Raw genomic sequence first — 70,020 nt, forward strand, 5'->3', positions numbered from 1 at the left:
TGGAAAGATAGTAGAATGAAACAGTATTACCCGATGCATGTGTATGATTACATGAACGGTGTGAATCTACATTGTGTACAGCTAATTGGGGACTTTCAGGTGAATAATTGTTTGATTTTCTAGCATTTTACCCAGTTTCTGCACTCACCATTTTTTCTGGCATTCCTCACTTTTCTTTTGATTAGAGGCTATCAGCATTTAATTCTCCTATAAGTAGTGTGTCTTAAATGCCTTTTCCACCCTTGCTCTGGGTTATAGTTTAGCTAGGTATAACATTGTATATGGTAAATAAATTTTGGAGATGTTATTTATTTGTCATCTGGCCTCTATTATTATTGAAGAGAAGTGTTTTGGGAGTTGTCTTTCACATGAGTGATTATTTTTTCTTGCTTGTAGCTTTCAATATAGCCTCTTCAGCTAATCAGTAAGAAGCGTGCAGCACTAATGACAAAATATTTTTGCCAAAATATTACATCTGGCTTGGTGCAGGGTCACATGTCTATAATTCCAGCAATCTAGGACACTCAGGCCGGAGGATCACAAGTTTGAGGTCAGGCCCAGCAATTTTGTTTTTTTTTTTTTTAATGATTCAACTTAATGCTTTAAGACATTATAAGAAATATATTCCATTGGATTGAGGCCTACAGTATTGAGTAATTAGGGAACCTCTATAGATTCGATATGAAAAATAATTTGTCAGATCAAAATGACATTAAAACTATGATATTCTGTGTCAAACTTTTTGAGGTAGTAAGATTTCATAGTAGGTCGTCTTGATTTGGTTTCTTCAGGATTTGGGACCTTCAGAAGATGCCCAGGGCTTTTTGCTTTACCTCTTAAGTTTCTTGTGTATCTGCACTGAGGATAAGAGATGAACTATATATGGTTACTATTAATGGATAAAATGATGGTATTATTGTACTGTGGTCTGTCTGAGTCCTTTTAAAGCAGTGCCTGTCTTATGTAATTAGGTGCACCAACATTTGGGGCATAAATATTTACATTCGTTATGTCTTTGTTGGATTATTCCCTTTACTAGTATAAAGTGATCTTTGTCTCTTCTGATTAATTTTGGCTTGAAGTCTACTTTGTTGACAGAAATCTATTCCTCCTTGCTTGTTTTTAAATACATTTTATAAGCCTCCTTTTTTTTTCTTTTGTAAGCTTCCTTTAATTGGAGAATTAAAATCATTTGTGTTCAGTGTTAGCTGCTCTTCAAATGAGATTTGTCCATTTGTGAGCCCTGGGTTTGTTTTAGTTCTTCTATGTGTAGTATCTTTTCTGTAGTACTAGCTTAATAGTCATTATATCTTTGATTCTGAAAGATAACTTTACTGGAATAGCAATCTTGGTTGACAGTTATTTGAAGCCCTGTTGGATTTTAGAATTTGTGTAAAGAAATCAGAAGTAATTCTAATTTGCTTGCCTCTAAATATGACCTAACATTTTTCTCTTGAGTCTTTTAGAAACTCTATCCTTGTTCTGTGTGTTAGGCATTTTTATAATATGACATGGAAAGGTTCTTTTTCTGTCTTGTCTGTTTGGGGTTTTGAATGCTTTTTGTATCTGGATGTCCATCTCATCCTCATGTTTTGAAAAATTTTCTGTTATTTCCTTGAAGAGATTATCCATGTCGTTAGCCTGCATGTCACAACCCTCTTTGATTCCAGTGATTCTTAAATTTGGTCTCAGTGTTGCCACAGAATTCTTGTATATTCTGGTCAAGGTTACTTAGTTTCTTTTCTTTAATACTGTCTGAATGTCAAGGCCAGCCATTTTGTCTTCTAGCTCTGAGATTCGTTCTTCAGCCTGGTCTACTCTTATTATTAGACTTTCAACTGACTTTTTATTTGATTTATTGTGTCTTTCATTTTCAAGATTTCTGTTGGGTTCTTTTTCAGTGTCTCCATCTCCTTATTGAATTTCTCATATCCTATACTGACTTCCTTAATTCATTCAGTTTTTCTCTGTTTTCTTGGAATTTATTAATCATTTTTTATCATCATTCTTTTGAACACTTTATCTGGTATTTCATCCACTTCAATATCTTTGGAGCCACTGGCTGGTGTATGATGAATTTAAGGAGGTGTCCTGTTACCTGGTTTTTGCATATTTCTTGTATTCCTCCAATGGGTTTTATGCACCTGTTGGAATGGATTTTTCTTCTACTCTTGTGTGGACCTTTTTAGGGCACAGGTTTCTCTTGCCATTTTATTCTTGGATATCAGGTTGTTATGGTTTAGATACGGGGTGTCACTGAAAAGCTCATGTGAAAAGTTTCAGAGGTAAAATGATCAGATTATGCGAGGTGTGACCTAATTGGTGCATTAACCACTGATAACAGATGAACGACCTGGTTATGGATTAGCCACTGTGAGCAGGTAGGGTGTGGCTGGAGGAGACCAATCGCTGGGGGTGTGCCTTTAGGGTTTTTACTTCTTTCCTGGTACGTGGAGCCTTGTCTCTCTCTTCTTCTTTGTTGCCATGTCCTGAGCTGCTTCCCTCCACTCTGCCCTTCTGCCTAGATGTTCTACCTCATCTTGGGCCCAGAGCAATAGAGTTGGTGGTCCATGGACTGAAACCTCTGAAACCATGAGCCCCAAATGGATTTTTCCTCCTCTAAAATTGTTCTTGTCAGGTCTTTTGGTCACAGCAATGAAAAAACTGACTGAAACACAGGTTGTGATTTCTAGTATAGTTTCTCTGCTAGTTCTTTGGTGATGGTTAGTGTATTGTGATACAGTGTCAGAGGTTGAGGATTCCACTTTCCCTGTAGGTCTCAAAAGAGTGGGATCCTTGGTATAGATCTGGGAATTGTGTTGTGCACAGCACAGTGTGTGGGGTGCACACTGTGATTGTGGTTCTTCACTCATCAACTCTATTCTGAAGGGTACGGGAGTAATCTAGATCGAGACTCCTCTCAGGTGTGGTGTCAACATCTCTTCTGCTAATCCTTTGTTTTTGCTGTAGGAATGGATGTCCGTAAGTGGAAACAGGGCCTCCCGAGCTGTTCCTACTGGGGATCTTGTTGATAGTTTGGGGTGCACTGTTTCTTGCCTGGGTTTAGCTCAGCAGCAGTCTTTACCCTGTGACTTGTCATATCCAGGAGATCGCCGGCACCTTTCTAAGAGCAACTGGAAATGCAGCCTTCCTCTAACCCACCATCTTGAATCCCCTGGGAAACTTTTAAAACACAAAAATGTCTTGGAACAATTTTGTTCTAAATTTTTTTATTTTTACAGACTGCATTTTGATTCACTTACAAATGGGGCACAACTTTTCATTCCTATGGTTGTGCACAATGTAGATTCACACCGTTCATGTAATCATATATATACACAGGGTAATACTGTCTGTCTCATTCTTCTGTCTTTCCTACCCCCACCCTCTTCTGCCCCTTTTTCCTCTACACCATCCAAAGTTCCTTCATTCTTCTCTTCCCCCACCCGCCAGCCCCCTCGTTATGTATTATCATCCACTTATCAGAGAAAACATTCGGCCTTTGGTTTTTTGGGCTTGGCCTGTTTCACTTAGCATGACATTCTCCGACTCCATCCATTTACCAGCAAATGCACTAATTTTATTCTTCTTTATGGCTGTGTATATATACCACAGTTTCTTTATCCATTCATCAATTGAAGGGCTTCTAGGTTGGTTCCACAATCTAGCTATTGTGAATAGAGCTGTTAAGAACATTGATGTGGCTGCATCACTGTAGTATGCTGATTTTAAGTCCTTTGGGTATAAATCAAGGAGTGGGATAGCTGGGTCAAATGATGGGTCCATTCTAAGCTTTCTGAGAAATCTCCATACTGCTTTCCAGAGTGACTGCACCAGTTTGCAACTCCACCAGCAATGTATGAGTGCGCCTGTTTCCCCACATCCTCGACAACACTTATTATTGCTTGTGTACTTGGTAATAGCCATTCTAATTGGACTAAGATGAAATCTTAGTTTTGATTAGCATTTCTGTAATTACTAGGGTTAGGGTTAAAAATACTTCTGCAGCTGCAAGCATTCATGGTTCACTTCTTCCTCTTTCCATTTTTATAAAAACTCAGCTTTAGAAATAATTCAGGAATACATTTTGACTATATTTTAACATTGTAAAAATTCAAGTAATTGATCTAAAGATTTGAATAAAATTAGTTCCTTGCATAATTCACCTAGGATGATCATTAATGAAGGATTCTTGACTTCTGACCTGGCCTATGCTAGAACTGATCACCAAAACCCCACTGTTAACCTAATGCAGATTGTATCAAGGGGGAATGGTTTTTAGGAAATCCAGTGGCTAACTCACAGAAAGAAAAGATCTGAGCAGAGTCCTTTTGGAATGCTCCTCTGGAACAATACAAAGCAATCTGTGGGGACCTACATAAAGTAGAAATTCTCTGTTGATGGAATTTCTCTCATGTCTCTCCTTGAGACAGTAACTTGCTTCGGAATGGGATAATATGATTAACATTCCCACCAGGATTATGTGAAGAGTGGGAATTCCCTCTATTATGCAGAGCCCTACTACCCAAAAGTGGGGAAAGAGATACCAAGCAGGTAAGAATCCAGGGGCAGGAAAACTACCACTAAGCTACATCCCCAGCCCTTTTTATTCTTTATTTTGAGACAGGGTTTTGCCAAGTTGTCCAAGGTGGCCTTGAACTTGTGATCCTCCTGCTTTGGCCTCTGTAGTCATTGGGACTACAGGCTTGCGTGCACTGCTCTGTATGACTTAGCCTGTCTAATAAGTGATATATCCCTGCGGATGCCCAGAAAGGCTTAACTGGCACCCCTGTCCTTTGGGAAACTGGATATCAAGTCAGGAGCTGAGACCTTGAGCTTTTCCTGAAGTCAGGCTCCAAGTCTGACCTGTGCTGACTGCATTCTTGGCTGCCACCTGGTGGTTGCAATGAGGGATCTCTCAGATTACCTGGATCTTAAGGATGGAAGAATGTGGCTCAGACAGGAACTGGAAAAGTGGCGGCTGTAGTGGAACACTAATTCTACGGATGTGCTGGACTTCCTGGCCAGACAAGCAGCTTTCCCTTTCCCTTTCATTTCTCTGTCCCATGTAGTAGGTTGAATGGTGCCTCCTCCTGCACCCTGAGAGACAGTCCAGGACCTAGACTGTGAGTGTGCCTGTATTTGGAAAAGGGTCTGCACAGGTGTAAGTTAGGGGTCTCAAGATCACCCTGGATTATCCAGGTGGGACTTAAAGCCAATGACAAGTGCCTAAGACCACGCAGAAGACAAAGGAGGTGGACAACAAGTGTGAACAGTGACCGAGGCCCATATTCCATATCCATGTTCCTTGGAGGCGGGCCTCCTGGGCTTGCTTGGACTCTTCACATTGGCTGCGGTGTTCACCGTACTGATGAGGAAGATGGGAAACTCCATCAGTCACCCCGAGAGGGCCTTCCCTCAGCGAGATGTGCCAGCACCAAGACTCGGGCTGAGCCCTTACCTTGAACTGACAGAAGGCAGTTGAAGCAGCCACAAATCCAGGTGGTGGAGTCCAAGAATTGAATGTGAAAGAAAGAGCCATAAAAAGCACGCAGATCTCATCCAGTCAGTCCTACGTTTCGCCCTTGTGAGGCTGTTTGGAGGGAAGGTACCTACAACATGAACCCTTACAGGTGGTAGAACCATGTTGGGGTAAAGGGCCTCAAACGTCAAAAAACACAGGAAAATTCAGAAGAGACTGTGATTACAGGAATTGCAGCAATTGGAGATCTCACAGATGAGCTATTTAGATGGTGGGAGAGGCCAACGAGCAGTTAAAACTCAAACTGTCACTGGCCAGCAAGCCGGACCCTTCCTTATAGACAATGAAATAATCATACACCAGCATACAATATTTTTCTCAAATCTTTGAAAGGAACAATTTCACAAACTTTTAAAATTAGGGCTGGGATGGATAACCATTTGTCAATGCCAGTGAAGTAAATTTTGTAAAGATTACACTAAGTCGAATGGATGAGGCTGATATTGAGGGTTTATCTACAGATGCTGTTACTGATCACTGGGGCAAGAGCAGTGATGGAAATTCTTTACTTTTATGTCTTATCTGTGAAGATGGTCTTTCTACTCTCCAGATTTGTTTAAAACTATTTCTCTTATTTCTCCAGCACTGGCATATTGGACCCAGGGCCTCCTATATGCTAGGCAAGTACTGTACCACTGAGCTACATTCCCAGCCCTTCTTATTTTTTACTTTGAGACACAGTCTTGCTGAGTTGCTGAGACTGGCCTTGAACGTGAGATTCTCCTGCCTCAGCCTCCTGAGTTGCTGGAATTATAGGTATGTACCACAGCACCCGGCTTAAAACTATTTCTAACTTCATTATGTTTTCCTGGATTTAGGCTCCAGGGGAGTACCGGAAGTACGTTTTAGTCAGCTTTTTTATTGTGACCAGAAGTCCTGGCAATAATAACTTTAGAGGTAGAGAAGTTTAATTAGGGGCTCAAAGTTTCAGAGGTTTCAGACCACAGATGGCTGACTTCATTGCTATGAGCCCCAGGTGAGGCAGACAATCATGGTGGACATGTGTGGTGGAGGAAAACAGCTCAGAACATGGCACCAAGAAGCAGAGAGAGTTCCTCACCAGGAACAAAATATATACCCTAAAGACATGCCCTCAGTGACTCACCTCCTCTAGCCAGACCCTACCTGCCGATAGTAACCACCCAGTCAGTCCCCATCAGGGGATCAATGCACTGATTAGGTTAAGTCTGTCATAACCCAGTCGCTTCGCCTCTCAGCTTTCTTTCGTTGTGGATCACATAAGCTTTGTGGGGGGCACCTCATATCTAAACCATAACAGTGCAACTGGACAAGCTGGGAAGGAAAGAAGCAAATGATACTTGGTTTGCTGTGCAGAGTTTTAACAATTCATATCCAAGAAAGCATGGAGCTTGGGGGTAAGGGGCCTTCCTAACATGAGTGACCTGGGGGGTTGGTGTGGACCATGTGAAGGGCGCTCAGATCCAGCACAGTCGTTCTGTAATGGTAGCAAATGGTCAATTCAAGCCTAGCCTACAGTAAGCAGGGAGAACTTTTTTCTGGCCAAGCTAAAGTGCTTTGGTTTCTAATTGAGAGTTTAATTGAAAACAAATACATAATTGAAAACAAATGTGCACATCCCGGGTCAAGATCAGGGGGACAAGATCCAACTGTTGAGGGTCATAGCATTACCTGGATTGAACATCACCAATTCTGTCCATACCTGAACTAACAATTTGGACAAATGACCACCAGGTGGCAGTAGTACCTCTTCTAATTTCTACAGTTGAAATTAAAACACGCTTTGGTCCTTTTCAGTGTTGGATCAATATATTTTCACAAAACTGCCAAATAAGATATGGAGCAAATGTGCCAAGCCTTTTGCTGTTATCTAGGTAGAATGTGATCCTTTCTTCCAGGCTTCCAGTTTGATCTCAGTTGCCTTTGATTCTTACCTTGATTCCCCAGTCTTCACTAGAGTTGCCTCAAAGGTTGCCCTATAGGTCAGACTTAAAGTCCAAAGCTCTTCCTTGACTGGCCCCAGAGCCTCAGTTCTACTTGGAAACGAAAGTCCTTGCTGGTGGATTTTATCATCAGGCAAATTGTTCTTCTTCACATATCCTTTCATCAAATCCCCAAATTGGAATTTTGAATGACTCAGATTAAAACCAATTTGTTGAAGCTGTGAATCCATCACAAGTGGGAAAAAAACCTCGAATCTCACCAAGAGGGTAGAAGCCGTTTAGTTTATGTTGTCCGTGACGAACATGGGAAGCTCTCCTAGGGGAGCAGGTTGAGTGCGTCCTTCCCCCAAACAATAATCACATAGGTATGACTCACTGCCTCTTCCCCTCACCCCGTGAAAAGTAAAAACAGGACGAAGGTTTCCAGAACATAGTAGCAAGATGTAGACTCAGATTAAGAGAAAGAACCTTCAGAGCTGTCAAATGGCCAGAATTGAAACAGGAAAGGAATTTACAGGAAGGACAGAGAGTGACCTGCAGAATCTCTGCCTGCTAGAGAAGGTTCAGAATGGGACAGAGGGAACCAAGACAGGATGCAGCTGTGGGAGGGTCTAACTGCCGGCCAGTCTTGCATCCTTCCATCCTTCTATTCCACTTGGGAGCTGAGGAGAGAGAGTAGACTGGCCTGGCTTGACTCACCTGTCATGACTCCGACCCATCAGATCGCTCACAGGGCGGGAGTGTGGACTCTCCAAAAGAACTCAAGGTGTTGTTACCAAAGGAAAGGCGGCCTGGATATTCGATGGCCAAAGACGAACTACATTAGGTGGTCCAACACGTTCCCAGGGGAACTCTAGGGTGCAATGTCCATGGACCATGCTTTAAGAACATTTTCCCCAGCCATCAGATTATAAAGACCTTTCTAAGTACAGCAAGATGGGAAGCAGGTGAAAGCTGAAGTCAGGCTGTTGGTGAAATCTAGCAATTTGCCATTTGCACTTCTCGCCCACTGGCTCCCCACTCTGTTAGAAAACAAGCCAGTGAACACACTGGCACATGGAGGCGTTCCCCGGCCTGCACAGGCCTCTGGTGACTGTCAGCTCACTATGGGCAGGAAGCAGGGCCTGCAGGAAAGTGGAGGTTCTGAGGTGGGAGGTTGGAGAGTCTGCAGTTCTCGCACAGGCTGCAGGTCCTGCTGAAACTCAGCAACCTGCCTTGCTCATTGATCCCAGAGGAGAAGCTGCAGCCAGCACTTGCTCCACGTGCCTGCGCCACACCAACCTGTCCTCTTGCTCCCCTTCCCTCTCAAGGGTGAGATCAGCTGCCACTTCCCCCAGGAAGCCCCTTCCTGTTCAGTCCTACTGGCTGTGGCTTCAGCTCTTTCTTGAACCTGTCATTTTAAAACATCCTGGTGTCACACAACATAAAATCTAATCTCTTAAAAATGTTATGTGCAGTACAGCATGGTTAACTATAGCACAACTGTGGACAGCAGGTCTAGGAATCTGTCGTGTCTCCCTGCCCACCTTCTCCCCAGCCTTTGGCAACACCACCCTGATCTCTGCTTCTGTGTTTTGCTCTAAAGGACACCTTCATGTAAGTGGAATCGAGGTAGAAATGGCCTCTGTGGGCACCGATGGGTGGGTGGGTGGAGAGAATGTGGTCCATCCCTGAGATGGAATGTCAGCCACCAGAGCGAGCAGGGACCAGACGTGCTGCAACCTGGCTGGACCTGGAGGGTATTGTGCTGAGAAGCCGGGCCACAGGGAAACTGCTGCCTGACCCCAACTGACGGGACTGCCCTCGGGTTGCAGCCTGGAGTGGAGGCAGCTCCCCATGCCGCGTGTGTGAGGAGCACCTGGATTTTAGTTTACAATTCTGATGCCCAGGTTGCTCCCCAGACAAAACAAACCTCAACCTCTGGAACCTGGGAATTGGGAGCTTCCCAAGTGGCTCCAGCATGTGGCCGTGGTGTAAACCCAGGATCTGAAGTCAGAAAATTCAAATCTTAGCCTTGAATCAGGTGACTTGACAGTTATAAAAGATGAATAGCCTTCAGTGAGCACTGACTAGATGCCCCCTGCAGATGCTACCCTAGCGATTCCTATTTTATAGGAAGCAGAGGTCCAGAGAAGCCATGCAGTTTACCCAAGGTCACACAGCAGGGAAATTATGAGGTCAAATTAGATAGGCAGCTGGATGGAGAGGCAGCCTAATGGGCTGGGTTTGCCAGGGAGGAGCAGGTCCTGCTGGTTCTGGGAGGACAGCTCCTGAAGGTTCCACACGTAGTTCTAAAGTTTCAGGAATTCAGGGTCATCTTTTCAGGGGGAAGACTTATCATCAGAGGTTGGTATAGGAAGGCAAAGAAGCAAGGTGGACTTCAGAAATACCCCAAACTCAGTCCCTCCAGGAGGACAAGGCTGTGGCCGCCTAGATAGCGCTCCTCTCCCATCCCTACCTTGGGGTAGCTCTCCCGCCAGGCTCTGCTCTCAGGGGCACACTTCCTTTCTGGGTGAGGCAGTGGCAGGCGGTGGCAATTTAACTTCACCTCCTGCCCAGCCCCCAAATCTGCTGTTCAAGATGCCCCATGCCAAAGGCAAGTCAGCTCTTTCCACGCCTGTGTCCAAGCCCTGCCTTTTACAAACGCAGGAGCCGGCTCTTCCTGGTCCCTGTTCGTTCTGGCTGATGACAAACCCTGAGCAAGCTTGCCCATTCAGCTTGGGATGGGGAAACCCCGGGCTGTTCTTCTGGGTTCAGAGGCCCAGGGCCATTGCCGGGCGGCTGTCGCTGCTTTTGTCCTGTTTCTCCCCCTGGGGGTGTGCGCCGCTTGGTCACAAGGTGGTGGTAGGGAATGTACTGTGGATGTCCAGTGGCAGGAGCCTGCAATGCTGCACCAGAGGACTCCAGCTCAAATGTCAGTTGTGCTGTGGCTGAGAACCCTTTCCCCGGAGGACAGTATGAAGTCGTTACTAGGAAAAAATTCTAAAGGAAACAGTCAAATGTACTTTTCATGATATTATCTATTTAAAATGACTTCAAAGTGAGTTTGTACTGGAAACATTCTTTTTCTCCGGTGAGTACAGTCGTCCCTTAGTATCTGAGGGGGATGGTTCCAGGATCCCTGTTCAATGCCAAATCCAGAGACTCAAGTCCCATGTATGAAACGGCAGTGTGTGCATATAGCCTGTGCACAGCCACCTGTATACTTTAACTCATTTCTAGATTACATATAATACAGAATTCCAGGAAAATAGTCGTTGTACTACTTTGTTTAGGAAATAATGACAAGAAGAAAAAGCCATGCATGTTTAGTACAAATGCAGATGTTTTGATTTGAATATTCTCCATCATTAATTGATAGAATCCAGGACACAAAAGCCACTGTTTAGTAAACTCCACCGGGAAGTCCAGTCCTAAATTGTATGTCTATCTCAAGCAGTCATATGCTATTTAGCGGGATCAAAGGCACAGAAATCACATAGCTAAGAGTTAATAAGTTGAGATCCTTAAAAACCACATAGCAGTGTTCTGGTAACAAGTTTAAATTAATGAAGACTAACTCCCACGAGCTCTCATGAGCTGAGGATTTTGTGAAGCTGGATGGGGATCAGCAGTGGCCCTGCACTGCCACACAACACCTCCAGGGGCGGTAGCATTTCCTGCTCCTCGCTTTCTGGGGCGTTTTGGGTTTTGTGGTTTATACAGTCTGCCTCCTGTCTGGAAACGACTCAACTCTGCTTTTGAAAACAGCCGTGAACACTATGGAAGCGAGTGGGGTTGGGTGTGTCCCAGTGAAGCTATTCACAAGATCAGGTGATGGGCTGGGTTTGGCCCACGGGTGGAAGTTTTGACTTGGCTTAAGCTATCACCTTTTTTTACACCAACCATGAAATTGTGGGTGTTGTAATATCAGGAGAAATTGTGGGAATGCATCAGGATGTTGGCACGTTCAAACCCTCGGAGCCTTCAGCAAGCCCTACAAGGAGAAGTAGATCTTGGACCAAGTGGTTCACTAATAAGCAAAATGCAACAAAACATAGCTTTGCAGAGATCACTTCCGCCTGAGACCTGCAATCTGCGTTGCTGGAGATCTGTGGCACCTGCCTTGTGATCTGATGATTAGGAGATCTCTAAGCCAAGGGTCAGCAGATACTGTGAAGTTCCAGGTATTGGTTGCCGTGGCAACTCTGCCACCAAAGCGTGCAGGCAGCCACACGCAGTCTCAGCACAAATGGATATGTGGCTGTGTTCCAGTAAAACTTTATCACTCAAATTCAAACTTCATACACTTCCACAAGTCACCAAGTACTCTTTTCACTTAAAAATGTAAAGACCATTTTCAGTTCATAGGTCAAAACAAAAGCAGGCAGCAGGACAGAAGCAGTGGGTCGGGCTCTAGTTGGTTGCCCTGGATAAGACCAGCACACACGAGTTCCCGTTTGAAAGGTCTTCCCAGATGCTTTTCTGCGACCTTCCCACAGGATTTTCTCCTCCCTCCACTTCTGGCCTTAGTGCTGATATAACTGGATCTCATTCCCTACTCTGGTCCAGCATGGAGGAACGGTGAATGAACACGAGGCCAGTGGACCCACCAGGCACCAACTCCCGACCCTTGAACTGGGTCTCATACTGTCCAGATGAGGCCAGAGACTAGCTTTCTCATGATGCACCTAACAGCACAGTGCGCTTGCCACGGTAGCTACACAAATCTTTATGACAGAGGCATAAAACTCAGGCTATGGGGTGACCACCATCTATCTGCCCCATGCATCCAGGACAAAAGCAACCAGCAGGAACCCAGGGCCGCGAGTCTCAGTGGTGGGGCGCCCACTCACGCACAGGCTCTGAGTCCCACCCATGTGGACGATAGCCCCTGGGGACTCTAGGTTATGGCCCACGTGGAAGCAAGGAAATGGGGGTCCCTTAGAGAGCTTTGGTGGCCTTTGGCTTTCCTTAGATTAAAAAATAAAGAGGTCTTGGAGTGGGGAGGAGGAGGGAGAGGGAGGAGGAATAGTAAAGGTCTCGTGTACACGCACCCTTGTTCTCTTGGACTGAATCTTGCAGTTTTCAGTAGAGTGTGCTCTAGAGATGGTCTGATGTCCACCATGATCCCACCCTTTAAAGCCAAGGTCTTTATTGAATATAAACTAATGAACAGGACCAATCACATCTTCCATCTGCAAAATGGACGCAGGGGGTCACTTGCTCAAGATGGCGCTAGGAGATCATCCACGGGATGATCCAGTGGAATCCTGTGCCATTGTGGAGGTGGTACTGCCCCAAGCCAGCCCCTGAGAGAAGCAGGGGGAGTGGAGGTGATCCTGTGACGACCGTCAGTCACCAGTGGCTCGCTGTAGACCCCGAATGTTCTCATCTTAGTGAGACGTCCACTGACCCCTGCTCTTTCGAACGGCTGCATTTTACCCTAGATACGATCAGACCAGGGAACATTCGAGTCTGTTGCTCTGGGCAATTTGGTTTTAAATTTTATTTTTCATGTACAGTTTCAGATTATACAAAACATAGAAAATGGACTATTCAAAAGGCACAGTAAGCAGAAAGTCTCTAACTACCCTAAATTCACACCTGTCCCCAAAGCAAGCTTTGTCAGTAACCCCCCAGCCTTTTCCTGGAATCTCCCCGTCACCCATGCCTTCCCCTGCACGCAATGGTCCGACTTGCTATTTGTGAGTAGCCTGTAAATCATTAGCGAGTTTAGTAATTCACTCCCCACCAGGCTGATTCTGCGTGTTTCTGTTGGGGCTTGGGCTGCAGGTGTCCTCACGGCCAGTTAACACAGGGCATCCTTGGGTCAGCCTGGCCACGAGAGGCGTGCACAGGTCCAGAACCCAGGCAGAGCGGGAGCAGGGCCGTCTCATTCTCCTGTGTTCAGACGTGCACGGCGTCCACGCAGAGCGACACGCCAAGCATGCTCCAGACTCATTTGAACAGAGACCCGAAATAATTTTAATGCAAATAACAAACAAGTTAGTCTGTCCCCATCACGTGCCCCCATGAAAGAATTACAGTACTTTATAAAAATGTTGTAAGATGCGCAAACTACAGTTCCTTCAAACACAGTCATAGATTTGGTCCTAATATTTGCTTCTTGGATGTCCTAGCTAAGTTTTTGTTGTTCTTGAGCAAATGAAGCGAGCACCAGGTGGGGGCTGCTTCTACCTGCGGGAGGATGGCTGGCGGCCCCAGCTGGCTCCCCAACGTCCCTCGCATGCCTCACGACAGTCGGTCTCACAGGTGGATGTGCACACTGGAGCGCTGGACCTGGTGGCTGCCCGCTGGGGAAACCCGGGGCTGCTCCAGATGGCGTGTGACAGATCTCTGTGGCCCCCAAGTTCTTTTGTGGAGGGATTCATGCCTTGCATGGGGGTTGGGCTGTCCACACCTCTGGTTCTAAGGCATTTTGTTTGTTTCTATTGTGGCTATCAGAAAATTCTAGAAAAGCCACGTGGGGAGAAAGCGTGGAGGAGGGAGCCCCAGACCCCGCTTCCTCCTACAGCATCCTGCCAACCGCAGGGTGTGGCTCATGCTCTTGCCCACAGTGAGCCTGAGGAGTTTTCCATGGGGTGAGGAGGTGACCGTTAGTCCTGTCTCTGGCCCCATGTCCCTGGGCTGGTGGCCTCCCCACAGGCAGCGGGTCCTGTTTCAGAGACAGCAAACTCCACAAGGGGGTCTGATTGCCTCTCTGCTCTCAGCATCATCCAGTGCCTGGAGCATGGAAAACACTTAATACTATTTGTGGAAAACCAATGAATGAATGAGGAGGCGCTATTCTGCACTGAGGAGGGGTCCATGGTGACCCTGGAACTACTCCGCCAGACGTCTCCCTGGCTCCACTGCAGCCGAGCTGATGGCAGACCACGCCGTCAGGAGCAAAAGCGTTTAAACAGCCCAAGGTCCCACGCACCATCCCAGGGTCACCTCCCTGGCCTGATGCTGAGGTGCACAGATGGACTGTCCCGCGTATTTCCCAGGCCTCCGGCATGGCGCGGCTCCACCCAGCATCCGTGCCTCTGGACACTCCAAATCGCATGGAGTGCTCGTTCACCCAGACCCTGATGCCCAGGAAAGCTTAAAAACTACGTGGGGGATGCGCCTCTGCCTCGTTGACAGGCACTGCCCGAGAAGCCCCGTGTGTCTGAGCTGAAGCCCCGGAGCGTTTAGAGACGGGCGGGCACCAAGCTGCCTCCCGCCCCGGGCCGTTTTGCATCCTCGGTGGTGTCTGCAGCTCCACCACGATGGCCTGTAATCAGTGCTCCTAACTGGTTTCTAGAACCACGATCCCTGTGGGGAAGCAGGTCGTCTGGACAGGGTGTCCCCTGCACCTGCCACGCTGCAAGCACGCCGTCATTTATGTGGATGAATGATGGACCAAATGGTGGCAGGGCCTCTGAGCCCTAGGATAGGGGTCCACGGAGGCTAGCCAGCCTTAGAATGCAGGGCAGGAGGGGAGAGGCCTTCCAAGGGAGGCTGGGGAGGAGGCTGCACAGCCTCTGGAGGTGTCGGTGGCCTGGGAGTGGACCTCTATGGCCCAGATGTAAACAGCTGTGGAAGAGAGAGAACCAAGAGCTGGTGGAGGCTGAGGCTCGGCCTGCAGTGGGGCCGTCTGGAACGACCAGGCTACTGACATGTCCAAGGCAGCTCTCCACTGGCTCTGGGATCGACGTCCCCAGCTCTAACCTATCTAAGCATCTTTGTGGGAGCTTTCTAGAAATGCAGATTCCCAGGCCCGACCGCTGAACGCTGACTCCGCGGCCAGGGGATGGATCAACAGCCTGCACTTGAAGACGCTCTAAGGAACTTCTTGCAGAGATTCTCTGCCTAAATCTGACACCCAGGTTAAGGATCACCGTCCCTGAAGCAAGCAGAGATGCTATCAGCAAATCTGGGCTGCGACCGGTGCACTGCAGGAGGCTGGGGGCCCTGGTTCACCTGTGGACAGAACACCAGCGTGGGGACGCTGGTTTCCCACGCAGAGCTTGTGCCCAACACTGAGGACACAGTCGCCCCTCACCTGAGCCCCTGCTCAGCCCTCCTGGAAGGAAGCTGGGAGGAGCCCAGCCGCCCTGAGGAGGCAGGTCCGCGGGGCTCCCTTTCTCTCTCCCTGGCCACACCCCACCCCGCCCGCGTCTCCTGGGTGTCCGCGGGGCTGGATTTGGCCTTTGTCTTGCTTGGCGTTGGGGTGGGCAGCAGTTCTGAATGCCAGCCGGAATGCCAGTCTGTTCTCTCATCCCAAGAATGCAAAAACGCTTCTCTCTCTCTCTCTCTTTTTTTTCTTTTTTGGCTTTTAAAGGAAACAATATGTTTGCTAGAAAAACCACAAAAAAATGATTATATACAAAACGGTTATCTGAGTGTGGATTCTGCACCGCAGGGAACGACGGCGCCGGGAGTCTACTTGCGCTTCCTCAGTATCAGGTACATGAGGCCACTGACGAAGGTGAAGGCGAAGGCCACCCAGGCCAGGATGAAGGCGTAGCCGTACCTGCCCTCCGACGTCAGGGCGTAGAACTCCGGGTTGCTGTGGTGAAGGTCCTGGCGCCGGTCTGTGTAAATGGCAGCCGCGATCATCACACACAGACCTGCCGGGAAGAAAGCCAGGGCTCCAATAAATCATGGACCACAGCGCGCCCCGGAAGCTGCAGGCGATGGCCAGGGCCACAGTGTTATTCATTGGAGGTACTGAGCCCAGGGGAACTTTGCCACAGAGCCACACCCCTGGCCCTTTTTATTTTGAGATGGTATTGCTAAGTTGCTGAGGCCAGCCTCAAACTTGCAATCCTCCTGCCTCGGCCTCCTGAATCACTGGGACTACAGGTGTGTGCCACCACTCCTGGCTCACAGCAGAATATTGCCACCTACCCTACACAAACACGTGGCAGGCCAGATTTTGCCCATTGGCCACAGTTTGCCACCCTTGTTTACTAGTTAAAGTTTATGGACACAACTGTATGTAACCCTAGTTCTGGCCACAGAAAATTCTTCAGTGAAAAATATTAGCCAATGAAAAGAGATCAAGGAGGAGAAAGCATTTGTAATTGTTTTCTTTCTCCCCTGCTTACAGCTTTAGATACTGTTTGATCAGGAGGACATGTCTGGAGTTAGAGTAGCCCTTTTGGGGTCATGAAGAGGTTGTCACTGACAGTCTGAAGAAGACAGACTAGAAGGATGGGAAGAGCTGGGGTGCTTGATGCTGACTAGCCACCAAACCAGCTCTGGCATGTTCAACCTCCAGGCTACTTATTATGTAAAACCAGGAACTATCTTTATGGTTAAAGTCAATGATAATTGGATTTTCTCTCAGGGACAGTCAAAGTATAGCTGAACACTTGATAACATTCACAGAGGTTAGTGCCAACGTGAAGCTAAGCACACTGATTTTCCTTGGGACCCTAGCCCTCATCCAGCCAGGCTGTTTGTGTGGGACCGTCCATCCAGGGCCCAGAAGTCCTGTGGGCAGCTTATGACAACAAATGGTCATGCCATAGTGTGGACTTCTTCATCGACTCTCCGTCTTGCTAAAATCCATAGGTATAAGAAGTGCTCTGAGAACCCACCTTCTCCAAGTCCCTCCAGGCCTGGGACGGCGACTCGGTCATCTCTTACCTCCAGCAGCCTGCCCAGGCTGGGCCCAAGGTGGGCCCTTCTCCACCAACCCTAGAACCTGCTGATGGCTTCCCACCAGCGTAGGACAAAGACCCCAATTCCTGCTCATGGCCTACAAGACCGCATGGGGTGGCATCCCCCTGCCCCTCTGGCCCACCTCCCACCACAGCCCATCACCACTGGCCGGCCCTTGGCCCTTCCATCCCAGGGCTTCAGCCACGCGGTCCCCAGCCAGGCACACTGTTTCCTCTTGGCTGCAAAAAGTCAGCACATGGGTGACAGTAGCGCCTGCGCCCCACGGACCCCGCTCAGCTCCGTGCCCTCGGGACGCCTTCCCCGCGCCCTGACCAGGCCCAGCCGCCCAGCGGCCGCCCTCCGAGCCTCACTTACAGGACATGAGCTGGATGATGGAGGTCAGCACGAACCTCTCTCCCTGCTTCAGGCGGAAGAGCTGCAGCAGGAAGATGAGGAAGGCGATGCAGCAGAGGATGGTGGACAGGATCATGGTGGCCTGCACCGCCTGCAGCGTCGAGTAGCCTGTGGACAGAGGCGCAGGGCTAAGGACCGCGGCCTCCAGTCACCAAGGGAGCTGCAGAGCAGCCGGACAGGCTGCGGCCGGGCCTCTGGGCACCAGGGCGGCGAGGAGCCTTCCCCACGCCTCCCGGCAGCTGCGCATGCGCACTCGCAGGGAGGGCCCGACGCCCTGATCTGGAAGGTGGAGTAAGCCCTGTTCTGCAGCCCACCTCACCCCACATCACCCTGGAAGAGCCCACCCAAGAGGCCAGGATGGGGCCTGCGGAGGCCCCACACATCCTGTGCAGCAGCTTCTGAAAGTGCTCTGAGGACCCCACAGTACCCTGAAGGCATATGTAAGGGGACAACATTATGATCCCCACTAAGGAAAAGAAAGGGGAATTCCTTTTTTTTAGATCAGGTTTAACAGGGGGACCTGAGGGACAGAGGCACAGTCTGGGGAGGTTCCAGTGTGGGAGGAACGAGGTCTCCAGGACAGCCAAAGCGTCCTAGCGAAGACGAACGAGTCAAGCACCTTGGACTCCACCAACCACAGGGCGAAAATATTTGAGAAAAAAAAAATCTGGAGAATTCCAAGCCCCAACCTTGACTTGGCCCTGCCCAAGCACTCTGTGGGATCCACACCAGCGAGGTGCCACGCGGGCACTGAGTCAGGCCTCCCCAGTGACCCAGAGGTGCTCCAAAGCACAAGAGGATGTGTGCCGGGGACGCACAAGCAGACACGGGCCCCTTTATTAACGAGACTTGAGCATCTGCAAGTCATGGTGTCCTCGTCCGGTCCTGGAACCAATCCTCTACAGGGACCAAGGAATCCGGGTTTGGACTGGGTTTTATTTTGGTTTTGAACAGAGAAAGAACCAGAAACCATCTCAGAGCTTCCAGAAGGGAAGTGTGCCTGGCCAGATTGAATTCCCTTTGGTTTTCGCGAAGCCTTTTCCTAAAGCTCTCCTCGTAGGGTGAGTGACGCTAGCTTGTCACCAGTGGCAGGGCGGAAAGTGCCCTTGGTGACACATTTCCATGAGGACAAAGTGAGCCCTTAGAGAACAGGAGTCAGCGTTTTTTCAGGACGGCCAGACAGCAAAGCCCTCAGCCTGGCAGCCCTTACTCGGTTTGTTTTGTTTGGGGGTTTTGTTCTTTTTAACTACTCTTTAGAAATGCAAAAACCGATCTTAGCTCTGTGGGCCACACCAAGGCCGCCTGGGGCTGAGCCCGACCGACTGCTGTCCTACGACAACAGCAAGCAAGTGGCCCCACAGGGATGTGGGAACCAAGTGACAGAGGCTTGGAACGCGGGCGCCCACTGGCCACTGCTGGATTTGCCAGACACAAGGAAGAATGGCGGTCCGGGGGCTGAGGGTTAGCGGGACATAAGCAGACGGAGAGGGAGGCGGCACTAATCCAGTGTGGTTAAGACCCGCGCCGTGGCCGTCGATCCTGTCTAGACGGGAATCCTGGCTCCATGGACTGCTTCTGGCCGCTGACTTCCGGTAACTGAGCTGCTCCCTGCCTCAGTTTCCCTATTTTAAAATGGGGCCAATGGCTCCTGCCTGGCAGGGCTGTGCATAAAGGACTGGGCCCCCTGCCTGGGGGTGAGACCTCAGTGACCCATGCCTTGACGTTGAGTCTGTTGAGGCATCGGGGCCCTGGGACCCAGAGGGAGGCATCCTCTGCTCCTCAAATCACTTGTCAGGCGGGGCAAACAAAAGCAAGCTCACAAATGGGGCCCGGGTAAATCCGAATGTCAGATAAACAAGGAATCATCTCAAGTGTGAGAATGTCTCAGGCAATATTCGTATTCACAAGAAAAAGCGATTCACTGCTTGTCTGCAATATCAAATTTAACAGAGCATCCTGTCAAATTTTATCAGGCAACAGGGATCCCAAAGTGCAACTTTCCTTGATTCTACAAGGAAAACAGCCATTTGCAATGGAAGAGAGGGGTTGGCGTGCAGATTCCAGGGCTGTGGGTGCAGCCAGTGATGGAGGTGTTTTTCACATGCACCAGGGCCTAGAATCAATCCCCAGCACTGCAAAATTAAGTAGAAAGTGCAGTTTTCTGTGTCTCCAAAGCCCTTTTGCATATTTTTGCTCACTGAAACAGGGAAGTGCAGCTGATGAGGTGGGGCACACCTGTCAGCCCAGCAACAGAGTGGGGCTGAGGCAGGAGGATCACAAGTTCAAGGCCAGCCGCAGCTTGGCAAGACCTGGTCTCAAAATACAAAACAAAAAGGGCTGGGGAAGCTGTTCAGTGGTAGAGTCCCCAGGTTTAATCCTGTACATACACAAAGAGGGGGTGGGGGACACTGACTGAGGTTCTGGGGTTCTCAAAGCACTGGTGACCTGCCCAAGGGGCGGAAGTGCTCCAGGTTTCTGCCACTGTGAGTGGCAGCAATGGGGAGAGCGAAAGGCGGTGTCTGAGCCATCGAGAGGCCAGGCTGGAGGCCAGGCTTGGACAAGGAAGAGGCAGGCAAGGCCCTCGACAGGGCTGAAGCCGTCGGAGGGGTGAAGACGGGAAGCTGCTTCACTGTGAAACCCAAGAGGGAGGCCCAGCTCAGCTGGGGCAGGTGCCCCTCCAGCCAGTGCTGTCTGTCCCTGCTCTGGGGGCGCTGAGCACCCCTGGCCCACCTCAGCAGGAACACGGAGGCTCCTCTGCACCGGACCTCCTCAGCCGGCTCCCGGCACGCGCTCTCACCTTCAAATCGCTCGCTGATTTCCGTGCAGTTGGTGCTGTTGGTGCACACCCTCCAGACATCTGCAGCGAAGTCTTCTCCCACCCACCAGGCCTGCGAGGGGAAATGGGCACGGGGTGGTTAACGGTGCAGACACCCTCCTCCTGGTGCCTAAAGCGGGGCCCTAGCAAGCTGCATCGGCTCTCGAACTGCGGTGTGCAGGCGAGTCACCTGGGATCTTGCTCAAACACAGTCTGCATCAGGAGGCCTGGGACCAAGGAGCTCCAGGCTGCAGTCTGTGAAGGGTCAGAGGTGGCCATATCCTCATGGCCCATGGGGGAGAGGGGGCTGCACTGGTGGTAATAAAAACAGAGGGGATGCGGGAAAATGTGGAGGGTCGCAGGATGGCAGCTGGGAAGGATGACACGGAGGGGGCAGACAGAAACAGGGGCGGGGTGTTGAGGGAAGACTTGTCTACCCCAGTTCAGTGCCTCCTTTCCCTTGGAGCTGCTGCTGCTCCAGCCCCTGCCCCTGCCTTCCTTCCACTTTCCACCCCCCAGCAGACAGGAAGGCTTCCACCTATCCATGGTCCACCAGCGTTCATGGGCCCCTACTTTGTACCCAGTGACGGGTGGGAGTGCGGCTGCACCTTCTCGGTAAGCAAATGTGGGGGCTCTCGCCTCCAGTGTCACTAAGTCTGGAACACGTTCAGGACCCCATAGGACGAGGAGCAGAAACAGAAAATGGGGTTCTAAAGGGACACGCACGCTATTCATCTCACAGACGGGGCCCTTCCGGGGGGCCCAGATAGGGCCACCGTGTGACCCTGCCCTAGAGCTCCGCGTCCACCTTCTCTGACAGAACCAGGACAGGAGCCTCGGGGCGGTTCAGATCCCAGCTCTGCCACTGACAGCAGGGTGAACCGTGGCCAGGGCTGAGCTGCCCTGGGCTGGCCCCTCACTGTAAGCCGGTGCCAGGAGAGTCCCGTCCTCCTGGGTCACGGGAGGCGATGCGCAAGGTCAAGGCAGCCATCGTCACCGTGGTAAGGTGCGCCTTACTGTTCACCTTCTCACCCAGCAGGAGCCTGTGCGGGCAGGCAGGGCCTTGCACGGTGCCCGGTGCCCGGTGCCCGGTGCAGTGTGACTGCCCCTGAAATGTCTGTGGTCTGAAGTGACCAGGATGGAAGCCAGGCCTTTGGATAAGGGCGTGGGCTCAAGGGATCTCCGTGAAAAGCTTCGCTGCTGCCTAGAGGGTATTATCTACACCACGAGGTCTTCAAATACATTCTTGCCATGTGGTTACCAGCTGGACAGTTGAATTCTCATGGGGACACAGAGCCTGGAAAGTTCCGAGCACGGGCTTTGCCAGGGAGGGCATGGCCAGGTGAACTAGCAACAGGGCTCCTGGCTGGTAAAGAGAGGTTAAAGAAGGCAGTAGAGGTGGCTTGGGGGGTCACCTGGGGGACCTAGGTAGTGGCTCTCGGTCAGGGTGGTTTTTCTCCTAGGACAGCTGGCAAGGTCTGAGGCATTTTTCGTTGTCACAAGAAGGGTAGAGGTGCTTCCGGCACCTAGACAGAGGCCGGGATGTTGCTCAGCCAGGCACAACACACAGGGCAGCTCGCAACAAAGAACCACCCAGGCCCAGTGACAGCAGGGCTGGGCTGAGAACCCGGATCTGAGGAGCTGATTCACAGCATCACAGCCGTGTGGGGAATCAGAGGTGAGGGGACCAGGGTCCGTGTCCTCCAGGACCGGCCATTCGAACCTAAACGTGGTTGTTCCAGGAGGCCCAGGCTGAGGCCAGGAGTCCTCATGCCTGGGCTCAGGGACACCCCCAAATGGAAGCATGCCAGCAGAGTCCTTGATCCTGCCACGACTGAGCCCAGGGCTCCGAGCTGCGGGAAGGGGACTTACATTGTCGATGGTGGCGACGAACAGCAGGGCCGCGGAGGTGATGTGGAAGATGATGATGAAGGCAAGGAGCACCAACATGGTGGCAGGGCGGGCGGCAAGGGTCACCAGGAAAGCCTAAGGAGGGGAGGGGCGGATTCAGAACTGTCAGGGATGTAATGGAATTCAGTGGGGTCCTAGAAATATCCAGAGGGTTCTCCTCCTCTTCCCTGGCCTGGAGGCTGGAAGGGACCAAAGTCTGGCAGGAGGAGCTGCCCTCTGTGAGACCCAGCAGCCCAAAGCTCCTGTGGATCAGGAAGGTGAGGACATCAAAAGCTGGGCCTGGGGCTCTGGCTGAGGCTGGGCCTGGGCCTCAGAGGTAGAGCACTCACCTAGCACATGTGAGGACCTGGCTTCAATCCTCAGCACCACATGTAAATAAATAAAATAAAGATAGTGTGTCCATTTACAAGGAAACATATGTTTTTAAAAATCTCTGCAGCTCTCCAGCAGACGGCAGGCACAGGTCAGGAAGGAAGAGCTCTGTGCATGTTAAAATGCCGTTCCTGATCACCTGCATCCCAGAAACCCATCTGGTATTCACTGCCACAGGCCCTGCTTTGTGACAAAGCAAAATGACCATGGTAGGAAAATATTTCTTTATTTTTTTAAACTTCATTTTATTCACTTATTTATATGCAGTGCTGAGAATCGAACCCACTGCCTCACACACGCTAGGCAAGTGCCCTACCACTGAGCCACAACCCCAGTCACAGAAATATTTCTTAATGATCTAACTACCTATGAAATTAGTCCCCACTCAGACATCCGTCTTCTTAATACCTATCCCCATTTGAACGACCTTGGCTCATAAAATACACTGTGTGACAGACAGCTGCCATTTCTTTCCTCACAAGAAGACTACATTTCCCAGACACTTTTGCAGCTAGACTGGGGTCACAGGTCGTTTCCCTGGACCACCCAGAAGAACAGGTGCAAGTTTTCCCCCAGCAAGTAGCTGGGGACAGTGCAGCCACTCGAGCCTCACACCCTGGGCAGAGACTGCGATTGAGAAACAAGTCTTTGAATGTTAAGCCACTGAGATCCCAGGGTAATTTTTTATTCTGGTAAGACAATCTGAAAAATATACAACAGGAAATGATTGCGAAATGAAATTGGAGATCTGGCAAAAGAACCCAAGCTGTACTCAACTGATGAAGTGACACTGGATCCTGCTCAAAGGGGACCAAAGGCGACCAAAGGCGTTAACATGTGAGAACTTGTCGGGGCTGGGCTAGTCCACAATAAAAGAGGGACAAAATAAACATAGATGATGTGGGGGAGACGGCATTGGAAAGAACAGTTTCAGTACCAGCGGGGAAAAAGCACACTCGGGAATGTTGATGAGGTCTTTGAACAGTTTTACAAACATGACCATTGACTTGGTCAACAAAAGCCAATGTCAAGCGAGGGTGTCACATCAACCCTTAAAATCAACACCTGGTCACTTCTTTCATTCCAGTAAGTTGTGACCAGAATCTAATATCTCATGTTCTTGTAGAACCCAAAATTAATTTTTAGTCTCATTTTAAAAAATACAGTTCAGATCAGACCTTGTTTTGACTATGATGAAATTTTTGCCCAGTTTTAAATGGCATAAAACACACATGCTTGTACACACACACACACACACACTTTTTTTTTTTTTTTTTTTTGCCAACCACTTGCCTAAACCAAACCTTTTCATCTAAGTGAGTGTAGTTCTTGAAAGGAAGCCCATTTCTCACACTGCCACAGTACGACGATCACAACTACGAAATCCACAATACTATTATCTCACTTATAGTCCACAATCATTTCTCAAATTATCCCAATAATATTCCATGTAGCTCTTTTTTTTTCCTGGCCCAGGATCCAACCAAGATGATGGATTGCATTTTGATGTCAGGTCTCTTTTGTCTTCTTTAATCTTCATTTTTTTTATGACATTGATATAAGAATATTGACCATCTATCATGTAAAACGTCTGGCAAATGCGCATTTGATGTTTCCCCACCATCTGTTTGGGTTGTTTTCTTGGTGGGAAAGCTACATAAGCCATGTCTCCCGGATGTGCCCCACCAGGAGCCTCGGTGTGTCAGAGGGTCCCAATATGGTGAGGCCCACTCTGACCGGCCGGTTATGATCTGCCGGGTTCATTCATGGCACATTTTCTTTTGTGATTTAATGGTCATTTGAGGGGGAGATATTTTTATGGTGGTAAACTACACACATAAAATTTGCCATTAGTGATACTTAATACATTCAAAATATTATGCATCCATCACCACCATCCAGTTCTAGAACATTTCATCATCCTAAAAGGAAACTTTGTACCCATTAAGCAGTCACTCCCGTTCCCCTCCACACAGCCCAGGCATCCAGGGGTCAGCTTTCTGCCTCCATGGATTAGCCTGCTGTAGACATTTCCTATAAGTGAAATCATACAGTATGTGGCCTCTTGCATCTGTCTCCTTTCTTCAGCATGTTTTCAAGGTTCATGCATGCTGCAGCATGGATGAAGAGCTCTTCTGAGATCATGCAGAGAACCATTTCTAAAATATTTCTGAACTAGGATCGTTTAAGATGGCCTTACTCTGGCTATCTCTTCTCTCCCTCCTCCTCTAGTGAACATGCACTGCAGGAGTCCCCCACCCCCCCTCTGCCAGTCCCTCCCTCTGACCATGATTGCTCTCCCTCTGTTATCCCCTCATGGGACTGACTGAGACTCCTGGGCTCACACAGGGGCTACTCCTTGAGACCCAGGACTCACCAGAATGGGCCAGGAGCTACGTGGCTGCAGAACTCAGTCCCGGAGGTCCCAGGGGCAATTCCGTGCATCACCACTTAGAAGAACCCAATGAACCAGCTCAGAGATTCTTCCAATTCTTTTCAAATGGACAAATTCCCCTTTGTTCAGGCCTGCGTCATTCTCAGTTGCCATCGCATGCTGCCTCCAAACAGATGCATTTCTGACCCTTGGAAAAAAGTTCACAAACCATGTTGAAGGCCACGTGCCTAAAATATTGGCTGGAATGTCAAAAGGTCAAGTTCTTCTGGTCATAAAATGCTGGATGATGATAGCTTCTTGTATTGTCCAGCTCAGATGCCACAAAAGCATACAGACATAAAACCAAAACTTTCTAGGAAAGAAAAAAGGGCTTTAACCCATTTTTTTTCCCAAGCATGAAATTCAAATGTTACAAGACATGATTTTGAATGGCGCATTGACATAGCATTCAACCGTGTAGTGAGAAAATCCCCTTCCAATGTTCCTGACTACACCGAAAAACAGTGCTAGTCTGTCTGTAACACCAATTTTTTTTTTCGAAAAGAAAAGGCAGAGTTTTGTTAGGCCATAGTTTGTAGCTAGAATTTAATAACATTTTTTGAGTTTATTATACTTATTTTCAAGATTCTTTTTATAGTAATAGACTTATAGTAATGATATAAAGTATCACTTCAAAACAAAATTTATTTACCTTTTAAAGTGAGTCATTAAAGAAAAATATTACATAAATAAAAAGTGTTAGCAAAATCCCTGAGAATGGTTCTCAAATGCTTGATGTCTGAGAGGCACTGCCTTAATCCCTGGGAATGATTTCAGTTGAAAATTTCAGACATCGGGAATAGGATTCTGCAGAGAAAGGGATAATTTTTTTTTGTTACTACGGTCAAGTAAAGTCTGAGTGCAGCATAAGAGAAAGGCTGGGGTTTATATATATAGGGGTGATTTGAGATTGTTTTGAGTCATTGGGTGCCCACGAAAACTAGGGAATAGAGAAGTAGATGTTACCTACTTAGTATTCTCCCAAGAGGACATTTGGAATTCAGATCTCCAGTAAAAAATAAGTAAATAAAAGAGGAGGGCTGTAAATCAACGATAGCACTTGTAAACCCAAGGACAGTGCTGGTGACCCGACCAGAAGCTTTGGAGGAAATTATTTATAAATTGAGGAAGTCCCGTAAATCTTTAGGAGGGAATAAAAATGACTCTCTACTCCTTTATCTCTATACAAAATAAGTCTCCTTCCCCTGCCACCATCCCTGGTCAGCCTCTCAGTGCCTTCCTAGAGGTAACCACTCTTGTTCCCTGTGCATCCTTCCAGAGATACTTGTCAGGAGGAACACGTAGTTCACTCCTCCGCCTGTTTCCGTGTGGAGGGAGCAGCACCAGAGTAACACTTCCGGCCTCATGCCCTGCCCCTCGCTCACTCCTTCGCTCCTGATTGGAGGAGACACCCACCGTCCCCTTTCTTGATTGGCGGAGCTCATCCACAATGGCGCCTCCTTGAGCACTTTGTTCCTGCGTCCTGGGGTTGGACCCCCCATCCTCAGGCCTAGCTTTTCTCATCTATTAGTAACCCCACAGACACCCATCTTTCCGCGTGCACACGAATCCACCTCATTCCTCCAATGGCTGCCTAATGTTCTGTTGTGTGGCTGTGCAACACTTTTCTCATCTGGTTCCCTGTGGATGCCATTTAGGCCTCGAGAATTTGACACTGCCGCCAGTGAACATCCTTACACTCATTCTTTTTGTTTTTTCCACACTTGTGTTAGTATCTCCACGGGGGAGATTGCTGAAAGTGGAGGAGCTTGAGCAAAGAGTATGTGCATTTAAGTTATTTTACTTGTAATTTACATTTTAAATTTAATGTATTGCAAAGCACACTGGACACCATCAGTGCTGTGTCAGCCTTGATCTTTGGAGGGTCTTCAGAGGGTATCGAGTACTGGCCCAATTCACACATGAAATGGGTGGGTGGGTGGAGAAGACTGGATGTCTCGTCTCTGATTTCTTGGCATCCTTGGGTTTCCCCAGGAGTATGATTCTGGCCTGTATAAACCAGCCTTTGCCCTTCCCAGAGATTGTCCCAGCAATGCTGTCTCCCTGCCACAACACACACCCATGTCACATCCTGTCTTCTCCGGAGACGCTGAGAACAAAGAGCTCCTTGGGCTTCATGTTGGATGGAGACGGGCTCACTGAACCCAGGATGACATCAGAATTCATCCTTGACATTCAAAGGAAACTTCGCTGCCCTTCAACAAACATAATATTGAATGCTGGTCCACCTCCCTCACCCCTTTTTCCTGCAGGCTTCAGTGCTCTGCCACTGTAGCCATGTTGGCCAGGTCCCTCAGCTGTCTCTTCCTTTATCCCTCAGCTCACACTCTCATGTTGTCTAGTTCTCAATTCAAACACCTCTCCTAAGAGAAGAGCCTCTGATCACCCCGTGTGAACTTGCCACTCCTCCCTCCAGCATCTCTGTCCCATGCCCTGGGTTTCTTTTTTTCCAGAGGACATGCACAGTCTGAAGGCATCTTAGTCATTAGTTTATTTCTTGTCTGTTCTCCCCCTTTGTTTTTCTGCCACACTTGCTATACAGACAGCTGTCATTTTACAGTTATAGAAATGTAGAACTACAAAGGCCTTTGGAAAACTCAAAGCCCTGATTGTCCAGAACTAAGGCCAGGGAGGGCCAAGACTTGATCGAGTCCCACAGCAAAACAGGAACAAGACCAGGTCTAGAAATCTGCTGACCAATTCCAATCACCCTTGATCTCAATGGGAGACCCCTCAGAAGCCTCCCAGAAATCTTTCAGAAATCCACAACCATTTTCCAAAAGCCTCTGTCATGAGCCACGTTGTTTTTCCCTTTTCAGTTTCTTCAGGGGCTGAGCAGAATGTTCTAAGTGGCCTCCTGGGCTTGGGCGTTTACCTACCTCAAGTCAGGGGACTGTACTAGAGGAACTTTCCTAGTTCCTGTCTGGTAACCAAAATCCTGTGATTGCAGCATTTTAAAAAATCTTTTGTCCTATATAATAATGTGACGGTTAAGAAAAAAATATAAACAGAAACAAAAGACTTATGAGGAAAAACCACAGCCTCTGCCCTACCTTAGTCCTGCTCCTCATAAATAAACACTTTCAACCCTTTCAGCTACCCTGCTACCTCTCCGTATTTCCAATCTCTGCACTTCTGTTTTCTGAGTATTGTTGCTAATTTCCTGTTTAGGGAGACGTTCTCTTTTATTGCTGTTCATTCCCCTCTCCTTCCCCCATTATCCTAATTCAGTCTCTACTCAGAAGATCAATAATTGTCCCCTATATGTTATCACCGGGTAAACACTATACACTGCAGAGCTGAACAGTGTGCTGTTTGTCACTCTTTGACACATTCTTTTTCCAAAGCATTTCCAGTTGTCTTTCTCGTCTTTATTTTCTTTTTTCCCTCCTCTCTGTGGCTCCATCTTTTTCCATATTTCTTTCTAAGCTCTGCCTCAACTATTTTCTCCTTCTGCTTTCTCTTGCAAAATCCCAGGTGCAAAGCAAATGTACAGTGTCCATTCCAAGCTCATGGTTAGATCTGACTTCGTGGTGCACATTCTCCAGCCAGTCCCTCTCCAGATTCTGCCCTGTCCGGCTCTCTGCCATGTGCAGCCTCAGCAGCTGCCACTGTCACTGGACAAAGAGGGCAAGCAATCTATCCACACATGGCATTCTTCAGGGAAGCCTGGCAAATTCTATGCTGGGCTGGCCTAATTCCAAGACATGCCGGAGGTAAAGCATATCCCTGGGGAGGGGAGCCCAGAGGGGCCATCCACATGAAAATGAGACTCGTTGTGATTAAAGGTCAAGCTGCCGTTTACACGGCGTGTCCTGCGTTGGTCTTCATGTCAGTTTGATGAAGCTGGCATAGCAAGGGATCATTAACCACCTTTTACAGATGAGAAACTAAGGCTTCCAAAGCCTTCAGATGATTTGCCAAACTTGGCAGAGCTGGGACTCAAACCCTTGGTTTTCCAGTTCCAAATCCTGGACGCTTCTCTACTCTCTCTCTCATATTCGTATGCCTGGGGCCTAATGAGAAGCAGGTAAGAGGGCACAAAGCAGCAAACTGTCATTGTTGCCCTTTACTGTTGCTGGACTGTCGTCGACCTTTGCACTGGCCAGAGGGCTTTATAAAGGCAGCTTCTCCCTGCACTGGCCCAGTAGCTAATATTGAGATATAACTGGCTATTTAAGATTAAGAACTACACTTCAGTCTTCCTTAGCACTAAAAATAGGATATCCTGCATTTTTAATCCTTCAGCTCCTTGGCCAGGCGTAAGCATTTATCTTCATTGATCCACTTGAGATTGGTGTGGATCAGGGATTATGAATAGGGTCTTTACTTGGTCATTGAAGAGTCATTCAGGCACGGTGGAATGGATGCAGTTCTGTGGTTTCTGTTTATCACAGCGTGTTCCCTTCTAACCACAGTCATGTGGTTCTCACTGGGTGCAATAAATCACCTGGGTGCCCCAACCTGGAACATTCCATGACTGAAGCCCAAGTTCTCCGAAGCCTGTAAAATGCCCATAAAACAATCACATAAAATAACACAGAATGCAAAATATTAGAACGTAAGGGGTTCTTAGTGTAGTTTTGTTTTGGCAGCGCAGGAGGCTGAAACTGGAGTCCTCCGCACCACTGAGCTACATCCCAAGCTCTTTTTTATTTTTCATTTCAAGATAAGGGCTCTCTACGTTGCCCATGTTGGCCTCGAATTTGTACTCCTCCTGCCTTGGCCTCCCAAGTAGGTGTGCTCCATCTTGCCTGGGTTTTGTCGTCGTTGTTGTTGTTGTTTTTAAAGGAATTGGTAACCATGGTAGGAGAAGCAGCAGAAGGGTTTCCTCAGCAGCAAGCATCCTCTGGGCATCAGGCTTGGATAGCACAGGGCTGAGGAGAAGGGCGGGAGGAGGGGACAAGGCACTGGGTGGTACGGGTGGCGCTGTGGAAATTCTGCACAAAGAATGGAATATTTGGGACTCGCTGACTTTCGAGCTCCAAAAGTTCACAAGGTGGTGGACAGTACCCCAGAAATGTCCACCCAGACCTCGGATAATAGGTACCCCAAGAACTGACGAAGCAGAGTCTGACCATCTCCGCACCAGAGGTGCGGTCCTGCGGCGCCTTCGTACACTGCGTGGAAGCGTGCAGCGCATGCGCCGTGCCAGAGTTGCGCGGCTAGCCCTGGGTGTGCGGCAACACAAATGCCTGTCAACTGGTGACTCACTGGCCCGCCCCCTCCCAGAGGCAATATCCAGTTTGCCATGGACGGTGTGACAACTCTTCCGGGGTCTTGTGGGTGGAAGGAAGGCCTCAGACCTGCCCCCGGGCCATTCAGGTCCCCTTCCATCCCCCGTTCATAAGAGCAGCTCTCCGCCGTGGGAGCCCCAGCGCCTTGGGACGCAGCCCGTTACGTGCGCAGGAACACGAGAGCCCGGCAGGAGAGCGTGCCGCAAAGACCAGCGCTGGTCGCCCAAGCCCGTCCCCACCGCAGGCCGTCCTTCCTACAATTGAAGCCACGCCGTGTCGCCTCTGCTGCAGCCTGTCCCGGAATCCCGGGTCAGAGGACACTCTCGAGGTGTGCAGCCTTTCCATTCGGACGGAGCCGTCTGGAGGCCGGGGCAGCCTCCCACCAGGAGCCTTCCACCCCGGGCTCTCACCAAGCGCCTGGCACGCCTGGCACGGAACCCCGGGGAAGCGGAGCTGCTGCGCCCTGCCAGAGGGATTCCAAGAGCCACTCTGGAGAGGGTGCCTCAACCCCCAGCTGGCGGGAGCCCAGGCCCCTCCCACTGCCCCAGCACTCGGGGGACGGTGGCTTTGGCCTCTGTTTTCAGGAAGGCAGAGGTCAGCTCAGCCTCCTTCCCTGGTGTCTGGACACCTGCCAGCCAGGAATATCCAGGCTTCCGAGATGCCCTGGGGACAGCGGAAGTCCACGCGCCCTGGGCGGCCCAGCTTCGTGCTCACTGTGGCCAGGGCTCCAGGCACAGGGCCAACAGTTGGTTCTGTCCGGAAATGGCCTCAGGCGGACACTGGAATTTGGCAGTGCTCCAGGGCAGAAGCCACCGAGGAGGATTCTGTCTGCACAGCCCTGGGTCTTCCAGCCACTGGAACTGTGAGACCAGGACGCCAACAGTAAGGACAGCCACCATTGGTGCCTCGTCTGTGCCCTGCCCTGTGCTCAGCTCTCCACAGATATCGAGGCACTGATGTAGGGAGGGGCTACAGTTAGCCCCACTTCATAGGTCACTTTACCTATAAGGCCCAGAGGTTAGGAAACTTCCAGAGGTCACTGCTAATAAAGGCTGGACCTGGGACTCAAACCCAGGCAGTCTGCCCCAGAGACCGTCATGCTGTCCAGCCTAAGCCTGGATTGCCCTCCCTTTTGGGGTCCTGTCACTTTAAGGCCTAATGCGGAATCCATCCCAAGTCCTGGGTATACACGGCTTCAGATGTTGGCCACAGCTACCTGTCGTTCCTCCAGCCCCACGTCCTGGGACACGCTTCGTGAAGCACCCTGGGGACAGGGAAGCAGAGGATCCGGGGTCACGCCCAGTCCTCCAGCTGAGGGCTCTTCCCATCACTGCATCAGAACAGACGTCTGTGGCAGGGGCTCAGCCCTCGTAAGGACAGGAAAGGACTATGGTGGTCCACTTGCCAGGGGCTCAAAGTAGCAGATGTGTCCTCATTAGCCACTTCACTGGTGGCAGGACAGGGACTTGGACCTCAGCCTTCAGGTCTCCAGCCTATTGCTCATTCTGTAAAAATGGAGCAATTATTCACACCAGGGACAGTCACTGAGCACCTACTATAGACCAGGCCCTAGTGACCCAGAGGAGCAGGGCACACCCTGTTCCCTGGAAGCTGCGGGCTCGTGAAGGACAGGTGTATAAATAAGCAGGCGGGACCTGGCCACGCGTGTGCAGGACGCTGCGGGTGGTGGGGCTGGCCCTGGGTGGTGGGGGCGGCATCACGGAGGAAGTGACAGCAGAGCCGTGAGAGGGGGCAGGGCAGCATGGGTGCAGGGAGGGTGTGTGCTGGGCAAGGCCCAGAGCAGCCGGAACCTTCCACGAGGCAGGAAGCTCGCAGGTGCTGGTCGTTACCCCAGAGGCCGAGGAGGTTCTTGTGCAAGAGAGTCGGTCACAGGATCTGCTTCTGCAGGGAAGGAACCATTCCACAGCCCGGAGGGACCGGGAGGAGCACCCTGGCCGGCTGGGAGCGGCCCAGCAGAGAGGATGGAGGTCCTGCTGAGGTGGGAACAGGGCTGGGTGGGGACCCAGGGCTCTGCAAGATGGAGTGGCCACGGGATTGGTGAGGAGCTGCCGGGTGGAGCGAGGACTCTGGAGGCCCTGGTCCTCGTGTCCTAGAGTGGAGGCTGCTCCCGCCCTCTGCACCAGGCCAGGGCGAGAGGCACATCTGGAGGACACGGGAAGCACTTCATGTGGCTTGGAAATGGCAAGAGAGCAATGGCGGGAGTGGGTCCAGGCAGTGGGAAGCATGGGCAGGGGCGTCACTCAGGAGAACAGGAGCTCGGAAGGGAAACCCCACGGTCAGGCTATGGAGGGCAGGTGGAGCCACTGCCAGGTGAGGGAGGCCAAGGGACAGGAGGTTGTGGGGAAAGGTGACAGAGGCAGAGCAGCGAGCGCCTGGGTGGGAGAAAGCAAGAGCCACCGACTCTCGCCCACAGGACTCCCACCCGCAGAGACTAGGAAAGCCGCAGGGGGCGGAGCCGCTGGCTGACTGACAGCAATGTCAGGAGCGGGGCGGAGCCCTCGACCCTCCCTCTCCGGTGGGCTGTGGCAGGTGTGTCCTCGGGCCTTGCACCTCCCTGCAGGATGCTCCTCCCGGCCCTGAGAAGAAGCCGCGCCCATACACGGCCGGGGATGTGCTTGGAGGGTGATGGAAGGAACCAGAGCACAGGGAGAAGAAGCCAGGCTCCTCCTCCAATTGGGGCCAAAGAAGGAGAAAGAAGCGTCTATGGAAGGCCTGGAGGCCACAGAGAAGAGACCAGGCTCAGATGGCTTCGTGGTTGACTTCTGCCAGACATTTAAAAAGAATAATGCCAACTCAACAGAATGGTTCCGGACACCGAAAAGGAGGAACACCCCTTCCCAAATCATTCCACAAGGCCAGCATTACCCCGACCCCAAACCAGACCAAACACCACAAGGAAAGGACAAGTGTCTCGTAGCCACAAGTTAAAAAAAAAAAAAAAAAAAAAAAAAAAACACTGAATTTCAGCAGATCAAATCCTTCCATGAGGAGGTGGCGCCTATTTCCCTCCCATTGGCCTCCGTTTGTTTTAGCAATGAAAACTAGCAAAAGTGACATTGTGCCAACTCTTACTGGTGGGCTCAAGAGGCTTCCTCTCTGCCCAGCTACCGCATGAGCAAGCCTGGGCTGTTCTGCAGTAGGGCAGGAGGCCACACCCAGACCGCTTCCCGGTGAAGGGTGGCCACTGCCCAGCTGACTCTCCCGCTGACCACAGGCACAAATGAGCCCACCCACCGAGCCCAGCCCAAAGGCCCACCTGTGAAATCAAACCAAATTTGAGTTTTCTGTTGGAGCCATCACATTGTGGGGTGGCTTGTTACACAGCAAGCGCTGACTGACACATGGAGGCAGCACTGTTTATTGGATTCAGAGCCCGTCAAGGACAGAAAGCACCTCCCACTCACCTCCCTAGTGTCAGGTTTGCTCAGAACGAAGTGCTAGAACAGAACAGCTCACAACCGTCATTCTGCCTCGATCGCTGCCGTCAGATAAAGAGCTCACTGCTGGCTGCCGTCACTCAAGAGTTCCCGAAGGATCAAACTGCCCAGCCAACCCACGCCACAGCCCAGCGAGAGCTGGGGGCGCCTAGAGGCCCTGGGCGTGCCAGCCTGGGGCAGGTGGATCGGGCCAGGCTGCCGGGCCGGCAGATGTGAAGTCCAGGGCGTCTGCACCCTCACACCCCTTCGGCCAGCAGAGCCCTTCCGGTCACAGCGCCTCCTGCGGCTGACTTTCACGCGTCCCCTGGCGTCCGCTGACCAGTCGCAGCCATTTTGTCTCTCCTAAGTGGCAAGAGCGGTGGAGGAGCAGGTGGTATTGGCAGGCGGCTCGGCCGGCCCCGGGGCTTCTGGACCAACGCCTGGTTGGCCTGCAAGTTCATTCCGGATGGACACCAAGGCTTGGCCATGAGCGGGTAGCCATTCCAGAAAAACCAGGTCAGAACCCAGGCTTGAGCCAGTCCGACTGAACCGACCATAGGTAGCTGCTTGACCACGCGGGCCTCCTGGGGCCCAGGGACCACGGAGAGAAAGTAGGGAGAACCGCCTGGCATGCAGGATGGCATGGATGGCAGGCGTCACCGCGCCATGGCTGAGGCGTGGGGCCTGGCCTCCCCACCCTGGCCTCCCCACCCTGGCCTCCCACACCCCTTGCCCACTGCCACCACTCCTGGACAGGAGCCACCACGTGGAAGTGAACCACCAGGGCTGTCTCTGTGGGCAGGAGGCAGCGAGGGGCCTAAGGACCACCAGGCGCTGTTTCGCGCTTGGTCCCTGCTCTGCCAGTGCCGGCGCTTCCCAAATCCTGTGTTCCCACACCACCTGCCGTTGCCTGGTATGTCCGTGGACCGCCCGAATTGAGTCACTCATTCACTTTTTAAATGGACTTTTTTTGCCAGGCGTGGTGACACACACCTGTACTCCCCACGGCTCAGAAGGCTGAGGCAGGAGGATCAGGAGTTCAAGGCCAGCCTCAGCAACTTCGTGAGGCCCTAAGCTACTCAGCAAGACCCTGTATCAAAATCAAAAATAAAAAGGGCTGTGGAGGCGGCTCAGAGGTTAAGCACCCCTGGGTTCAATCCCCCCAAGTAAACAAACAAACAAACTGACATCTTCTAAAAGGAAGGCTTCTACGCAACTGAAAAGGAAAGTCAGAGCCTGCCACAGCCAGTGGGCGCTGGGGAAACGCACAGGGAACTCAGAACAGCGCTTCTTTGCTAAAACAAGGCCTCGCACGTGTTTGGGAAGTTCTAAGGCTGCCTTAGCACAAAACCGAGATCTCCTGTTTGAAAAGGGAGTGAAAAGAGACCCGATCCTGTTACCTTAACACTGTGTGTCTGGTCCCACTAAGTGTCCGTGTGAGCCACTTTCCTGGGGCTGCTTGGTTGGCCCCAGCGCTTCTGGGAGGGGTTGTGGGATGAGATTTACATTTGAGTTACTGGACTTCTGTCCTCCCTACTGGGGGTGGGCCTCATCTAATCAGTTGAAGACCTGTCTAGAATAAGAGAGCAATTTCTTCAGATCAAGAGGTGCCAGCAGATGGGCTTCAGACTTGGGCTGCAGCAGCGGCTCTCCACTGGGTCTCCAGTCTGCTGGCTGCCCTGCAGATTTTGCAGTGGCCAGCCTGCACAGTCACAGGACCAGGCCCTTAAAATCAATCTCTCTCTCTCTCTCTCTCTCTCTCTCTCTCTCCTCTCCACATACTGTTGTCCCCCCTGAACCTACAGTTTCGCCTTCCCCAGCTTCAGTTACCTGAAGTCAAACACCACCCAAAAATATTAAGTGGAAAATTCCAGAAATAAACAATTCATGAGGCTTAAACCGCGCACCGTTCTGAGAGGAGTGACGAGCTCTCAGGCCACCCCGCGCCAACCCCCTGAGGCGTGAACCAGCCCCGTCCAGTGGATGGCTGTACGTGCTACCCGCCCGCCAGACTCTCGGCCGCCTTCCCACTCACCAGGCTGCCTGTCACAGTCAAGCACAGGACTCGGGGCTCTGAGGTCCAGGGATCTCGGCTGCGTGCGCACTGTTCCTCCCGTTCCCCGCAGCCTCCCCCCAACGCCAACGCACCAGCTGAGCCTCAACGAGGACCTGGGGGGAGAGGCCAGCCCAGGGTGGCCTGCCGGCTGGGGGCCCCTTCGGGGAAGAAAGGCAGCCGAGCACGGCTCCCTCCCACTGGACGCCACGGTGGCGCTGGGACGGCGACACTGTCCCACCGTGGCAGCGAAGCTGACCGCCGAAGACGGACCCATCCAACCTCGGGCACCGCAGCTGGAAGGCGCTGGGGTCCTCAGGGCCGTCCGCCGCCCACGCCTGGCTGCTTCCCCAGCCCCCGGTTTCCATGCGTCTGTGCCCGGCCACCCGGGACCTCACTGCTACCCACCTGGCCCTGACCCTGGGGCCTGGCCTCTGAGCGAGGGTCACTTGCGCCACCTCCTCGGTACCACCACGGATGTGATTTCAGGTTTGTCCTTGATCCTCTTTCTAACACGAAGACGCAGTTTAAAAAGAAATGATTTCTGGCTCCTGGAGACGGAAAATCAGCGTCACTTGCCACGAATAGACCTAGGTTGTGAAAACAAAAGCCCCCGCCAGGCTCACATCCCGGCGTGACTGTCGCGTGCCAGAGGCCTGGACCGGAGGCCGCCAGGGCCCGAGAGGCCGAGCACGCGGGGCTCTGCTCTGCCCGGAGGGGAGCACTTCCTCACCCGGGGGTTTAACGTCCCCTAATGGCGGGGCCACCCGGTATTGCTCCGGACGGGACCCCCCGCCCTCAGAAGGCAGTACGGTGGGGACGCTCTTCCACAGACTCCAGTCCTATCTACAGGGTCCCCACCCACGGAACCCCAGAGCAAGCGCCCCCTTGCCTCCCCTTGCCCAGCCCCTCGCCCGCCAGCCTGTCCCAGAGCCCTTGGTGGGGCCCCGCCTGGCCCCAGGAGCCCTGGCCCAGGAGCCAGCTTCAGGCCTGTAGGAACGTCACCAGGGGAAGCTTCCGAGGACTAGAAACCAGGACACGGCTGGCGCTACAGTAAGACCTGGGGAAGCAGAGGAATCAAGAGCGCCACGGGAGGAACAGGGACCCACGGCCTGCAACCCAGTCTGGCAGCTCCTCAGTCAATCAGTCACGGAGCTTCCATGGACCCAGCCACTCCACTCGCAGGCACATACCCAAGAGAAAGAGATGATACCTCCACGAAAAAACGTGCATGAACGCACACAGCAGCACTTTCACAATCACTAAAAGGTGGAAACGACCCACCCATGCATTAAGGGATGAACGAATACAGGAAGAATATTCCACACCACGGAATATTACTTAGCCATGAAAAGGAACAGATGCTGCAATGCAGGGAACCTTGAAAACATCCCGCTAAGTGAAAGAAGCCAGAGCTGAAGGCCAGTCTGTGATTCCATTCACATAAACATCCAGCACAGGCAGGCCCGTAAGGCTGAAAGTGATCAGTGATCAGGGCTGACAGGGTGATATCTGAACAGAGAGGTCTCTTTTTGAGGCAATGAACACGTTCTAAAATCGACCATAATGGTGGCCACACATTTCAAGCAAAGAAGTTCTGAGTTCACTGAGGCTGGTCGACACTGGGCCAGGAGGAGGTGACCCAGGTGCCCTCTGCTGCCTCCGATTCCGAGAGGAGAAGCCCTGGGTCAGGAGCTGGGTGGGTTCGCGGGAAGGGCCCAGTCTGAGTGGGGAGCCCTCTGAACACGGAGGCCGAGCCCCGCCTAAACCCCGTCCCCACCCAGCGCCTGGGAGGGGCCTCCGGCAGCAGCAGGAGGCAAAGCCACGGGAAAGGCTCCTGCGAGGGGCGGGTGGAGTGTCCTCAGAGGAGAGGCCTCTGAGTGGAGAGGCCGCTGAGCGCAGCCAAGGCCTCGTCTCTCTGCTTGGAAACTGCGTAAGAGCCCCAGGAACGGTGGGGCAGGGGCCAGCCCACAAGCCCATTAGCAGGGGACCAGAGGACAGGAGGCTGAGGCCAGAGGGGCAGCCCGGGGCTTCCAGTCCAGCCGGTCCTCCAAGAGCCCGGAGCCCATGAGGACAAAGCGCAGCCGAGGCTGAGTCCTCAGCCCTCACTGAGCACTTACTCCAGAACCTCTGGGAGGGCCCCTGTGCACGCCGTCCCTTGCATCCCCTGGGGCCTGGTCCCAGGACCCCCCTCAGACCCAGCATCCAAGGACACTCCAGCCCCACAAACCAGCCCGGGGCTCGCCTCTCACCGGCGCGGGCCCTCCTCTGCTGTGGGTCACCTCCAGGTGCCTTCCGTGCCCCACACGGCACACCGCAGTGTGGACACTGCGGGACGGGATCGCTCGGGGAGGGGGGACACGGTCTGCGCGTGCTCAGCACGGACACGTGGTTCTGGTGGAGACTGAGCAGAGCGGCAGAGGCGGCACCACCGAGCAGAGGGTGTCAATGTAAAGCTGCGGAGCTTCCACGAAATGGCACCCTGCACCCCGCTGGGCTACCCCTCCCACGGCGTGGACCGAAGCCGAGCGTCACTGCACACGTGACGCACGCACGCCGCCTGTGTCTCCTGTCGGAGGTCCGCGGACACTGCCTGCAAAGTCCAGTGGGCTGCGGGCGCGCTCCCTCCTGGGACCAGAGAGAGGAAGAGTCCCTCTCCGTGTGCCTGGCCCGCGTTTCTCTAGCACCAACACCCGTCGGGGGACAGTTCACAAGTGGCCAGGGAAGAAGGTTCCGGAGCCTCGTCTCCTCCAACAGCTCTGCCCCCGGGTGCAGCGCACCTGCCCACTGGACCGGCGCCTCGGGGGTGGGAAGAGGGGCTTGGCACAAGCGGCGTGTCCGGTGGCCTGGGGCAGCCCTGGGTGGCATTTTCTGAGGGGGCTCTGGTGGACAGCCGAAGGAAGGAGGGGAGCGGCGGGACGGGGAAGACGCCTGAGAGACGCGGGGAGCCAAAGCCAGGCCTCAGCCCGCGGAGGAGCAACCCACGACTGCCCTGCCCGCTGGCCGGCGGCTGGCCTTTTACGCAAGGGCCCCTGTGTCATTCGCCGAGGGTGGACCTGGGGACGGGAGGTGGGGGCTGACCTCCCAGGGGCTTCTCACCATTTTGGGGAGTGGGAAACTGAGGCCGCAGCCCACACTCGCTGCGCGGGAGACCAGTGCACCCCACGGATGGGGACCTGTGCGCGGCCGCAGGAGGCCACATTGAAATCCCCCTCTGGGGACCCCTGCACACACACACTGCCTCACTACCCTTGTTAGCTTGAATCGGTTCTTTCTAGAGGCTGGGGACTGAACCCCAGGCCTGAGACGTGCTAGGCAGGAGACGAGCACCTGCACGCTCAGTCCTCGGTTCACTGTGAACCGAGTACTACCCCGCACGCGGAAAACCAGCTCCACCGCCGAGTGCGAGCCATTTAGGTAACACGCCTGAAAGCTAACGCGCGCATGTTCCAGTTTTTGACGCCGTCTGTATACTGTGGAAATCAATTCCAAACACCCTGAGTTGTGTGGACGCCACTCTGAAGAGTCCATGCAGCCCGCGGCCTAGAAGGAAGGGGCCCCGTGTCCTCCTGATATAATCGGGTGCCGGCCATGCTCTGGGGCCTGACGTGGCCCCCAGCAGAGGCACCGGCGGGGGAGAGGGCGTAGCTGCCCGACTCCAGCTGCTGTCTTCCCGACTTCCAGAGCAGCTCTCTCTCCTGGCCCACACAGCAGCCTCGCCTCACAGCTCATCCAGGGTCCGGGGCCTCCCTTCTGGGCCTCCCCCAGGGGCCTGCTGCAGTCCGGGGTACCCAGTAGTGACAGACGCGGTTCCTGTGCCTGGCAGCTCTTGCCGCCTCAGCTGCCATGGGACTTAATGGTAAAGGCATGGTTCTGATTTGACCTGGGATTAGGAAACTTCCTAGAGAATCAGAGAAATTCCAAAAGGGTGAGGAGAATTCACGCACGAGAGAGGACGGGAGCGTGGAGCCAGGAGAGGAAGTGACGGCAGGAAGTAGCAGGAAGAGAGTTTTGAGAGGTAGACAGACTAAGGCCAGTGGGCCTCAGCACGAAGCCAAGGGAGACCAGTCCAGAGAGGAGCTAGACCTGTTGGCCCAATGGCACAGGCAGCAAAGGAACCTGCAGGACGCCCCCACCCCGCCCTCCAGAGAGTCTGACATCATTCCTCGCAGGTGGGGCTGGGAATCGCATTTTATCAAGACCCCCCAGGCAGTTCTGCGGGCAGCCCGCCAGGGATGTCTGAGTCAGGCGGTGCAAGGCCTGGATTCTTTTTCTTCATTCTTCATTTTAGGAGTGATGAAAACTACCGAAGAGTCTTGAAGTGAGGTGAGCAGAGGAGTAACCTGGTCAGCTTTGCTCCTCTGCACCATCCATCTGGGTAGGCAGTGGACGGCAGGGCCAGTGTGGCTTGGGGATGGTGGTCATGGAGCTGGTGCAGTGGCCAGTGCAACAGCTGGAGGTGGCCTCGCCAAGATGGCGGCCACGGTGAAGAGAAGAGGTGGATTCGGAAACACCAAGGCAGGGCCATTCCGGGCTCCCCGGGTAAGCCGTTGATGGGCATGGGTGGACTGTCACGGAGGGCCTCTTCCGCTCACAGCCCCTCGGACTCCTGACCGTCCCTCTGGGTTTCAGGACACTTTCTACACTAAATAAGAGGACTCAGCGGGGCTCCCTTGCCACCTTTGACTCAAAAAAATATATATATATGTCGCATCATCTTTTGACCTACGTGTCTTCATAGAAGTGACTGAAGGAGGAGGGGATGTGGGGGTTCCGATCATCACGCCCCAGGACCTTCAAGGGCTGAGACTGCTGACTTTGGAGGAAGGATATCCAGGATGCCCACCAGCACTTCCGTAGCAAAGGAATATTCTGGGCTCCAAAAGCCAGGATTATTCCAAGAGGAGAGGAAGCTGTTGATATTTTCTGGGAAGCACAGGAAGGAGCCACATCCAACAGAGCCCAGGAGCCTCGGGCCCGATCCTAACTCAGGCCCTGGCACGCTGTGGGAGTTAAGCGTGGTTTGCTGAGCTCTAGAGCAGGGATCAGAGTAGCCTCGGCCTCCGGGGGTGCTGTTCACTTTAAGTGAGGTCACGCGCGTGACCTTCTCTGCACTACAGAACTGCTCTGGAGTAGCAATGGTGATCACCACCACCACTGGCAACACTGGTGAGCCCCAGCCATGTGCCCCGCCCTAAAACACCAACTTAGACCGCAGCATGAGCCCGGGTCTCCGCCTGGCCCCTGGAATTCTCTGAAGCCCTGGATTCCCATTCCCAACGGTCTCCCAGATGCCTCCCCTGGATTTCACAGTGCCCCATGGACACACCCCAAGGGAACCCACCATTGCCCACTCTTCTCCAAACCGTTGTGAACATCTGCCACAGCACTCGGACTGGAAACCCATCGTGCCCACCAGGCGTCCACATTGTGACGTTCCTAGGAGACTGTCCGCCTCCTCAGCTCAGAGCCCATTACCCGTCCCTGCTGGTCCTGTCTGCAGAGCCTCCGCCACACAATCCATCTGACACTCCACGGCCAAACTCACTACCTGTAGGTTCGCCTCATGCCTCCCTCGAGCTGGGAAGAGCTGCTGTATTCAGCGGGTTTGGCGCGGAGGTCATCCTTGTCATAGCAGGACTGGGGTCCCTTCACCCACGCCGGGCACACCGGGCCCTTCCCCTGTCTCTCCCCAGAGGCAACCACCTCACCTACTGACCATCCTTCCAGGCCCCTTCCTCGTGCATACAAGACGTACGTGGCCAAAAACACACAGCAGGGATTTTTGTTTATTTTTAGATAAACAGTACCTTTTCCATGTACAGTTGATCATTTTTTTTAGCTCAGTAAGGCCACACTATATTGGCACATATAGTTGAAACGTGTTCTTTTTAATTGGTGCAAAATATTCTGCAAATCATGGGTAGTTCTTTAGGTGGCTCTCCCTGGAGGGAGGGGAGGCGAGGATGCTTCCTGACCCATCTCAAGCCTGGAAGGCTGTGGAGAGTCCTCGCTGGCCCGCCTGCTGCAGGCGTCCCTGAAACGGCATCTGTGGGTCTGAACCTGGAGCAGCCTCTGAGCTCAGCAGGCCTTTACTAGACAGCAGCCTCCTTTGAAGACAGGGAGTCCCCCTTTGTATTGTCAGAGTCCCCGTCAAGATTAAAGTGGGCCAGCCAGCCTCTCCCTCGGCCTTGCTTTGGTTCAAGAAAACCACAAGTCTCTCAAGCCACCTCCACAGGCGTCCATCAATATGTCACCTCTTCTGATCCTCAGAGCAGCCGGCCCAGGGTCAGGGGGTGGAGGATGAAGAGAAGCTCAGCAGCTAAGCCGCAGGTCTCAGTCTAGAGCTGAACCCAGTGGCCTCTGGGAAAAAGGGGAGCTTGGGTAGGAAGCTCGAAGACGCTTCCAGATTAGACCTGATATGGAAGGTGTGATGTGTTCACCCCGATCCTCATCAGAAAACCATCTCCCATGTGCCCATTAAGGAAATTCTTAAGTAACATTGTGGGGGCTGGTGTCATGGCTCAGTGTGGCGCACTTGCCTGGCACATGTGAGGCACTGGGTTCAATTCTCAGCACCACATATAAATGAATAAAATAAAGTCGGTTGACAACTAAAAAAATATTTTAAAACAATATTGTGACATTTTAAGCATCAACATTCATTCGTCCCTAAGTAGTAGTATCTGAAACCATGGCTTTGTGTGCTGTTGACATATATTTTTCAAATGTCAACCAAGAAAAATACATAATTAATCTTTTTTTTTTTTAATGTTCTGCTGCAGAACTTTTAAAATTATCTTGGGTACTGCCAATGATGACACACTTTGGGAAACGTTCATTAAAATAAGACTAATGAGGTACCTGGGGTCATATTTACTTGCTAATTTTTTATTAAATTAAGTTCCTTCTAAGGAAAGACAGTTCACCAGAGAAGTTTGCGATTAGCATGCAAGAAAAAAAAAAAAAAAAAAACTCAAGTGAGGGACTCTGCTCTAGGAAGCTCCCTTGGGTTAGACCAGGAACAGTCTGTAGACAGGGAATCGCCTAACTCTATATCCTGCATGGTGACAGCAACTTTCCCTCCCAGATTTCTGAGGCAAGTACTAACACCAGTCTCACCCTAGCGATGCCTCCCACGGCTCTGGACCCGGAGCCCCAGGAAGCTTCTAGAGGTTGATGTCGTCCACGGAGGGCAGGAACTGGAGCAGCCCCCACTTCCCCCTGGGTCCCTCACAGGTCAAGGGAAGCCGGGCTTCCCAAGAAAGGTGAGGGCCCAGGGTTCAATTCCTCATTAAGCAAGAGATTCCCCGAAACAAAACCCACCTCGCCTGGGAAGGAGGGACGGGCTCCTTCTCCCAGGCCCTCCAGTCCTCCTCCCGACACCCTGCCCCCAGGCGTGGCCAGAGCCTGGCAGACATGCCCCAGAGTCGCCAGATGCCCAATGGGAGGTGACCCACTGACCACAGCCCTTTGCTCACCCTTCTCCAGTTGGGTATGAGCATGGAAATCCAGCACCCTAGACAGATGACACAAGGTCACTGACTCTGGGGACCTTGGAATCCCACTGACACTCCCCACCACTGGACGCCTCAGCTGGGACGAGGCCCCGCACCCAGACCTAGTCCCGGGTCTGCTGCCAACTCCCTATGTGACTCGGGAAACTCATTCCACCTCTCTGAGTGTCCCAAGCTGTCAAGCTGGCACTTTCTACGGTCCTTATGTCCCCAAATTCCCCAGTCTTGGCGCACAGCTGCCCTGAACCCATCGCTCGCGCCCCTCAGCGTGGCTCCAGTCCCAGGCAGTGCTGCCTGAGGCGTCCAGGGGACTCAGGAACACCGCAGCCCGATGTCGTCACCACCGCCAGCACCCGCCCTGGGCGTCAGGTTACCAACCAAGCTCTCTCGCCCTCTCGTTGGGTGGCAGCTCTGCCTTTGATATTTTTAGACGCCCCTGGTCTGGCCTAACAAGAGCCAGATGCATCGATTCCCAGTCCCGCCGGGGTCCTGCTAAGACTGCGCTCCCTGGCAGACTCTCTCCGGGGACAAGGAGGGGAGCCTCCTCTAGGTGCACCCCCATACCTCGCCCGTTCCTTCCCTAACAAGCCGAAGCGGCCAGCGCCAGTTCTCTCTCTGACAACTGCCCTTCCCCCGTTCCAGCCGCCGCCAAGTGCCCACTTTCTGAGCTCTGTAAGACGCACACACAGCCTCCTGCACAGGCGTCGCACCCGTGACCTTTAACTTCTCTGATCCTCTTTGCCAGTACCTGGGACCCCAGCCCGCCTTTGGGTGATGACTACCACCATCTCCATTGTGGGGAGCTCCCTGTGGCTGAAGACCCTTCCCCCAGCGCTAAAGCCTGGGTCAGAGGCCCCACTTGGCCGAAGAGCTGGGCATCAGCCACATCTTGCAACACACACACACACACACACAGAGTCAGCCCCCCCGCCCCCCCCCCGCAGGGTGACGGGATTCCTGTCTCCCAGCCCACCTCGACACCCAGCAAGCCTGCAAAGTATTGATATCTTTTTGTCTCAACAGATTTCCCTTTCTGGCCGTGTCTACTGAGGGTGGTAATGACAAAGAATGGCCTTCCGTGAGCCCCACCGGCCAAGGAGGCACAGACCAGAGGCAAGGGCAGGGGAGGATCCGCATAAGCCTGGGCCAAAAAAATTGGTCCTCAGGGTGAGTAACCTGTGACTAGAAAATTGAGTCAGTGTATGCATGCTAGGGTTTAGGTCCCAGCCTGAAGGTGCTGGGGGAATGGCAGAAGAGAGATCTAGGTGTCATTCTGGATGTGTGGGGTGCTAAAGGGACGTACCTTGTGTTCACAGTCTGGGGCAGCGCCAGCCTGAGAGGGGGCCCTCCCCTCTGGGTGGGGCAGCAGCCGGAGCTCAACCCCTCCACGGGCTGCTTCCTGGCCCTCCCTCCCCCTCCCTGCTGGCCACCTACAGGGCGTCCAACACAAACACCCTTCCCTGGATGGCAGGCCATTTCTCCCCTTGGGGAACAGAGAGGCTCCAGGCCCTGTGGCCTGCTCTCTGCCTCCGAACTCAATCCTCAGTTCTCGGTGGGGTGGAGGCGGTGGGAAAACAGGTTCCGCGCCTTCCTGCCACCCCCACGCCCCTCCCTGGGCTGTGGGCTGGGCATCTATCTGCCGATATCTGCGCCCTGTTTTCCCCGGAAGCCCTTCACCTCACCCCACTCCCCACAACACCAAGGCATCTCCAGGCAGGAAAGAGGGAGGGTTTGGGGAGAGGCAGGTGGGGTTCGTGGCCTTGAGTAACTGGCTTGGCCTCTCTGATCTGGTTCTCCACCTGCGAACAGGGGAGGTTGCTGGGAGCAGCAGAAGGCGGGGCTCACAAGAAGCCAGGAGGTGACAGGCCCAGCCCACAGCTCACCTCCAACTCTGCCCTGGTGACTACTGAAGACCCCTGCCCCTTCCTCATCCTCCTGCTCTGCCCCATCCTGAGGCGAAATTCCAGGGACAGTGTCCACCAGAGGTGCCTGGGTCTTGGAATTTCTCTCTTTTAGACTGAAGTGCAGAAGTGGCTGCAGGTGGCTGGTTTTTTTTTTTTTCCTCCTCCTGGTGGTAAGATATACAGTGACTATCTCAACCCTGTGTTAGTGTCCAATCAGCTTGAAACACGCTTACAAAGTTGAGTAACATCACCTCTATCTATTCCCCAAAACTTTTTTGTCTTCCCCAACAAACATGAACCCTCCCCTGGCCCACCCGTTCCCAGCCGCTGGTAGCCATTCCACTTTTCTGAGTAGAATCTACCAGCTCCAGGGGCCCGGAAACGCGGACTCAGAGGGGCGGAGGCTTCTTAGGTTCCCCAAGCCCCTCGTTGAGTTCCACCAGCAACACCAGCACACACACGGCTTGGGAGGGGCCAGCACTGCCGGGCTGGCAGCTTCTTTCCAAAGTAGGTGAGCTCTCTGTCCTGGAGGGGTCCTTGGCTCTGTAAGGTCTCCCTCGTTTCCAAGCGTTCCGTGTCAACCCCACGCGATGACCTCAAAGATCTCCCTGGAGCATTTAGGTCTCTGGATCTGGGAGGATGTGGGTCCACACCTGAGCTCTAGCCTCCCCCTCCGCTGGAATCCATGGGCAGGGCACTCCCGGCTTACAGCCCGTCAACCCTGCAGGCTTGTAGGTAAGCGGAGAGAGCGGTCGCCAGGTCGCCAGCCTCCGCCACCGCTGCGGACCCAAGGAAGCTGCTCCCTGCCGCTGGGGGGCGCGACGGAGCCGCGGCTGGGGCCAAAAGGGGTGCGCAGCCCGCGAGGACTCCGACTCCGCCGGGGCGCAGTCAGTCCCCCCACCGGGTTCGGTGCGGCTGGGGTCGGGCGCTGGGGTCCCACGCGAGGCATTGGGTGCTGTCCCGGACCCCGAAAGCTCCGGGACTGAGGCTGGTGCGGGTGAGGGGCGCCGCCCTGACTCCTCCCCAAACTTTTCCCGCCCGCCTCGGCGCAAAAGGCGAAGGCAGCTGTCCCGGGGTGGCGAGGTGGTGGAATCCGGGGGCCCGAGCCAGCGCCGGAGGGCTGCGCCCAGGGATCTGGAGGAATAGTGGACCTGCGGCACCATGTGCCTCTCGGCCCCTCCCTGCCCCCCACCCATTCCCAGGCCTTTCTCGGTGGCTAAAGAGGACGATCGCGCCCTGGCTGCCTAGGGCGCACGCTGCGCGGAGCCCCGAAGTCACCCCGCGCCCCGCTGGCGGCTCCCGGGGGCACCCCGACTCACCGGGCGCTGGCGGCGGCGCTGGCGGCTGGACGGACGCACGGGCTGGGCGCGAGGCGAGGCGGCCGGGCTGTTTTGAAGCTCTGGGCCGGGACTGCGCGCCCTCCCTCCTCCCTCTCCGCGCGCCGAGCCTCCTCCCCGCGGCCCCCTCCCTCCCCAGTCCGCCTCCCGCGCGGTGATGTCAGGAGCCCGAGAGCCAGTGGGAGGGACGGCGGGCGGCGGCTGGGGGACGCAGGAGGGGAGGGCCGGCCGGGCCGGGCAGCGCCCCCAGCCCCCGGCCGCCTCCTCGCCACACTTTGGCCAAGTTTGGGGCGGAGTCGGTAGCTCTGCGGCGGGGCAGAGAGAAAGGAAAGCTCGGGGCGCTGGGAGTCTCGGGTCGCGCTCTCCCGCAGGTCCCCCTCTGCCCTCTCTCCTCCCGCCGTCCCCGCTGTCCTCCCTGCCCTTGGGGTGGGGAGTTTCGGAATCCGGCGTTAGCATCCCTTCTCCAGCGCTCTCCAAACTTAGGGAACTTGTTCCTTTGGTTCTGAGGATTGAATCCGGGGGTGCGCTATCGCTGAGCTACGTCCCCGGCCCTTTTCAAATTTTTTTTTATTTTAAGAGAGTCTCGTTAAAATGCCTGTGCTGACCTCGAATTTGCGATCCTCCTGCCTCCGCTTCCTAGTCGCTGCAATTTACAGGCGTGCGCCACCTCGCCCTGGGGCCGAGAACTTGTTCTTAATCTCACCTGCCTCGGTTTCCTTTTCTGGAAGTGGGAGTCATAGCAGACTCTCTTTCCTTGTGCTGTGTATGGGCCTGAAAGTGATCATACAAGCAGTTCATACGAACTTCGCGCTGGACATGAAGTTAGGCGCTCGGTAAATGTTCACCTGCTATCTCAGGTGGCGGTGGCGTGAGATGGCAGGGCCATCAGGAAGGCGTCTTAAGATTTCTCCACTCTTCTGCATTCACTCGGGCACCAATACGCACACACACACACACAACGTCACAAAAGTCATTCCCCGTGTTTTGGACCACCCCTGAAAATGACATCAAAAACCAAAGAACTGCCTTTCTTTTCAGCCTCCGTTTCCCCATCTGAAAGCAGAGGACTGATGGGCCCCGGGGCTCTTGGGAGGATGAGGGAGGAGACCAAAGGAGCCTGAGCTTCATCACGTGTGTTGAAAGGTATATCTTAAAAACTGGAGAAATTCCAAAGCTGAGTCAGAATTTACTGTAGCATATTTTTAAACTTTTAATGTAATGGGTTGATGTTATTTGAACAAACCCAGACATACAGGGCAACGGATTTATGCTGCTGACAAGAGAATTAGAACATCTTTATAAGAAATATAATTTATTGCATAATTGTGTGGTCTGGCTGGGACACTGTGTTTCAATTTTCTGATGAGCATCTCTTTTTAATGTCGTGGAGGAGCTTTGGTGGGAGGGCCTCACTGGGTCTAAACTAGCAATCCTTGGGGGACTTGAGACTCCCTCCAAAAGCTCCGCCCACCTTCCAGGCCCTGACCTTGCTCACTTAGTCTGGGGTCTCACTCATCTGCCAGGTACCTTTTATTGCACGGCTAGTGAAGACTCTCGTCCCCCAAGTGAGATATTCTTTGGGACTGAAGAGGTGCAGGAAGATGTTAATTTGAACAGGGACCTGCTTGGACAGTGGCTCCTGCCTGTCCAGTGGTCACCTGGAAGACAGAGAAAAACCCAAAAGGCTCTCCCAGAGGGAAAGTCCAGGCAGACATGGAACTGGTGTACTTCTGCCATTTGCTGAGCACCTACTGTGTGCCAGTTACTTTATAAATATTACCTTCAAAGTGGCACAAGAACCCTGCTAAAGAAGTCACCCTGATTTTATCCATGAAGAAATGGAGACTTAGGGCATCTACAGTCACCTACCCCAAGGCCCTATGCCAATGAGCCAGCGTGGATTTGAACCCCACTGACAACATAACCGCCCACCACCTGAACTACTTACTATCCGCTTTATGTTTTTCTTGAAACCAATTGTTTATTTTAATGTATTTATTTAAAAGGAAGTCCTGTATTGCCAAAGAAACCAGTGCTATCCATCAATAATAGAAAACAAACTCACAAATGTAAACATTATCCAAATAAAAGAGCATTGGTAAGTTGCCGCCAGATCCTGTTGCCTGAAAGAGCCCCAGAGCCCAAGGTTTGAAAAGGGAGATCAACAAGGTGTTAAAAGCTCTGCAGAGGACTCTTTCCTGTTATCAGAACTACTGCAAGATCCCTGGGAAAGGGAATGTGCTCTGCTCTGTGATTCTAAGCCAGACAGCGCTCCTGGGCTCCTGGCATGTCCTTCTGGGCCTCCTGCTGGCGGGGTGTGTCCTGCCTTGGGAAGAACCTGCCCACACACCTGGATGCCTCTTGCTCCTCCCTGTTTCCAAATGCTCTTGGGAGCCTCCCTCCCTATTCTGTTCACCTGCTGCCTGCTGCCCCTAATTTTCTCTTTAAATATACTCCTGTCTCTCCAATGAGATTGGAGGCAGTAATTTACCACATACCATCTATCCCCACTCCTGATATCTCAATGACAATCAGCTTGAAACCGCCACACACTCAGTGTGGGGGAAAAGAGTGTGTGGGATGGGGTTCTCACCCCGAAAGTTCAGCTCCTGTAGTAGCTGAGTGCATCCCATTCTAGCCAGAGCTGCGTGGCAGGCAGAGCATGTTCCTTCTGCTCCCTTGATCTCCTTGATCTTGAACTGGGCCACGTGACGTAGTTCAGCTCCTCAGACAAGACACACACAGACTGGGAAGGGGCGCCAGCAGTGGGTGGCCCTCTTGCACTACTGGCATTTCCATGAGCAGAATATATAGCTGGTAGCCCACTGGTCCCAGAAACATGAAAGGCACAGCGAGCAGAGCTCCACTAACTGGCCTGCAGAACTTCTGTCTGGGGCACAGAATTGCTCCGGCCAGGCTGCCGACAGGTGAGTGAGAAGCACATGCTTTTTGCTGTGTGCTCCTGAGGCTTCATAGCTATTTGTTACACAGCAATAGCTGACTGAGAGAAGGATCATCTTCCTTGGAGACGGAGTGCATTTGAAGGTATGGAGGGCCGTGGAGAAGGGTGGGGTTGGGAGGCTGGCTCAGGCTTGGGGAAAGAAGATAACTGGGGTGCAGTGATCTCTGCGTGCGCTTCGTGCCTCGCACGTTTCAGAGTTCTGCCGCTTTCATGCAGCGTCTCCTGTTGGCTCTTCTTTGGTTTTTGTTCTCAGAAGGAATGATCGGAGTCACCCAAGCCCGAAGGCAGCCTACCAAAACTCACAGTTGCAGCAGAATACATCCTGGGGAAGACAGTGTGCGCTCCTGTCAAGAAGGACGAAGACCTAAGGAAAATTTGATTTCAGTCCGTAGGTCCTCATGGAAGTGGATCAAATATGAGCGTGACCCGGCCCTCATGTTGGTGGGTGAGTGACTCTTGATAGGTGCCGGGGGTTACTGACTACCGTTCAGTGACTGTTTCCTTTGCAAACAATCTGGGGGAGCGGCTGCTCTGAGGGCCCTGCCTCCTGGTAGTCACAGCCTTGTGAAGCCTCCATTCCATTGGGGAGGCCCTAACAGCCAGGAGGCTGGACCCAAAACCCGCTGTTAACGAGCAGACTAAGAGTGATGTGATGTCACTTTGAGGATCATGTTCCAAAGCACGGTGACGCCGTGACTCCCATGTCACTGGCAGACTCTCTCTGTTGCCTTCTAGGCTTGCATGGTTGCATGAAGTATCTGCCTTGTTGGAGGACCCACGTGACATGGGATCAAGGGACCCTCCAGCCAATGCCAGCCAGGAGTCCGACAGCCTGCTTGGGCCAGAGTGCTGCCAACAGCCCCTGAGCTAGGACATATCCTCCCCCGGCTGAGCCTTTGGATGAGACCCTGGCTATGGCCAACACCTTGATCTGATCACCTGAGGCAGAGGACACAGCTCAGCTCTGCCCAGGCCTGCCCACCAAAGCTGAGATAGTGAGCGTGAGCTGCTTTAAGCTGCTAAATTGTGAGGTCGTCTGTTACACAGCAACAGATAACTAACATGCAAACTAAGAAGAGAATTAACTTTAATGACTCAGATGCGGGGTAGGTTCTAGCTGTAGCCTTGGGGCTGGGTTATGCTGTGGTAGCAAATGGCCCCAAATGTCAGTGGCTTACGAGTGTTGATACCTCTTGCTTATGGTGTATGTCTATTGTAGGCTGACGGGACCATGTGTCTGTAGCATCTTTACTTCAGGACACAGGCTGATAGAGCAGCCTCTATCTAGAATGTTCTGGGTCTCAGGGAAGAGGGAGGCTAAGATGATGAGCGATGCACTGGTTATGAAAAGCTTCTACGTGTTCACATTTCAACAGCAAAGCCAGCCATGAGGCCAAGAAGCCAAAATCTCCCCCTCGCCACGTTGGCATCAGCTTTCAGGGTCCAACACCGTCTTTGAGTTTGGCACAAAATTCTCGATGCTCCTGGATGTAGGATTGTAGGGAACTCCTGCAAAGCTGCCCAAGCATCATGGCTCTTGGCCACTCTTTCAGAGACAGATGCAGCAGATCCTCAGATGAGGGCTTCCCAGGAGAATCCCAAGCGTGGACATGACAGGAAGTCTAGTGTTGGTCAGACCATCCACCCACCAAAGGCCATCAGCGCTTCTCCACGCAGCTCAGCGGGCTGCCCATCTGGCCACAGGAGACCCTTGAGCTGCCCTGAGTCTGTCACATGGAAAAAGGAAATCTGAATCTGCCAAGCAGGATCTGAGACACGCGCGCCCTTGGGAACGTTTCCTCCGCATTGGTCGCCCACCTCCAACGTGGGTCGGGGCGGGATGGAGGCGATGGTTTCCAGCAGAACAACAAACCGTGGCATCTCCAGCTTGCGGCTGGTCTGACTGCTTCCTTCTATGAGATGGGGGTGGAGCCATAATTTCTGCCCCCCCGCTCATCTCTGACAGGACGGCAGAAATACCTGCAACTTACATCACAAATCATCCTGCAAACGGGACGAGAAGTGACCGGGCAGGCCCTTCCCCACCTGCGGCTGCTCGCGGTGGCCGGACGCCAGGCGCCTGCTGTTCTCGCTTGCCTGGGATGGCACCCCTGCCCTGCGGCCACGTGCACCTGAGAACAGCGCCGGGAGCCGAGGGCCTCGCGATGAGTCCCCGCCTGAGATTCCGGAGCTGGCGGGTGAGGGGGCAGGGGGCGCCGTGGCCCTGCAGTGGGACAGATTTGGAGGCTGGGTTTTAGCAATCTGTTGCTGTTTTCTCCATCGAGTCTAGAGATCCAGCCACGAGATCAAGAAGGAGGAGGAGGAGGAAGAGGAAGGGTAATTAACAGTCTAAATATTGTCCACTCGACTCCTGATGGAAGTTTAATAAAGACCAGAGACCATGACCATGGAATTGCCAAGGCCTTGGAGAAACAGCCCCAAATTCTGTCTCAGGCTTTTCCTCGTCTTCCAGAGCCATAGAAGAGAGGTAAGGAGCACGTCCAGGGCCAGCCTGGTGGAGAAACGTGTGGAGCCCAAACATCTGGCCTCTTGCGCCAGAACCGCGGGTACCACAAAGCTGGCGCTTCAGAACTCTCCCCGCCGGCACTTTCCTGGAGACAGAAGCTAACAGGAGGCGGGAGGGCTGGTCTCCACCTCCAGCCGCACCACCACCCAAACACCTGGCCCCCAGAGGGCTTAGAGAAGGCGCTCCTCAGGTGGGGAGCAGCACCAGGAGGACCGGCCGGCTCTCTTGACCCACCTTTACAAAAGAACAGAGCCGTTCAGCACCGAAGTTTCGAAAAGGAGAGGAGGGGAGAGAACATCCTGTGTCTACTAATGTCCCCAGGGTGGGTTCTGCGGTTCCTGGGATCTCAGGCACTATCATAAATACTCTCCCTGCAGACTACAAGGGCATCCTTTGTACTTTTCTAAATATTTTTAATTTTTCAAAACAATATCCCCCCCTTCCTTCCTTTCTGTCAAACAATTGCTCAGGAAAATAATATTTTCCCAATCATTCTCTTAACGTCTACTGGGTACAGATCTCCTGTGTACAGCAGTGAGCAAACTTGTCCCAAGGCCTCTTGTTCTCATGGAACTTACTCACTAACCCTGGCCAGTTCTACTTGTTATCCTGCTTCACACTGGTATGTGTTGTATTTTTCTTTCTGAGGTTACGGGGTGTCTTTGTGTGTGTGTGAGTTGTCCTTCAAGCTGTAATACCATGGAAATAGCCCCTTCAAACAAGTGACCTCTGTGCCATCTGGGCAAATCCAGCCTCAGAACTCAGTCCGGACCCACGAGTCTGTGTGACTCTTTGGGTATGAGGAAGTAAGGACATCTGCCTTTCCCATGGGATCCACTCATGACCCCACAGTTCAAAATTCCAAGATTAACAGAGAGGAGACCTAGAAATTATTATTATTATTATTTTTTTTTTGATACTGGAAATGATTGAACTCAGGGGCACTTAAACACTTAGTCACATCCCCAACCCTTTTTTGTATTTATTTAGAGACAGGGTCTCACTCAGTTGCTAAGTTGCTGAGGCTGACTTTGAACTCACAATCCTCCTGCCTCAGCCTCCTGAGCCGCTGGGATTACAGTTGTGTGCCACCACGCCCCACTGAGACCTAGAAATTCTTAACCAGTCCTATGCTTCCAGGCAGGCAGGTATTTAAACCACTCCAACCAGACTAGACTGTTGATCTTAAAGGCCTTATACCTTTGACAGTCTGGAATTCCATCCCCAGGTGACATTAAAATCTTTTTGGTCACAGCCATTCTGTTTGCTCTTGCTCATTTCTCCCTGTCTGCTTTTCCTGATATTGGTATCCAGTATCAGACAGGCTGGGCCTCCACATTCTGGCTTCTGCCTCCAGTAGCTCATACAGAGTAGATATTCGGTCAAGGGAATTTTCTTCTATAACACTTGCATTAGTCTGTTGTTTGTTGTTGTTACTGTAATGAAATGCTTGAGGCCAGGTAACGTATAAAGAAAAGAGGTTTCAAATAAAGAAAGGAAGGAAGGCAGGAAGGAGGTGAGGAAGGGTACTGAGCTGGAATCCCAGATGGCACTCCCGTTTTAGATGACGCCAGGGGAAGAATGACCAAAGGGATCCAGAGATCCCTCTGGGAGGTGTCTAGAGATAATCACATTATGCAGAGGAGTCTGGAGAGTCTGGTGGTCAGACAAACCTGGCACTTCTCTGGGGCCAGATGTGAAGGGCGTGCTTGACCCATTGGCATGTCTGATGGTGCAGATGTTTCCTAGAAGGAGAAGCTGAAGGTGGGCTGGACCTTGGAGACCCGGTGGCTCAGTGCAGCCCATAAGGATGGATTCTCTGGGCAACTGTGAGCTGCCTTTTGATGCTGGACCAGTTGGCAAGAAAGCTTCCAGGGGCAGGGTGGTTCCCGGGACGTCTGGTCATGTGTGACGCCTCATGTGTTTACTCTACCTCTCTGGCTTCCAAAGGGAAGCGTAATGCTGCCTAGGATCAAAGAGAGACGTAACAGAGCTCACACAAAAGGAAATAAAAACTACGGAGACGTGCCTTATGCACCTGTAAATGCACCCATGAGTCACCTGGAGAGCCTATTAGCCATGCAAATTTCTGGAGCCCACTTCCAAAGGTGCTCAGAGAGCAGGTCTGGGGTGGAGCCCAGGAATCTGCATATCTAGAAAGTTCCGCACAGTAGTCGTGATGTAGGTGGGGGACGGGCCACATTTTGAGAAACACTGCTTTAGTCCTTTAAGCAAATGTGATCGGGCACCAAATTTAAGGTGGAGTGTGCTTCCCCAGGCGTAGCGGTGAGCTGGAACCGTTGTGAAGGATTCCCTGGCTGATGGAGGACCGCCCCTGGGCTCATGGGCCCCGAGGGCATCGTCAGCTCAGCAGAGCTCTCTGGACCTCTGGGTGCACCTGTCAGGTGCTAGAGAGGACCTCAGGTACAGAGGGGGTGGGCTTGTCACTGAGGCAGTAGGAGGCTCAAGTGCCAGACCAGCCAGGCAGAGTGTGCCGACTGCTGGGACGTGCCCGGAGAATGAAGATGAGCTGGGAGCGAGGTAAGGGGTGCACGTCCAGCCCTGACACAGCCTGGCTGCCTCCGGGGAGAGACCCTGGGCAGACGGGTTGGGTCCCCAGGATCAGACAGATGGGTCGTGCCAGGCTACGCTTCCTCTGGAAGGCTGCGGTGCTGTGCTCAGCGCTGCTTCTGGAGCCTCTTTGACTCTGTGCTCCTTACAGTTTCTTCTCCTCCTTGATTAACCCTTTCTTCCGTTTCAGAAAAGCTTGAAACCTCTCCTTAGGTATTGAGCAATGGGAAAGGAGACAGTGGGCACTGGGACAGTTGATCAGCTAGGACAAAATTCACCTAGGTCATTGCTACTCAAAGTGTGGTCCGCAGCCCCACAGCATCAGCATTGCTGGAAACTCATGAAGATGCCGATTCCCAGGCCCTGCCCAAATTTGTTGAATCAGAATCTGCATTTTAACAAAGTCACCAGTGAGTCACGTGCCTACAAAAGTTTGAGAAGTACTGCTGTACTCACTCCTCCATTCAACAGCTGAGAACCTACAGAGCTTGGCTCCCGTGTTAGTGCTGGGGCAGAGTGATGAATGAAAACAACACAGTCCTTGACCCGTAGCAGGATGCAGCCTAGTGGAGGAGCCAGGGATAAACAAACAAACAAACAAACAAACAAGTCGTGGCAGCCGCTACTCAGGAAGCAAGAAAAATAGTGATAAAGGTATAAAAATACTATAAGACGAACAGCAGACCTGGAGAGGGATTCGTAGCAGATGGAATAGTTCTGGGGTTAAAAGGAAGGAGGACACTTGAGATACCCATGGAAGGCCTCTCAGAAGATGTCCTTTTTAAGCTTGGAAGATGGGTGGTCCTTGAAGAAAGTATTGGAAGATTCTAGAATGGGCACTAACTTTTGTGCAGGATCACACAGTGAACTAGCAACTGAAATGTCCCAGCTGTAAGAATCCTGGCAAAAAAGGTGACTTGTACACTCGAGTGTTGGTCCACCTCTCCCACCTGCCCCAGTTCAGCACAGCATGGAAGACATCTGCTCAGGTTCCCCAGGCCCACTCCTTGCTCCAAGATTACCTAAGCCTGTTAGATACCAGTCCTGGGCTTTGGAAGTAATTATTCCAGAAAACTGGCCAAGGAGCATTTGGTGAAGATTAAGGAAAGAGATGTCCTATTTTGTACTTTCCAACATGGCTTCTAAACGCTCTCCCCTCCAGGGTTGCTCACTGTCTCTTCAGTTGCCCAGTCCTGGCAGTATGGCAGGGAACCCAGCTTCTGCAACACCTTCACCTCAAGCCAGTTCCCTAGTCGCCCCCCTCCCTGCTCACCCCAGGCCCCTGGGCAGGAGGTGGTCCTCAGAGCTGCGGAGGACTGGGAAGCTGGAGAGGTGAGAGGAGGGACCACAGAGTCCACAACCAAGGTGCCCACCGTGGAGGGCTGTAGGGTGCCTGTTAGAGACACCCCCTGGGCCGCTCCCTCATCCACGGAGTCAGCCTCTCCAGGGTCGGGCACGGGGGTTATCACTTTTAGAAGTGAGGGGTGGAGCCCCAGGTGACTCTGTGACCAGGTAAATTGACGGACACAGATGTGAAAGGAAGGGTGGGGTATTGCTCCAGGTCACGTGGCAGGTCAGGAGCCAGCATCGGGGGAGAACCGAGCACTTTGGCTCCTGGCTCAATGGATTTTCCCTTATTCTGCTTGGTTTCAACTGTTGTTTTTTGTTTTAATCAGCAGAATCTTTTCTTTTTGTTTTACAAATAAAATATGCAGAATAAAATGTAGAAGTCAAATCTAAGGAGGGAATCATTGGCACACAAAAAATAGCTGTCGAACGAGAGGAGAATAAGGAATACCTCCTCTCTAGGAGGAGCCCTTGAGGCTGCGTTCAGAAGTGGGTTCAGAAGTGGGTTAGGCAGCAACCTCCAGGGAGGACTGAAACACATTGTTTTGCTTTGGTTATATTTATTTTTGCAGTTTCCTTCCATTCAGACCAGCCATTTTGGTTTTCTATGCAGTGCTAAAAGTTTCGTTTTAGGGCTAGAGTGTAGCTCAGGGGGAGAAAATGTACTTAAAATGCATGAGCCCTTGGGTTCCACCCCAGCATCCCTCCCCTCAAAAATGAGGAAAAAAATCCATCTTAAAATAAATTTAGCTTAAAAACACATTTAAAAAAAAAAATCTTCTTCCTTCTAATGAAGTGAAATTAAGGGTCAGTAATCTTTCTCTGTAAAGGGCCAGGGAGCAAATATCTTTAGCTTTATGGGCCACACAGTCTCAACTACAGACAATCCATAAATGCGTGTGTGTGGCTGTGTTCCAATAAAACTTTATTTGCAAAAACAGTCATGGGATCAAGTGTAGTCTGCAGGTCACAGTCAAACAACCTCTGAAATCATATTGTAGGTAGAAGGTACCAAACAGACAGTGCCTGGAAGGAGGTAATGAGATGACCAGACTCAGACCCTACTCTAAAATAAATCCAGGGGACAGACCTCTTTCCACGCACAGCCCACAGACCTTCTCCTGGCACATCTGCTAGTCTCATCCCTTGCAGACAACAAAGAGCCCCCAAGGCAAAGGGTTCCCAAAGGAAACTTGTCCAGGGGCTTTAATTTTATTTTTCCTCTGTCCAGTGCCCACCTGTCAAATGCACCCCGGGCTGGATGGAAGGGCCTCAGGAAGTCCCCCAGAGCCCAGCCCCCTCCCGCCCACTGTACCAACACTCCCCCCCTCCCGGCTCTACAAGGAACATTCTTTTGACTTCTTGGGTTGTCCCTGGTTAAACTGTAAATGTTCTTAGATGGGGACCCCACTAATCATTATCTCATTAGCTGTGAGTCTGACTTTGACATCTTCGCTAGAGCCATGACCAACCAGCTTTCCAAAGTGGGGCCCAGCGGGGAGGAGACCAAGCCTGGATTTTCCGGGAGAGTGAAACTGAGCTGGGCGAGAAGGGGAAAGAAGTAAGAGTTGGCAGCAGTGAGTCTGTCCTCAGTTGCCCCCAGCTCCGCCCGCCCCCCCCCCCCCCCCGTGCTCATTTTAGTGAGCACTTACTAAGTGCTAAACACTTTATTCCTCACAACACAGGAAGTGGATACTATGACCTCCACTTGACATGAGGGAACCGAGGCCCACACAGGTTAACTGAGCAGGTGGCCAGAGCAGACGCTACGGAGCTCCTCCTTCCTGATGACCACTCCCAGCTCGCTTGTCCTCCCTGGAGGCGTCTCTCCCTGCTGGCCTCACGGCCCATTTATCTCAGCCCAAGCTCCGAGCTCCAGGCCGCTGCCTTTCCAGCCCCAGAATGCTCCCCACCTCCACCACGGAGCCTGAAGCTCCTGGGAGCCCGTGCCCAGCGCCTCCCTGGTTCCTGGAAGGGCGCGGGGGTCTCTGGGTCTCTGGGGCTGACGATGGCTGACCCAGAGCCTGCGCTGATGGAGTGGAGACAGGGCGGGAGGCCGGGTGGCCCCCGGAGGGCCTCCCATCCCGGGGTGGGGGTGTCACAGTTCACTGGCTGGCGCGCTCACCAGCCCACGCCCGGCACTGGCCCGACCAGTCGGACCACCCCACCCACATGCCAGCCGGTCCGTTTGGACGGGCACACGCATGCCCCTGCTCGTCTGCCGCCGGTGCCGATGCCGCGCCCTCCCCTCCGGCTCTGCCAGGTGCTCCAGGCCCAGGCCTGCAAAGGCTCCTCCGTGCGCACGCGCGGTTTCCCACGCAGAGAGGCCAAGACTGTCCTGGAAGCCCAGGGAGAGGAGGGAGGGGAGCGTCACGGTGGGCCTCGGGTCGCAGCCCAGCGCCCAGGTGCTCCTGTCCTCGAGTCCTCGGGGCTCGGAGAAGTTCTGCCCCCAGGGAGGAGGGCGGGCCCAGTGAGCGCTCCTGGGCCTCCGCTTCCCCATCTGGAAAAGGACGGAGTTCCCTCTGTGAGGTGCTCCCCGGAGGACCCTCTGCAACCGCGCACTCCGTCACCCTTTCGTTCGTTCCTTCATTTGTTCGTTCAAACTTTTTTCTTTTTTGTTTTTAGCACCAGCCAAGTCCAGGGAGGCAGTGGGAGGCGAGAGAAGGACCCTGTGGGGATTTGTGTCACTCACAGGGAGGCCGACAGAAGAAAGTCAGCAAAGAAGTAGGCAAAATGCCCGCAGTTAGCAACATGCAGCTGGAGGGTGAGGTAGATAGACATTGACCTGCAGGCAGGGCCGAGGTCTCCACGGGGGAGCAGGGCCTCTCCCAGGACACTTTAATGGAAGTTGTGATGACAAGAAGGAGGCACTCTGGGAAGAAAGGTCTAGAGTTAAAAGTTCCAAGTGGAAGAAACAGCAAGTGCCAATGTCCTGGGGTGAGAAAGAATTCTGCTGAGGAGTGGAAGGTGGCTGGAATGTGGTGGAGAAGCAGCAGGGAATGAGGTGAGGGGCAGGCGGGGGCAGGCAGCTGTCGGGGCAGCCCTCTGAGGACTGCACGGCAGCGGGCCCAGCCCTGGGCTACGGGGCCTGGCAGGCCATGGGAGGAGCCCAGAGTCTGGCTGCCTTCCTCCCTCATGCCTGGTGTCCTGGGGCTGCAGGTAGGTTTGGAGGGACAATCTGATCAGCCTAGGTTGGTTAACATGCTCCTCCACAGCCAGCGCAAGGCCTGACCCCATGTTGAACAGGCCTCCCCCATATCGGCATGGGATGGCCAATAAGAATGGGTCACAGAGAAAGGGGGACCAGACGTCAAGCCAGCAGAAACCACGGCTGTGTGCACCACACTGCCTGGTCTCCCTGGTCTGATCTTGATTCCATTCCTCTCCCTGCTGTCTGAGCCTCCCCTACCCCAGAAATCCAGAAATCTCTGTGAAATGTCACAGACTAGAATCATAAATAAGAATATAGGAATGTGAATTCTTCTTCTTCTTCTTTCTTTCTTTTTTTTTGGTAACATTGAACCCAGGGGTGCTTAACCACTGAACCACATCCCCATTGTTTTTATAATTTTTAATTTTGAGACGGGATCTTGATAAGTTGCTGAGGCTGGCTTTGAACTTGTGATCCTCCTGCCTCAGCCTCCTGAGCCACTGGGATTACCGGCATGCGCCAACCCACCTGTCCAGGAATATAAATTCTTAATAGAACCATAAGTAGAAATGCCCAGACCATCTTGCGCCTGGGAGGTGGAGATGGGCTGGTAACACTTTGGAGGTGGGAAACTGAGTCTGGGTGGCAAGAAGCACTGACCCCAGACCTAGGGCTTTGGACTTCCCCACCAGGGAGTCTGCTGCCTCTCTCACGATTCCTGCAGGAATCCCTTGTCCCTCTGACCCTAGCCTCTGCAGCCTCGTTATACCCTTGCAGGTGTGACCAAGATGTCCCCAAATGGATTTCTCTTCCTCGTGTGACTCAGCTTAGCAGTTTGCAGAAGGCCTCCTGTTTCCCAGTAGACACCTAGCACAGGTAGCTGGCTGTGCTTGGGCCTTACTGGCTGTGTGACCTTGTGCAGGCCGTGTAACCTCTCTGTGCCTTCATTTTCTCATCTGTACAGTGAGAGTACTCCTCCTGCCCAGCTCACAGGGTCTTGGAGAATTGAGTTCTTAGAAAAACGCTCCTCCTGTGTTCCAGGCAGGCTGGTGATGGATCATTTCTAGGCCCTTCCAGAGTCTCGCACGCACTTCAGGTTTTGGAGCGTTCTGTCAGTGTCTGTAGTTCATCCATTCCACCAACACTCACTGACATTCCCCAGACCCAGGCACTTGCGGGACATGCAGAAACGTGCTGGCGGGAGTCCTACAGGCGTGCAGGCAGCGAGGTGCTGCTTGCCTGCAAGGCTGTTTTATTCCGAGAATGAAAGAAAATTCCCAACGGTCAGGTTCCCTGGACAGAGAGCTGGAGTCCACACTGTGGGGCCTGGAACTCCCATCCAGGAGGCCAGGAGCTGCCGGGCTCCTCAGGCCTGCCTGAGCCCCATCCTCTGGCCCCCTTCCCACCTCCGGGGAGTGCCCAAGGCAGAAATCCGGCCCTGCCCGCCCTGGGCTGCCCACCCGCACTATAATCTGCACGGAGGGGAAGCCTTTTGTTTGGGAGGAAATGGTGCAGAATGAGCGGTGGCCCCGTTTAAACAGGCTGGGCCTGGCTTCCAGAGTCCAGCTGAGAGATGGAGGCTGAGATCCTGGAGGCCTGGGGGCTCCGGGCTGTGGGGCCCTGAATGGGTGAGGCCCGCTCGTCCTGGCCAGTGGTGGTGTTGGAGCACCTTGACCAACACCCAGGGGTGTGATCGTCCACAGTCCCCAGTCCTTGGAAGCGGGGCCATGGTCAGCCCTCCTCTCAAAGGGCCGGAAACAGACGTTCACAGGCTCCAGGACCGTAATCAGGGCCTCTCGACCCTCCGGGACTTCCGAGGAAGACAGGGGCCCACAGAAGGTTCTCTGGAATGACCCAGAATGTTCTACCCTTCCTGTCCCCTCTCTCCTTCACTCTGGCATTTCTTGTCCCCATCCCACCCCTGTGACAGGGAAGCGGGCAGGAGACGGGGAATCGTAATGGCACCTGGGATCCTGGGAAAGCTGTAGTCTCTGGGGAACCCACCTCTGGAAACTCAGTCGGACCCCGGGACAGGCCCTGGGCCAAGTCTTAAGAAAAAACCTCCCCCGGGACCCTCAGGGGCAGCCAGGGAGTCCTGCGGCCTCCGGGAGTTTCCAGCCCTGTGTTTTGGTCCCACCGTGGCCCTGTCACCCGGGCAGACTGTGATACACCCTGGACCTCTGAGGCCAGGGCCACTATGGATGGGGACTAGACACTGTATTTTTCAAGTTCCCCTCGGTGAGTCTCAAGTTGAGAAGCTCGGCAGGTCCTGTCTCCCAGGTGTGCATGGGGGGAAACTGAGGTCCAGGAAAAAGTGGTGACTGGGCCAGGGCCCAGCTGGCAGGCAAGGCAGAGCTCCAAGCCAAGACCCGAGAACCCCATGCGGGCTCGGCGCTGCAGAGGCGGACGAGGTCGGCCTGCACATGTGGGGGGCCAGCTGCCTGCAGCGGAAGCAGAACAGTAAGAATGACCCCATGGCCACCTGCCCACCCCCAGCGTGGTGCGACCTGAGGCTCTGACGGCCGGCACTCCTGGGGTTGGCACCTTCCTGGGCAAAGTGGACTTTGAGCTCACTAAAAAGGGGCACCGAACCGAGCCCCAGGAGCCCCTTAAAACAGAGAGTTTTAGAAGTAGAGGATCGAATGGGTCAGAGTCTAGAGCTTACGAGGGAGAAGAGCTGAGAGCTGGGGTCACAGGACAGCCCTGCGCAGTTAGGAGGAATGAACTCCAAACGGATTGTGCCCCAAGGTCATGACCAGGGAGCGCATCCTCAAAAACGAAGAGGGCTGGGGTTCTCACCACAGAAACTAAAACCACCCGAGGCTAATTAGCTGCCTAACCTCCTAAACCTCAGGTTGTACGCAATGGATACATGCTGCTTCATACGTCCATTTTTAAAGATAAATACATTTTTTTAAAAAGCAGAGGGTCCTCTCTGGCTGGTGGCAGAAGGAGACGTCTGAGCCTCAGGAGTTCACTGAGGGTCTGGGGCAAGGGCTGTCACCTGTGGTCCCTGCTACTCGGGAGCCCGAGGCAGGAGCCAGAGTTCCAGGCCAGCCTGGGCAGCGTAGCAAGACCCGTGGCAAAGGAGAGGCAGAGAGAGAAAGCACGTGGAGCAGGGCTTCCCTGCTGGCTTTGAAGTGGAAGGGCCACAGGAGAGGACTTTCAGGAGAGTTCCAGGACCAGCCAGCAGGAGATGGGGTGCTCAGACCAAAAGCAGCAAGCAGCAGAATTCTGACAACAATCTGCTTTGGAAACAGGTTCTCCCCACCAAGCCCCCGGATAAGAGGCCAGCCCAGTGACATTGTGGGGGGCCCCGTGAGTCAAAGCAGAGAACCTAGCCTCCCCCTGTGCCTGGACGTCTGGCCTGCAGAGCTGGCAGCGGACGGCGGAGCACGGTGTTGTGGGGCACGGTACCCCGGGCCTGCTCTAGCTGAAGGAGAGCTGCAGAGTCCTGACCCCAGACTGCGAAACCAGGCTCTCCCCAAGCACCTGGCATGGAGAGGGCACGGGCCAGGAGGCCAAGCACCAGACCAGCCAAGGGGACAGGATCAGACAGGTGGCCAGGGAGCATGGCCAGGACCCTGGGCCACGCCATCAGGCCAGAGTCTCCTTCCCGCGCCCCCCGCACCCCCCACTCCCGTGTCGGCACAGCTCAGAGCTCACCGGCCTGTGGCCTGGGAAGGAGCTAGGAAGGCAGCCGTCTGCAGGCAGGAAGGAGCCAGAGCAGGGCCAGTCTGTCGTTCACCCCTGCTGGGGGCAAGATCTGGGGAGCCCGGGAGCCCCTGCCCCTGCACAGGGAGGCAGGCGTGGGGCCAGGGCTTGCTGCCCTGCTTGCGTAGCTGGGCCCTCAGAGTGGCCACTGGAGCCCAGGCCAGCTTTGAACTGGGGCAGTGCAGCCTCTGCTGCAGTTCCCGTCCCTTCTTTCTCTCCCCGAGACCCTCTGAGATGACTCCCTGTGCCTCTTGTTAAAATTCCACCGCCCCTTTCGGAGGCTGGCACGCTGTCCCCCTGCGTGGCTGGTGGAGCAAGGTTAGTGCACCAAACAGCCCCAGAGAGGCTCCTCCAGGGGCCCCGTGTCCGCCCCCCTCCTCAGTCAAAGCTCTGGAAGACGCTCAGCTGCCCCTCCCAGGAGCCGCCCCAAGCGCTCCCCGCTCCGCATCCTGATGTACTTACTTCCCACGGCTCTCCAGCACTCCGGCCTCCTCCATCTGCCTCCATCGCTCCTGAGTTCCCTGCTACCTCCCCGTCCCGCAGCCTGGTCCTGGAGCCCAGCACAGCGCCTGGGTCAAACCCGCAGGGCTGGAAGTGCAGGGTGAGTCGGAGTCGCTGTGAGGCCTCAGGGGGCAGAAGCAGCTGGCAGGAGCCCCGGGGCTCGCTCGCTGCCTCTGGGACAGCCGCTCTGCGTCCCCCAGGCTCCCCAGCTGCACCAAGGGATGCCTGGGACCAGCAGACTTCAGCAGGATCACACCCATTCCCTGTCCCCCCGGAGGGTCTGGCAGGTCACCTGGATGCCTCTGGAGGTGTGAGCTCAGAAAGACAGAGGGAGCCAGGCATGGTGGTACATGCCCCTGGTGACCTGAAGCAGAGGCAGGAGGATCCCAGATTTGAGGCCAGCCTCAGCAACTTAGCAAGGCTCTCTGCAACTCAGTGAGACTCTGCCTAAAAATAAAAAATAGAAGGGATTGGGGATGTAGCTCAGTGGCAAAGTGCCCTGAGTTCACTCCCTGGTATAATAATGACGATAATAATAATAATAATAATAATAATAATAATAATAATAAAAACTAAAGGGAAGGAGGGGAGGCCAGGAGCCCTGAAGCTCCCAGGGAACCCTTTCCCCACCGACTCTGCGAGTCCCCAGCTCAGAGCTGGCGCAGACATGGGTGGTGAGGAGCAGCTGGCTGTGTTAGTTACGGATTCACCAGGAACCAGCCCTTCCCCAGCCGGCAGTAAACACCCTGAGTCTGCAGGTCCCAGCAAAGGCTAATCGCCGTGAAGGTTCCTAAACCTTCCTCCAGATGTGGTGCTCAGTCCTTGGTGGCCCCAGCCTGTGCACGTGGCTGGAGGACACACTTGGGCACCCTCCGGATATCAGGACCCGAATGGTGAGTGACTGCTGGCTGCAGAAAGGTCCCAGACCCTGCTCAGAGGCACAGTGTGGAGTGTTGGGGCCACAGCGCCAACCTGACGTTCATCTGCGTCCCTTGACGGGGGCCTGGGAGCCAGGAGAGGGAAGCTCCTCTGACCCCAGAGCCACCTGAGGGAAGTGGGTGGGGTGTGTCCTTCCTGCCCAGTACCGGTGCCCTGGCCCTCCCAGTTCTGCAGAAGTGTCTCTGGGAAGGGAGTCCCTGCCAGCCTGCCAACTCCACACCTGTCCCCACAATGCCTCTTTGGCCGAGCGTCATTAACGATAAAGATGTTTGTCTTGTACCTTCCCCGTGCAGATTCCAGCCTTGGAGGAATGCCTCTCAGGACCTGAGAGTGGTGTTAGAGGGCCTCAAGTCTCTGGGCCCAGCCTAGGGACAGCTGGCTTCTGTCCCCAGGCGTCCAGGGGTGGGGTGGCGATACTGTCCCTGCCCAGCATTCAGGGAGATGGCAGCTCAGATTGCCCCACCCTGCCCCTCCCAGCCCTCCAGGAGCCAGAGAGGAGAGGACGGATCGAAACTGCACTCCTTCCAGAGTGGGCTGAGGCGGCCCCCTGGGCTGGTGGCCATGTGGTGTGAGGGGGCGGGGGACTCAGGAATGCCTCAGGCCCAGCAGGCACTCAGAGAATCTTCTAAGAACACGTCCACAAGTGGTCGGGAGGGACCCCTGCCCCAGCCTGCCCCCCAGCCTTCCCAGGGTGGCCTCCGGAGCCTGGAGCCTGGGTCTGCCCTGTTCCCATTCCTCCACATTTGGAATGTCTCTGTTTATCATCAGGGTCAGCCCCACTCAAGCACGTCCAGTTCCCAGAGGTCTGCTGGGGCCTGGTGGGGGCACCAGGCTGAGAGATGGGAGCAGGCCACACACAGAGCCCCCGGCCTCCTTCAGTGCCCGCTGCATCTGAGACCCCAACCAGGCACATTCTGCTTTGGGCACTGGAATGGCCTAAGCCGAGGGGTATCAGCCAGCAGCCACTGCAGCTGCTGGGGCCTCAAGCCCCACCCCTCATCCCTTTCTTTGGCAGAATAAGGGGAGCAAGGACTCGCCCTCCACTGCCCTGCCTCTCGTTCTGTGCCTCTGATCACACCGTCTCCACCTGGGCGAACCTCCCTTCCCATGTGGGATATCAGCTCTGTATTTAGGTGACTTGGCTTTGAATCTTACCTCCACCATTTCTGGCTGAGTTGCCTTTGGGAAAGTTACTCAACCTCTCTGCCTGTTTTCTCATTAGTGGAGTGTTGGAGCATGTCTTATTTGTGGTCACCTATCAACCTGGAACATCTTTCCATTTCTGGAGATTTCCCTTCTTGACCATTGTGTGAGCCAGTGTCAGAACTCCATTGCCCAGTCCCCGCTGATCATAACTCGGATGTAGCCCTGTAAGCCTTCCGTGAGGATGGGAGGCCATTCGTGAGCATCCTCTTGTCTTTTGGGGACCATGGTGGTAGAGACAACTGCATCTTTGGGGACACCGATGTTGCAAGTTTGCTAAATATCCCCATTGGAGGGCTTGTCCGTTATCTCTAGCTGTCTGTCAGGCAAACCCAGTTTTCTGTCTCCTTGCCCTGAATTCAGAAAACTACCTAATATATTTTAAGAAAATTCCTTTTCTGCTTAAATTAGCCAGAGTGGATTCTGTTATTTGCAACTGAGACCCTTGATGAATTCATGAAGACAACAATAGTATCTATGGACGTTGCAAGGTCAAGTGCCCTTCCAGGCTTGCTGGGACTCAGGACGAAGCCAGCCAGCTCTCTGAGCAGATTCCTGGAATCCGGGGTATCCAGCTTCATGGTGTGGAGACAGTGTCCTGCGCCTGTGACCCAGAGCACATTGCTTCCCTCTCCCTAAGAAACCCAAGAACCCCAGAGGCACGCTGGGTCCCGGGTCAGTCTGGGGTATGCTCACCTCCCAAAGTTTGTAAAAGCAGGATCTCTGACCCAGTGGGGCTGACAGGCTCCCTTTTCTGAGTCCGGCATCTGAGGTAAGACCTGTTTGCTGCAGGAGGGGCTGCGGTGGCCTGTGGTTCTGACCAGGAGGGCTGCATTCCCAACCCCAGAAATAGCCAACTGGTATAGGCCTAGGGCCCCTGGGGCCCTGACAGTTAGTGCTCAGCCAGCCCTTTCTTATGGCTCCCATGTCCTCCGTCATGTCCCTGGGGCAGCAAGCTCAGCCATGGGGACATAGTGGGACAGGTCTTAGAGCTGGCTGCCTAGCAGCCCCAGAGCTAATGCACTGTCCTCTCTAGCCTTCTGGCTTTCATGGGACAGGCAGGGATGGCCTCCAGGCATTCTGGGAGTGACCTGCAGGGCACAGGGAGCATTGTCCCAAACCAGGTCTAGTGACCATGCCCATGAGGTCGCCTCTTGCCATTTGCTTGTTAGTCACCAAACAAATCACCTGGAAAAGGACCTTCTTTGGTCCACTCAGGTAGGTCCCTATACTGGATTGAACAGTGTCACTAAGTGTCACTTGGATTGTGGTGACTTGTTACAGCCCGGGGAGGCTAACAGAGTTCCCTTTTTGTTGATATGGTTATGAGCAGCAAAGGGGGAAAGGGGGCATGGGGACACTGCTGGTGACACCTTTCTGACTTGAGATCAGTAAGCAAATGAAGGGGAGTCACCCCCCCTGCTATTTGCAAGTCGGGGGTGCATAGGATCCCAGTTAGGAAATTTTGCATAAAGAGCTCATGGGCAATCTGGAAAGGGAGCAAGGGAGATGGTGTCTCACAGGAATGCGATGCAAGTCACATATGCCACATTATAGTTTCTAGTAGCCACATTAAAAAAATAAACAGGTGAAATTGATTTTAATAATGTGTTTTCTTTAACCCACCATATCCCAAATAGTATCACATGCAATCAGCATAAAAAATGCCAATGAAATATTTTACATTCTTCTTTTCTGGCACTAAGTCTTCGAAACCCATACACTTAGAGCACATCTAAGTTACCATTAGCCACACGCTGGTGCTGAGTGGCCACCTGTGCCTGGTGACGGGGCGGCACTTCGCCCATCTTGGACAGCCAAGTCTTTTCTTCTCCTGGAGATGGGCTGTCTGCGGTACCACCCTCGGGTGCTTATCTCTCAGTAAGTTGTGTTTCACAGGTTTTTCCTTTGATACCCAGCATCAGTCAAACTCTTGGCTATCCCAACAGGATTTGGTAGCTTTGATCCAGGCTCGCTCCACGCTCTCCACAGACTCAGTACGATTCCTCCTGATCAATGCAGCGTGCTTGGTCCAACCGTGAAGGGGCAGTTCTCTCCGCTTGCTGTCCGTGTAGCTGCTTGGTCGCCGGCTGGTGAGTCTGCTGCTTATCTGCAGCTCTGTATACAGTCACAAACCCGCCCTTTGTGGCATGGGGGGTGGGGGGTGCAGGGCTGAGGTGGGCCGGGCCCAGCCGGGCTCTTGGACAACCCAAAGCTAAGTTCCCTCCTCTAACGCCCATCCCACCCTGAAGTCTGTTTCACCCAAACCTGTGTGACAAGCAGGGGAACGGGTTCCACACAGACTGGCACCTGCAGCGCTGGGGAGGGGCTGAGCAGTCCCTGGAGCTCCCAGGCCCCGAAACCCAGCTGTGTGAGCAGTGGCTGCACTGGAGACGGAGACGCCCGAGGTGTCGCCAGCCCTGCAGATGTTTAAATCCAGTGAGTCGAGGGCAGACTTGGTTCAGTCACTCAGAACCAAGGATAAGATCCCACCCCTTGGACTTGGGCCAGCGCTACCTGCCAGAGTACCTTAGAGTCACTGAGCGTCCAGGGAAGAGGCGATGTTTCCCAAAGTGTGGTCCCAGATCACCCAGAGAGGAACCCTGGGGGAGAGGGAACACTTGGTGCCATGCAGGTTGCTAGGCCTCAGGGAAGACCCCGAATCGCAACCTCCATGAACAGAGGCTGGGCTAGGAAGCTGCATTTTAACGGGTCCTCCGAGTGGTCTTTAGACACAATGTCATTTCACATACGAGAATACATGGGTCTTCTCCGTGTGACTTGCTGTGTGACCATGGGCAGCTCCCTTCCTCAGACTCAGTCTCCATGTCAGTAAATAAAGCTGTCAAAGTCCATTTCTCAAAGGGCTTTCTGATCCTGATTTCTGTGGCTGTGCTGGGCGTGGGGGTGTGAGTTCTCCATGTCCCCTAGGACAGACACAACCACAAGTGTGGCGCCCAGGGGGTGTGTGGCTGGCATGGGGGCGGGGTGAGCCTGTCCACCGACAGGACAGGGACTGTTCCTCCAGACAACTGCCACCTCCTGGGGATGTAGGTCCGCGTCACCAGACCTGAATTTCCAAAAGGGCACAAGACAACTGGATTTTTATACCAACTCTCTCAAGTTAAGCCTCAGCATCTAATTTTTAATTTTCAAAAGTTTCTGAAGAAGAGCCGGGCACAGTGGCTCACACCTGCATTCCCAGCAGCTCAGGAGGCTCAGGCAGGAGGATCTCGAGTTCAAAGCCAGCCTCAGCAACAGTGAGGCGCTAAGCAACTCAGTGAGACGCTGTCTCTAAATAAAATACAAAATAGGGCTGGGGCTGTGGCACAGGGATCCAGTGCCCCCGAGTTCAATCTCCGGTCCCAGAAAAAAGAAAAGTTTGTGAAGAAAGACTGGAGGTGCCAGTTTGTACTCTAATTTTTATGAACCAATTGACCAGAATCTGATAGAATAACCATCTCACAGGTAGATTTCCTCTTTTCTCCTCAGCAAAACGCGCCCCTTCTTTATTCAAGTTGACCATCCATGACCTTGGACATCCGTGACTTAGACCCTTGTTGCCTGTAAAATAGAACTGATAATAACTCCTATCTCCCGGGCTTGCTGGGAAGATGAAGTGAACTTATTTTGTAAAGAACATACAGAGAAATGCTTGGTAAATGCATTTATTATTATTGTCATTTATTATTATTATCATTATTATTATTATTATCATTATTAGCCAAAGCAGCTTGAGGTAAGGACATGTAGCCCCCTTTGAGTTTCTCTGTGCCTCTTGCTGGCTGCACCCCGGGGTCTCCCCCGCCCTCTGGAGGCCCAGCTAGAGGGGACCCTGGCCTGGCCTCACGCAGGCGCAGCGGGAGACCCACCAGCCCCGCACCGCTTGCAGAGCTTCCTCCCGCTGTGGCCTGGTCAGGATGCAACCTTCCCCAAACCGCTCAGGAACTACGGTTGCAAAGCGATTGTTCAGGACCAGTGGTTGGAGGAGGGACAGTTCAGGGTCCCTGCTGGACAGTAGATGAGAGGAGGCCCCTGGCTGCCCAGAGGAAGAGGCCGAAGGGGCTGGACGCGAGCTAGAGGTGCAGCAGGGGACGGGAACCCAGAGCCAGCTGGTGACAGCCCGGGCTCCTGGGTCAACGAGGAACCAAAATGTACGCCAGTCCCTGGTGGCCAGGCTTGCAGCAGGCCTGGGCAGCCCACTCGCAGGGTGCCGGGTTGGCTTTTCCTTGATGAAACACAGGTTTCGAGGAGGAAGCAGTCTGGCTGCTGGGACCCGGAAAAGGGCGTCTCCTGTCCTCACATCTGTACTGGCAGAGATTCTCCCGCGAAGGGCCTCCCCACACTGAGGCAACCAAGGGCTTCCCTTGCTATGCCTTGGATCTGTGGTTGAGTAGAGAGCAAAGGGGGGCCTGCCTCTGCCTGGGGGCAGGAGAGAATAGGGTCCTTGAAGGGCTGACCCTTGAGCTGGTCTAGCCACAAGGACACAGAAGGCGGCAGACAGGGTCCCATTCTCTCTCTGTTAATTGCCTCTGTATTCGTCAATTTCC

At 53.3% G+C, this 70,020-nt stretch overlaps 1 protein-coding gene and 1 long non-coding RNA gene across 4 annotated transcripts; one reads left to right on the forward strand and one right to left on the reverse strand.

Annotated features, from left to right (window-relative positions):
* Positions 1 to 15,697: 15,697 nt before the first annotated feature.
* On the reverse strand, positions 15,698 to 46,643 carry EMP2 (epithelial membrane protein 2). 2 transcript variants are annotated; one of them, XM_079121620.1, is made up of 6 exons: positions 46,538 to 46,621; positions 24,993 to 25,197; positions 22,205 to 22,318; positions 20,315 to 20,405; positions 17,479 to 17,625; positions 15,698 to 16,064 (listed from the first exon to the last, which is right to left on the reverse strand). In XM_079121620.1, exons 3-6 carry the CDS (start codon positions 22,280 to 22,282, stop codon positions 15,877 to 15,879), a joined length of 504 nt encoding a protein of 167 aa, XP_078977746.1. In that variant the 5' UTR covers positions 22,283 to 22,318; positions 24,993 to 25,197; positions 46,538 to 46,621; the 3' UTR covers positions 15,698 to 15,876. The 2 variants fall into 2 exon arrangements, with proteins under 2 accessions (XP_078977746.1, XP_078977745.1); XM_079121619.1 differs by lacking the exon at positions 24,993 to 25,197 and having other exon boundaries at positions 46,538 to 46,643.
* Positions 46,644 to 47,592: 949 nt separating this feature from the next.
* Positions 47,593 to 50,987, forward strand: LOC306650013. Of its 2 annotated transcripts, XR_013760778.1 has the most exons (4): positions 47,593 to 47,698; positions 48,562 to 49,600; positions 49,771 to 49,962; positions 50,253 to 50,987. It is a non-coding gene; the product is annotated as an uncharacterized lncRNA (long non-coding RNA). The 2 variants fall into 2 exon arrangements; XR_013760779.1 differs by lacking the exon at positions 47,593 to 47,698 and having other exon boundaries at positions 48,365 to 49,600.
* The last annotated feature ends 19,033 nt before the right edge of the window (positions 50,988 to 70,020 follow it).

The sequence above is a fragment of the Sciurus vulgaris genome, assembly GCF_902686455.1.
Source record: "Sciurus vulgaris genome assembly, chromosome: 18".
In the NCBI taxonomy this organism is placed as follows: Eukaryota; Metazoa; Chordata; class Mammalia; order Rodentia; family Sciuridae; genus Sciurus; species Sciurus vulgaris.

Excerpts from the sequence above, each read along its gene's own strand:
- EMP2 (XM_079121619.1), bottom strand. The coding sequence starts at position 22,282 with ATGTTGGTGCTCCTTGCCTTCATCATCATCTTCCACATCACCTCCGCG. Across the intron at positions 20,406-22,204 it reads TCGTCGCCACCATCGACAAT|GCCTGGTGGGTGGGAGAAGA; the intron begins GTAAGTCCCCTT and ends TTCCCCTCGCAG. Across the intron at positions 16,065-17,478 it reads CATCATCCAGCTCATGTCCT|GTCTGTGTGTGATGATCGCG; the intron begins GTAAGTGAGGCT and ends TCTTCCCGGCAG.